Below are 72,089 nucleotides of genomic sequence, written 5' to 3' on the forward strand. Positions count from 1 at the left end.
AAAGGCTGATGTGAAGTGGCTGCTTATATAGGCAAGAGAATGCCAGGAGACGTAAAAATATTTAATGCTGACAGGTAGAATTAATTCCACCTCGTTTCCCCAGACTTGGAAAAAGAATAACATTCATTGGAAGGAGAAAACATGGTTGAATGCGCACAAGACACAAGTAAAAGTTGACTGTTCAAGTACGAGAACCATTAATCCTAACCATAGTGACTATTAATCTTCCACTTCACATGTTCTAGTTGGTACCGAGACTGTTAGCAAATTTCATCCACAGATAAGTCAAGTAAAGAATTTAAAATGTAATATCAGAACTTAGACCTATTTCAGAACTTAACAGTCATCAGAACATAATTTCTTAACTTGAAAGAAAAATGCTTATCTGAGTAAATCCTCATACAAGTTCTGAGTTATACTCTTCAGAACTTAATCTTCAGAATATGTAATCAGAACTTGTCCTCAGAATTAGTGCAAGGTGACACAATAACTGTTTATCTAAAATAACATAGACCACCACAGTAATTTTCATCATTCAGATGGAGTGATTAGTGTGTGCATTAAGCTAAATTTCAGACAAGGAGTAAAGTTTGATTCACTTCAGTATATCTTAGAAATAAGACATAACTAAAATTTTGCTAAAGAGCTGTCATTATCCTGAAACCTACTGATGAATGAGTTCATGCTTGAGTCCACCTCAACTGTTTTGTGCTAATTTTATGCATCTTTTTAAATTCTATTTTACAGTGGTTTCTCAGTGTAAGTGAGTCACGACTGCTTATCAGAATTTATGCTATTATCAGAGTATTTCTCCAGTAATCATAGAGTGTGAAAAGTCACCAAGAAAATATTTTGCTTTTCTAATGCATATTTACTTAATACCAGTAATGCACTTGGGTCTTCCCTTCCACATTTTTACTCTAGATCTCAAAGGAGTACCTGATTTTTATTCTTTGATCCTTTTTCTTTTTATAAGTGAGGTTTATCAGCACTTAGTACATTCAGCAGTTTTACTAGTATCAGAACTTAACAGATGAGTAGCATTATTCTAATTTGTGACTTAGTAATAAGATAAACAAAGTAAACTCAACTAAGCTCAATTATCAGAATTTGCTTGTGTCATAAAATTTCCACAGAAATAATTACTTCTTACATGGGATCATTTGTTTATTGAAGACTACTAGGTCAGTATCTAGCACAGTTATCCTCATAGGATTGAATTGTTACTTAGACAGACAAATCACTTATCAGAGTTTAGAAACATATATCAGACAACAGTCAGTACTTAAAAACATTTAGCAATTAATCACAGAAAGAGATTAAATTCAGTAAGTACTGATCATAAAGTCTGATAATACAGAACAAGACTAAGCAGATTTAGAGAAAGAACCTGAAATCATTCCAAGTTCATTTACCAATCTTGTAAAAGTGGCTTCACACAGTGGTTTTGTGAAGATATCTGCTAGTTGTTGATCTATTGGAACAAAGTGCAATTCCACTGTACCTTCATCCACATGTTCCCTTATGAAGTGGTACCTGATGCTGATGTGCTTTGTCATAGAGTGTTGAACTGGATTACCTGTCATAGCAATAGCACTTTGATTATCACAGTAAATAGGGATTTTGAAATATGTTAACCCATAATCCAGTAACTGATTCTTCATCCAAAGAATCTGTGCACAACAACTTCCTGCAGTAATATACTCTGCTTCTGCAGTTGATGTGGAAATTGACTTTTGTTTCTTGCTGAACCCAGAAACCAATCTGCCTCCAAGAAATTGGCAGCTTCCACTTGTGCTTTTCCTGTCAATTTTGCAACCTGCAAAATCTGCATCTGAGTAACCTATTAGTTTAAAATCTGATTCTCTAGGATACCACAATCCCAGATCAGCTGTTCCTTTAAGATACTTAAAGATTCTTTTCACAGCTGTTAAGTGAGGTTCTCTTGGATCTGCTTGAAATCTTGCACAAAGACAGGTAGCATATATGATATCAGGTCTACTAGCAGTTAGATAGAGTAGAGAGCCAATCATACCTCTGTAGTCAGTAATATCTACTGATTTACCAGTGTCCTTATCCAGTTTTGTTGCAGTGGCCATGGGAGTGGATGCAGTTGAACAATCTTGCATTCCAAATTTCTTCAGCAAGTTTCTGGTGTACTTGGTTTGACAAATAAAAGTGCCTTCTTCATTCTGCTTGACTTGAAGGCCCAGAAAATAGCTAAGTTCCCCCATCATACTCATTTGATATCTTGACTGCATTAGTTTGGCAAACTTCTTGCAAAGTCTGTCATTTGTAGACCCAAAAATGATATCATCAACACAAATCTGGACCAGAAGTAAGTCCTTTCCATGGTTGAGGTAGAACAGTGTTTTGTCTATTGTTCCTCTGTTGAATCCACTTTCCAGAAGAAACTGAGCTAAAGTCTCATACCATGCTCTAGAAGCTTTCTTAAGTCCATAAAGTGCTTTATCAAGCCTGTAGACATAATCTGGATGTTTGGAATCTACAAAACTTGGAGGTTGTTCAACATATACCTCCTCCTCCAATTCTCCATTGAGAAAAGCACTCTTCACATCCATTTGAAAGACAGTAAACTTTTTGTGAGCATCATAAGCCAAAAATATCCTTATGGCTTCTAACCTAGCAACTGGTGCAAATGTTTTATCATAATCAATTCCCTCCTGTTGAGAATATCCTTTTGCAACCAGCCTTGCCTTATTTCTTATAATTATGCCATCACTGTCAGTTTTTTTTCTGAATACCCACTTTGTACCAACAACAGATCTATTCTTTGGTCTTGGCACTAGGGTCCAGACTTTGTTTCTTTCAAATTCATTTAACTCTTCCTACATTGCTTGCACCCAATCAGCATCTTGAAGAGCTTCTTCCACTTTCTTTGGCTCAGTCTGAGAGAGAAAAGAATTGTAGAGACATTCATTTGAAGTACCTGTTCTAGTTCTGACACCTGCATCAGGATTTCCAATTATCAAATCAGGTGTATGTGATTTTGTCCACTTCCTTGTAGATGGAAGGTTTTCTCTAGAACTGGATGCTCCCCCATGATCCATGCTGTCTTCATTTTCATTTTCTGATGCTCCCCCTGAAACTATGCTCTCTGAGTTGGATTCTTCAGTATTTAGATTTTCAGCACTATCAGAACTTGGCTTATCAGAACTTGACGAATCAGAACTTGAAGAGACAGATGTATGTTCTGATGTTTCTTGAGATGTGGTAGGATCTTGAGTATGCTCCTCCTGCATAGGTGCATCTTCCTTTGACGTAGTCACCACAGTTTCAATAACATCAGAGTTTAATCCATCAGAATTTACAGTATCAGGACTTAGACTGTCAGGATTTTCAGTATCAGAATTTGAGTCTTCATTTTCAAATCTCAGCTGATCATGGTCAATGAAATCTTCAAGACCAGTAATCTTCTTGTCATCAAAAGAGACATTGATAGATTCCATGACCACTTTTGTTCTCAAATTATAGACTCTGAAGGCTTTTGTGGAAAGTGGATATCCAATAAAGATTCCTTCATCAGCTTTTAAATCAAACTTGGATAGATGTTCAGGATGAGTCTTGAGAACAAAACACTTGCATCCAAATACATGAAAGTATTTCAGATTTGGCTTCTTTTTCTTCACCATCTCATATGGTGTTTTTCCATGCTTGTTAATGAGTGTTGCATTTTGAGTAAAACAAGCAGTCTGCACAGCTTCAGCCCAGAAATAGGTTGGAAGCTTTGCTTCTTCAAGCATTGTACGTGCAGCTTCAATGAGAGTTCTATTCTTCCTTTCAACAACTCCATTTTGCTGTGGAGTTCCAGGAGCAGAAAATTCCTGCTTTATTCCATGGTTTTTGCAGAACTCTTCCATTATCAAATTCTTGAACTCGGTGCCATTATCATTCCTTAAAATTTTCACAGAATCTTTGACCAATTTATCCAAATGTTTGACATGATCAATCAAGATAGATGCAGTATCACTTTTTGTGTGCAAGAAATACACCCATGTGTATCTGGTGAACTCATCCACTATGACCAACACATATTTCTTCTTTGCAATAGACATGACATTCACTAGACCAAATAGATCAACATGTAGTAGATGATAAGGATCAATTGATGATTCAGTCTTGCTCTTAAAAGAAGATTTTCTTTGTTTGGCTTTCTGACAGGAATCACAAAGGCCATCAGGAGCAAATACTGACTTTGGCAGTCCTCTCACAAGATTTTTCTTGACCAGTTCATTTATATTGTTGAAATTTAAATGAGAGAGTTTCTTGTGCCAATTCCAGCTTTCTTCAATTGATGCTCTACTCATCAGACAAATTGCAGAACCATCAGTACTTGTTGAAAGCTTAGCTTCATTAATGTTACCACGCCTGTATCCTTTCAGAACAACTTTGCCTTTAGATTTACTCACAATTTCACAGTGTTCCTCAAAGAAATCAACATGATAACCTTTGTCACAGATTTGACTTATACTCAGTAGATTGTGTTTACGTCCTGAGACCAGAGCTACTTCTTTAATTATGACATTTCCAAGATTAATATTGCCATATCCCAATGTTTTTCCAATATTACCATCTCCATAAGAAACACTTGGGCCAGCTTTCTCCACAAAGTCTGATAGCAGGGCCTTATTTCCAGTCATATGTCCTGAACATCCACTGTCCAGAACTAGAATATTTTTCCTGTTGCCCTGCAATCACAAAGACCACTAATTATTAGTTTTAAGGACCCAGACTTGCTTGGATCCTTTGGCCTTATTAAGTTTGTTAACATTTGCAGTGGATTTAGCATCAGAGTTTATGTTAACATTTTTCTTATCAGAACTTACACTATCAGACTTTGAATCAGAATTTACACTAGAAGGAACAATGGAAACTTTCTTCAAAGAAGGTTTTATTTGATAATAATCATAGTACAAACTATGATATTCCTTACAAGTATAAATGGAATGCCATAAACTACCACAATGAAAATAAGGATTTTGTGGTTTGTATCTAACAGACTGACTCTTAACTCCTGATTTTGAAGGTAAGGAGTTAATATTCTTATTCTTCCTGCAAAAAGAAGCCAGATGGTTAGAACTTCCACAGTTATGATATGTTTTCCTAGGAGCATCAGGAACAGGTTTATAATCATTGCTTTTATTCACACCTTCCTTTCCATTCCTATTTTTCCTAGGTGATTTTACCTTGTTTGCATTCTTAACATCTTTCAGCTTATGCTTAAGCTGCTTCTTTGTCATTAAGCCTATGTTCACTTCAGCTGTCTTTTCCTGTTTTAGTTTGTCAGAAGTTGATTCCTCTTTAACTTCTGATTTCTCATTTTCAAACTTTACAGTTACAAACTTAACAGGTTTTAACTTTGGCTTTTGCTTAACAACAGGCTTAATTTCTTCAGTTCCTTTATCATTCTTATCTTCTCCATAATCTAAGCCTTTTTTCCAGTTTCCACTACTTAGCAAATTTTGAGTTGTTTTGCCAGAGTTAGTCCAAGTCCTGATAATCTCTCTTTCCTTTTCTAACTCAGTTTTTAGAGATTCATTCATTTTTAGCACTTCATCCCTAACATAAAAAGCATCATCTCTATCCTTCTGAGTTTGATGGAACATGACTAACTCTTTTTCTAAGAAATCATTTCTTTTCTTAAAAGCAAGATTTTCAGAAGTTAATCTTTCACATGTTAAAGTTTGATCTCTATAACTAACAAACATGGTTTTAAGATATCTTCTCAACTCATTAATATCATCAGTATGAAAAGCATAAGTAGTCTGAGGTACCTTTGTTTCAGCAGCTTCAGAACTGCTATCAGCACTTTCTTTATCAGCATTCGCCATCAATGCATAGTTCTCCTCACTTTCTGAGTCTGAGGTGTCTGTCCAGTTTTTCTGCTTTGTGACAAGAGCCTTGCCTTTGTCACCCTTTGCCTTCTTGCAATCAGGAGATATGTGGCCTTTCTCACCACAGTTATAGCATTTAACATTGGTATAATCTCCTCTGTCAGACTTTCCTCCTCTGCCTTCAGATCTTCTGAAATTCTTCTTATCAGAACTTATGCCTTTCCTGGAAAACTTCTTTCCCTTCCTGAACTTCCTATATGCAATCTTTGTGATTCCTTTCACCATAAGAGCACACAACTTCATCATCTCCTCATCAGCATCAGTCTCAGGCAAGCTTTCAGAATCTGAGTCATCATCACTTTCAGAACTTGATGACTCAGTTTCAGACTTTATGACAAGAGCTTTACCCTTGTCTTTCCTTGAGGAAGCTGCTTTGGGGGATTCTTCTTCAGCCTTAAGAGCAACTGTCCTTGACTTTCCTCCTTTCCTCTTGCTTCTTTGTTCCATCTCAAGGTCATGAGTCTTGAGCATTCCATAGATTTCATCAAGAGTTGTTTCATCAAGATTGTAGTTGTCTCTTATTGTCGTTGCCTTCAAATCCCAGCATTCAGGAAGAGCTAACAGGAATTTAAGGTTTGAATCTTCAAGATCATACTCTTTATCAACCAATGACAAATCATTCAAAAGTTTGACAAATCTATCATATAAATCATTCAATGACTCATTAGTCTTTGAGTCAAAATGTTCATACTCTTGAGTGAGTATTGTCTTTCTGTTCTTCTTAATTGTGTCAGTTCCCTGACACCTTGTTTCCAGAGCATCCCATATCTCCTTAGCAGTCTTGCAGTTGATTACCCTGTTTGACATTACATTATCAATGGCACTATGCAGTAAGTATCGTACCTTAGAATCCTTAGCAATTGATGTTATATCTTCAGCAGTATAATCACTCTTCTCCTTTGGTACGGTCTTTGCTGCTTCACCTGCAACTGCAACTGCGAGCTTGGTTGGTTTGTGAGGCCCTTCCTTGATTCTATCAAGGTATTCTGGATCTGTTGCTTCCAGGAACATGGTCATCCTTACCTTCCATATGGGATATTCAGATGGTCTCAGTATGCGAACTCTGATGGTCTCATACCGACTCTGAATTTGTGTCTTTGGTGGTTCCTCAGTTTTGGTAGGCTTAGTTGGAGTTTCTGTGTCCAACATGATTGTGTTTGGATCTTTAACTGTATGTGTGTTAACAGATAAGCTCTGATACCACTTGTTAGGTCACACACACTGTAGAGGGGGTGAATACAGTGTATAATACAATCAAATCAATATTTAATATATTAAGTAACAGAAAACAAACTTTATTGAAACAATAAACTCTGTTACAGTATGGAACTGTTACCTCTCAGTGATGAACAAATATCACGAGAGCTGCTAGGGTTACAATGAATAATCTTCTCGAATATGATAACACTTATAGTGTAAACCTTATGTCTGTGTTTATATACTACACAGTTACAAGATAATCGCTAATTGATATGGAATATAATTCTGCTTCCTAAAACATATCAATCAGATATCTTTTCATCCAAGTATTCCATTCTTCACGGAACTCCTTCTTCATGCATATCTCTTTTTATGTTTATCTTGATCTTCTTTCCTTTAATCAGCTACTGTCCTTATCTGATCGTCCTTCAGCACTTAAGTTCTGATATCTAACTTCTGATGATTATCTCCTGATAATATAAGTACTGATATCCTTAAGTCCTGACTTCCAGTATAAGTACTGATCAACAGTTTAGTACTGATTTGTCCTGTTAAGTAAGATCTGCAATCTAAACATAAATTATATTAGCCATGACATTATCAAATATATCTAACATAATAATTGACAAAGTTAATCCAGTAATTCCAGAGGACACCCAATTTCTCCATGAACTCAAGAAAGCTCAGATAACTGCTTTTCCCGAAGCCTACCTACATCCAAACAAGGGGGTGTCCTACATTTGTCCACAGACCAAAAAGTGCAAGTACTTCAAAGTTCCAAAGAATTGTGTGAGAGAAAATATGAGATTGATAATGACTCTGGAAACTGATCTCAAGTCCAAGAAGAACAAGAAAGTTGAAGATGAGGAGATGATCAGAATATTTGGTAGATACCTACAGAATGCTGAGACCATATTGCCAACTACACAGTTTAGCACAAAAGATTACAAGGATGATGATGAGCAGAAGAATGATGAGCAAAAACCTTCTAGCTCAAATCCAAGTCAATCTACCAAGGCAACTGGCAGCAAAGTAGAAGAGAAGAAAAGGGATGATAAGAAGAGGGGATATGAAAGGAGAAGAAAGAAGAGGAAAGATGGTGAAGGTACCAAGAAAAATGTCCTTCAAATCCAAATCTCACAAACTTAAACCTTTAAGCCTGTAAGCTCAAACACTCAACCACCTTTAACCTCTAAGCCTAAACTTTTGTACAAAGAGATTGCAAACACCTTACTTAAAATACCAATCATTATAACCAAACCACCTTAAATAAAATCTCAAACCTACCTTCATTTAAGCCACCTACCAAGACTCATTTCAAGATTGTTGGGAGAAAACCAAAGAAGCTGCAAGTTGGTAAGGAAGTTATCTAGAATTTCTTTAATCAAATTGATTTTCTACCTTTAAACTGGTGCATCACAGATGATGACTACTTTCAACAATTATTTGAAGAAATGGTCAAAGTTTGGGTTGTATCATTGAGAGAAGTCAGAATCTATTATCATGATGACTTATTTACTCTACTTAGCAGGGACTTAATGGACACACTTTCAACCACAGAATTTAAGAGTATGATTAGCTTAATGAAGGACAAGGAAACAAGTACAAGGGCATGGAAGGCAGTGATGTGTGTATGGATGAGAGAAAGGGATGAAAGAAATGGAAAAGCAAGGGCTGAAAAGGAAGAATAGTATGGGAAGTATGCAGAAGGAATTTCTAGGTTTGAACAAAGATCAAATGAGCTCATGGCAAAGGGGATGAGTAAAATTTCAAAAGATGGACATTTTCTCAATATAAGATTGGTAGTTACACAAGATTCAGAGTTAATTACCTCAATAATTACAAACTGGATGATTGGATCAAACTGGTAGAAGCCTTGTGAGGGACTGAAATTATTGAAGAACTCAATGTACTAATAAATCTCAAGGACCTCATTAGGAAAGAACAGGCTATGAATATTTCACCTAGTTTTTGTGTATTATTGAACTAATGTAATTTCTCAATGTATAAATATAGAAATTTATCAAATCTGTCAATTTTTATGTAATTATTTTTAACTTGGAGTTAGTCTTGTTATCATGCATGAATTTGTGATAAACAATCTTCTCACAAATTGGGGGAGATTATTGTGAAGACATGCCTGTAATATAAAAATACTAAATTACATATAAATTGCTAGAAAAATATCAAAATAATCTATACTTTATTTTAGACATACAAAAATTAAAATTCACAAATTCTATCACATATAACTACCAAACACAAATACCAATTAACACATAATTCACCATAAATTCATATAATAATCACATAATATTCATTTATTGACAAAAATAATTACACATTATATCCCGGATATTACAGTAGCTAAACACACTTAATATAATACCCCTATTTTTGTTGTATTTTTTAAAAAAAACATTTATTTGTTACATTATCATTATGAGTCTTATTGGTGAATAATATTTTGATAATACATTTTACTAGTTTGACCAAATAAATATGAATAGATTTTCTTTTTCTTTTCGAAATTTGAATTATTAGTTAAAAAGGGGAATGAGCTAATTATAATTAATAGCATTTATTAAAAGATTTTAATTATGAGATAATTAAGAGAAAATCAGGGTTTTACATGATTATATAAGAAACCTATGGCGTTAGTGAGCGACTTGTACATGCTCTTATCACCGACAGGTACAACCCTTTCTTTGATTTACTTTGTTTTGCTTTTGTTTATTTTTGTTTTTGTTGTGTTTTTTTTATGAAACAATAGAATTTTATTGAACATAAAACATAAGAACACAGTCAGGACAAACCCCCAAACTGACAACTACAACCTGATTGTGAAACAAAAACTGAGCTAAACAAATAGCCGTTTTGTTTTCAGATTGCTTAACAGATAAAATATAAATATTCTTGATAATAAAAATGATTACAATAGTTTCTTGAGCAATCCAGTCGACACCACTATCACTGAAAATAGTAGAATCACAATTGACGTGCGCACATAAAAAACCGGTGATAGACCAGTGTTCATATCCATCAGTTACACCAACTAAGGTTGGGGGTACATATGCCCCATATATTGAACAATCCTTTGTTGTGCGAGGTGAGGTCTCGCGATAAGTACCACAATTCCAGATTTGAAGCGGGTTGCCCAGATCTCCCAATACACCGTAGAAATCATTCTTAATGCAACATGACAACGAATCAAAAATACAACAAGACATACACCCAAAAATTGGGGACAATCAACAACCCAAAAAGATGGGTGTTAGGCACAAAACATGCGCTAATAATTCACGCAAGTATACGCGTTCGCAAGTAATATAGAATAATTTATAGTTCGTTCCCACAGAGACTCAGACTAATTATGTTCAATTAACACTTACTCACCAATGTATGATTACTTCTCAATGTCAAGAAAATAACACTTAAATTTGATTAACTAATTATTAACTATAATTAACTACAAGAATTAAACATTTAATTGATATTTGAATTAACAATATTAAACACACATGAGATCATAACTTCATTACTACTTCCTTCAATAGTTATTATTATTACCCTTAGCATGTAACGGTGATGATATTAATCGAACAACACGAAACTGATAAAAGCCAACTTTCATTGTAGTAATACCATTCTACCAAACATCCACAATTAAGATGGAAGTTGAATATGCATCAATTATGTTGAGACCCTATATGTCTACAAAATTTGACAACATAGCAATTTAAGCACAAGTTATTCCTTATGATTACACAGGGCAAGTAAAACGGTTAGAGTTACCCACTAATCATGCATACACATACATGATACTATACTAGCATGGCAAGTTCTAAACCTCAATATCCACCGTCGCTTCACAAGAGATTAACACCCTATCTTATATGTTCGCGATGCACATAAGACGAATAAGCACAACTTATGCTAGATATCATACAATTTTCACACACTAAGGTATTAAACAACTAACTAAAGAATTCCAAAGTAAATCCGTTACGACCCAATGATCACGATTAGCCCATGATAGAACTCATCATCATCATGGGTTCATATGAAAACATGATAAAAACACACAAGATAAACTAATAAAAATACTTATTAAAACAAGAGTACGACACAAGAGTAATAAGGTTCAAAGTAAAAAAAACTAGCATCCACTGATACAACGAATAAAAGAATTACAAGAAAACTATGCTTCCTCTTCTTCGTTACGATGTGCTAAAACGGTCTTCTTCCTTCTCTTCTTGCTCCTTGATTGATACCACGATTCGTTATTGAAACGTCTCTGAAGACTACTTATATAGAGCCCCACAAGTCCCAACAATCTCAGAAGTCAGAAGTCCAACAGATTCAGGAGTCTAAAAAATCAGTGTTTTATTTTACGCCCCTGAGCGGCCGCCCAGCAATCCTGAGCGGGCGCCCAGCTTCCTGAGCGGGCGCCCAGCCAGGCTGAGCGGGTGCCCAGCACCTTACTGGAAAAATGCTTTGTTCTGCTCCCGTTTTCTGCTGCGTTATGCTCCTAACTTCCCACTTGCAATGCCAAGCACTCCTCTAGGCTTATTCTTAATGAAATCTCCCCAGAAACGCAAGTTATACCCTGAAATGCACAAAAACTAGAAAAACGCATCAAATACACAAAATACTTGATTTTAAGACATCAATTCAAGCCATTATAGGACGTTCTAAGTGGTATAAAATGCCACTTATCACACCCCAAACTTAAATCGATGCTTGTCCTCAAGCGTCACAGACTCAAAAATAAAACAAAAACATGCATGAATGCAATATATATAAAATGCAGTGATCCCCCTCACAATGACTAAACCAACCAACTCATGACATCTCAACAAATACAATTAGGCGAATAAAGATTAACCAAATCATGCAAACTAACATACAACCAGAAACGTGGTGTGTGCGGATGCTTAACATATATGCTTCAAAACTAGATCAATTATCATAACTCGACTATCCTCGAGGCAATCACATGATTATACGAAGAATAAATTCTAGGCACAAAATGACTTAAACACTTCAAGATTACTGGAGCTTATTACGGAATCATGCTTTTATTTACACAACAACAAATGCTTATTTGACCGTGCAATGAGTGAGGTCCACAAAAGACTTATGGAATGGCATCCATTTAGTGAGCGTTAGGTTAGTGGATCCCAGACTATAAAAGCCTTAGGTCACTAGGCACAAAGTCCCCTAAGAACTTAATAACTCGAATACCAAAGAGCCCAGTCGTGATCAATTATGCATTAACTCTTTATTTTTTTTAATTTAATTTTATTTTATTTTATTTTTTTTTCTTTTTTTTTTAAATTTCTGAGCAAGTGTGTTTCGCTCCATCTTGCTCAACCCTAGACTACTCGCATAAAAATACGAGCCGGCTACTAGCCATTTGACGCCTGGCCACAATTAGCAATGAATTCTAATTTTTACTCCAATTATTCTTTTCATGCCTTTTATCATTAAGAGCCTATCATAAATTCTAAGCATAATCAATGGATTAACCTCAAAAACCATCAAACTATGACAACAATCTAGTCCTTAAGCATACTCTAAGACTTAGTAAAATTACAAGTGTTTCTAGCATGCATATCAACCTACAAGACTCAACATCACTCTAACGCTATCACTACACTCGCATCAATATCATAAATCAATCGGTAAAGCACGCAAAAGGGATCATGGTATATGCATGAGCTAAATGACATGATAAATAAAGCTAAAAAAACTATATGGCAAAAATATGCAATTATATGAACTAACTATCATGAATATGCAACTACATGACATATACACATAAATATTCCTTAATTACCACCCCCAAACTTAAAATATTCACTGTCCCCAGTGAAGGTAGTAGAAAAGAACACAGGGTATACCTACTCGGAGAAATCATCATCATCACCCTCAGAGGGTGGAGTATCAGGAGGCGGATAAGCAGAGTCCTCATCAAAAATGGGCCACTGGATGTCAGCTCCAAGGCCTTTGAAAGCAGTCCCAAGTGTAAGGGTGAGCTCCTGAGCAAACCTATTCTGCGTCTCATACATCACATTCATCCTCCTCGACAGCCTCCTATACTGGGCATCAGCCATCCCAGCACCCTCCTGAGCTCTAGAAGAACCTGCCTTATCATGAACCGGCCTAGCCATGGTAGCACCAGCTGCTAGACGTCCTCGTGGAAGACGATAACCCAACCCATGCTCCTCGGCTCTCCACCCGTCCCCTCCTGCATCACATTCAGAGTCGCTGAATCAATAGGAGCGGCCGACATCTGCAACTGCTAGTAAGAAGGCCAATAAACTCCCACTGCTCGGCATAGCTTCGTGACAGTAGATGCATAAGGGATGTTCATGTGCTTCGCTCCCCTCAAAAACTTCAAAATCCCTTGGTAGATGAACTCACCAAGGTCCACATAATACTCCTCATTCAAAATACCCCATAACAACCGTGCTCGCTCAACTGTAATCTCATGTGCATGTGAATTAGGCAGAATATTAGCATAAATAAAGGCATTCCATGCACGGGCATACCTATTCATCGCAATCACCGGAAAAGAATGATACTCGTTAGTTCCCGTCTTGAACTTCCACACCGTGCCCGGCCGACAGAGAGTAGCACAAATCAAATCCAAATCAAAATCCTCGGAGGTCTTCTCATTCTAATTCTCCTCCGTGGGCTTCCGCTGTCGCTGTCTAATCACACGGCGAATCACCTCCGGATGATAATCCACAGTAAGCCCACGAACAATAATAAACCCATTCTTTTCAGCCTTTACGTTCACATAAAACTCACGAACCACGCTAATCGGAACCGCCTCCGGCAACTCACAAAAAGAAATCCACCCCTTTTCAGCAATCATCGGCAACAACTCACCATCCCTCCCCGATGGTAAGAATCCCCTCTCCTTCAAAATTGGCTTAGCCAGAGGCCTAGTATACTCCTCTTCAGCAGCCCTATCAAACAAACAAGGCCTCACAGTAGTTCCCCTCGAAGAATCAGCAGTAGGAACGGTGCTGCTGCTATCAATAGTTCGTGATCTCTTGGGTGCCATTAAAACTGAGAAAAAGTGTTTAAGAGCTGTGTTTTAAGTGTGGGAGAGAGTTTTAAAGTTGAAAGTATGTGGGAGTGTATATGGAGGAGTTGTATGTATATATAGGGTAGGAATTAGGGTTAAAAATTTAATAGGAGTGGGGTTTGAGGGAGATATAGCGTGGGTAGTGGGATAAGAATTCGTGGGTTGTGGGTTGTAATTTTGTTTTGAATTTTCTGATTTTTTTAGACTTTTCAGAAGGCAAAAAAAAATTCAGAAAGTCGGGGGCTGAGCGGTCGCTCAGCAAAGCTGAGCAGGCGCCCAGCATCCTGAGCGGCCGCCCAACAAAGCTGAGCAGGCGCCCAGGGGCTCTCTGGAAAAAAAATTTCTTGCCCAAATTTTTATGATTTTTTTGGTTTTGGATAGGTTACTAACTTCTAAGGGTTCCTATAGTCACAAATCTTGGGTTGCCTCCCAAGAAGCGCTTCTTTTACGTCATTAGCTTGACGTAGGGTACCTCGATCAAGTTGACAATAAAACGGCACTAACCACTTCCCGGTTTGTCGTGTCCCCATAGTAATGCTTCAAACGCTGACCATTAACCTTGAATTCTTGGCCCGGATCATTCTCAAAAATCTCCACCGCTCCATGTGGAAACACAGTTTTGACAATGAAAGGTCCAGACCACCTTGATTTCAACTTCCCTGGAAAAATTCGGAGACGAGAGTTGAATAAAAGAACTTGTTGCCCCGGCATGAATGACTTAGAAGATAGCTTCCTGTCGTGCCACCTTTTCACTTTTTCCTTGTATATTTTATTGTTCTCGTACGCTTGGAGTCGAAATTTATCAAGTTCATTTAACTGAAGCATTCGCTTCTTCCCAGCTGCATCTAGATCAAGATTCAACTTCTTCAATGCCCAATAAGCCTTATGCTCAAGCTCCGCAGGCAAATGACATCCCTTACCACAAATAAGTTGAAACGGGGACATCCCAAGTGGAGTCTTGTATGCTGTTCTATAAGCCCAAACAGCTTCATCGAGCTTTAAAGACCAATCCTTCCTTGATGGACAAACAACTTTCTCTAGAATGCGCTTGATCTCTCTATTAGACACTTCATCTTGACCATTCGTTTGCGGATGATAGGCAGTAGCAACACGATGATTCACATTGTAGCGCTGCATCATAGAAGTGAACTTACGGTTGCAGAAATGCGACCCCTCATCACTTATGATTACTCGTGGCATTCCAAACCTTGTGAAAATCTGCTTATGAAGAAAATTCAACACTATCTTCGCATCATTTGTCGGTAGAGCCTTGACTTCTACCCATTTTGAGACATAATCGACTACCAGCAAGATGTACTGATTATTGCAGGATGAGACAAATGGTCCCATGAAATCGATTCCCCAAACATCAAAGACCTCGACTTCAAGCATCACATTTAACGGCATCTCATCCTTCCTCGTAAGATTCCCCACTCTTTGGCAACGATCACACCTTGAAACGAACTGATGTGCATCATTAAATAAAGTAGGCCAGAAAAAACCTGCTTGCAGAATACGAGCTGCTGTCTTTTCACCACCATAATGTCCACCATAAACTGTGGAATGGCAGTCTCGTAATATCCCCTCCGTCTCACAGAATGGGATACATCTCCTGATGATCTGGTTAGCTCCTTGTCTAAATAAATATGGTTCATCCCACATGTACCACTTCACCTCATGCAGAAACTTCTTCTTTTGAGCTGTATTCATATTAGGAGGCATTATATTGCTGACAAGATAGTTCACAATATCTGCGAACCATGGCTCTTCCTCCTGAACTGCGAACAACTGCTCATCCGGAAAAGATTCGTTGATCAATATCTTATCATGTGAAGTAGAATCGGGATTCTCAAATCTAGAGAGATGGTCAGCTACTTGATTCTCAGTACCTTTTCGATCCTTGATCTCTAACTCAAATTCCTGTAGCAAGAGCACCCAACGAATAAATCTAGGCTTTGAATCCTTCTTTGAGACTAGATAGCGAATGGCAGCAAGATCAGTGAATACTGTCACCTTTGTCCCAAGAGGATACGATCGAAATTTTTCGAAAGCAAAGACTATAGCCAAGAGCTCCTTCTCAGTTGTGGTGTAGTTCATTTGAGCTCCATTTAGTGTCTTACTAACATAGTAGACCACATGAAAAAGATTATTCTTGCGCTGCCCAAGAACTTCTCCCACCGCATAATCACTCGCATCACACATCATCTCAAAAGGTTCTGTCCAATCAGGTGCCGTAATAACTGGTGCAGTTATTAAACTCTTCTTGAGATTCTCGAATGCCGCCAAGCATTCATCATCAAATTTGAAAGGCACATCCTTCTCGAGCAAGTTGCACAATGGCTTAGATATCTTCGAGAAGTCCTTGATGAAACGCCGATAAAAACCCGCATGACCAAGAAAGCTGCGGATTCCTTTCACAGAAACAGGTGGTGGAAGGTTTTCAATGACTCCCACCTTGGCTTTGTCCACCTCAAGACCCTTGCTAGAGACCTTATGCCCAAGAATAATGCCTTCACGCACCATAAAGTGAAATTTTTCCCAATTGAGCACCAAATTAGTTTCCACACACCTTTTGAGCACCGAACGAAGATTATTCAAACATTCATCATACGAATGTCCAAAGACGGAGAAGTCGTCCATGAACACTTCGACATTGTTTCCAATCATATAAGAGAATATAGCCATCATACATCTCTGAAAAGTGGCAGGTGCACCACATAAGCCAAACAAAGCTCTGCGAAAAGCAAACATTCCAAATGGACAAGTGAATGTAGTCTTTTCTTGATCCTCTGGTGTAATGCAAATCTGATTATACCCTGAATAGCCATCCAGAAGACAATAATACTCATGACCAGTCAACCTGTCAAGCATCTGATCAATAAATTGAAGAGAAAAGTGATCATTTCTCGTGGCTTTGTTCAACTTTCTGTAATCCATGCATACCCTCCGTCCTGTGACTGTTCGAGTGGGGATGAGCTCGTTCTTCTCATTTGCTACCACAGTAATACCTCCTTTCTTAGGTACACATTGCACGGGGCTCACCCAAGAACTGTCAGAAATAGGATATATGATTCCTGCATCTAGCCACTTCAGAATTTCTTTCTTTACCACTTCTTTCATGATAGGATTAAGTCGTCGCTGTTGCTCAACAGTTGGCTTACTACCTTCCTCTAGCAGAATTTTATGCATGCAGTACGAAGGGTTGATCCCTTTGATATCTGCTATAGTCCATCCGATAGCCGATTTGAATTCTCTCAAGATCCTCAAGAGCTTGTCCTCCTCACTACCTGAAAGGTCAGATGTAATAATAACAGGTAAAGTAGATGCATCACCTAAAAAAACATACCCCAAGTGTTCAGGCAATGGCTTAAGCTCCAAAGTAGGTGCTTCCTCGATAGATGGTTTGAGCTTTCCTTCAGCATTCTTAAGATCAAAAGTACCAAGAGATTCAAATGGCATGTCTAGCTTTCGCCTCCAAGGAGAAGCATTTAGATATTGTAGTTGCTCATTGCCATCCTCATCATCACTATTAAACTCCCCCACTAAGGTTTTCTCTAATGCATCAGACATTAGCATGTGATCAAGTTCTGAAGTTACCGCAGAATCAATCAAATCCACCTTTAAGCACTCATCATCTTATGTAGGGAATTTCATCGCCTTGAATACATTGAATGTCACATCCTGATCCTGCACCCTCATAGTAAGTTCACCTTTCTGCACATCTATCAAGGTACGGCCTGTAGCCAAGAAAGGTCTTCCCAAGATTATGGGAATCTTCTTATCTTCCTCGAAATCCAAAATAACAAAGTCCGCAGGGAAGAAAAGCTTATCCACCTTTACTAACACGTCCTCCACTATGCCTCATGGATATATAATAGAACGATCAGCCAATTGTAGAGACATGTAGGTGGGCTTTGGATCAGGCAAATTTAACTTTTTGAAGATAGACAATGGCATCAGATTGATGCTTGCTCCCAGATCGCACAGGCATTTGTCAAAAGATAACTTGCCAGTGGTGCAAGGAATAATGAAGCTACCTGGATCTTTAAGCTTTGGAGGTAGTTTTTGTTGCAGCACAGCACTGCACTCTTCCGTTAGAGCAACGGTCTCAAGGTCATCCAGTTTCACTTTCCTTGAAAGAATATTCTTCATGAATTTCGCATAACTAGGCATTTGCTCCAGAGCCTCAGCGAAAGGTATGTTGATGTGAAGTTTCTTGAACACCTCTAAAAACTTACCGAACTACTTATCCAGCTTTTGTTGTCACAATCTCTTAGGGAAAGGTGGTGGAGGATAGAGTTGTTTCTCCCCTGTATTACCCTCAGGCAGAGTGTGTTCAACAGTAGTCTTCCTTGGTTCCGCCGCTTTCTCCTTTTGTTTCTCTTCTTTATTCACAACTTCAGCTTCTCCATCTTTTGCTTTTTCAGCATCAGCAACTTTTTCAGACCTTAAGGTAACAGCCTTTACTTGCTCCTTAGCTTCCATCCTGCCTGGCACTTCAGTATCGCTGGGAAGTGTGCCAGGTTGATGATTGAGCAGGGCATTGGCTATTTGACCGATTTGATTCTCCAAGGTCTTGATGGAAACAGCCTGACTTTTGCACAACAGCTTGAGTTCCTCGAAATCAGCACTAGAAGGTGGAGCAGCACCTTCTTGTTGAGGATATGATTGCCTTTGAGCATAATGTTATGGTTGCTGGAATCCAGGTGGATTAAACTGTTTACTTACTCCTTGCTGATATGGTTGCTGAATAGCATTCTGAGTATTGCTCCAGCTAAAATTGGGATGATTTCTGCTGTTAGGATGATAGGTAGCTGGAACAGGTTGCTGCGATCGCTGATAATTGTTCACATACTGAACAGATTCATTCACTAGAGAACACTGATCTGTAGCATGAGAACCTGCACAAAGCTCACAGACCATAGCTATCTGATTGACTTCATAGGTGGCTAAAGAATCGACCTTCAAAGACAACGCTTGGAGATGCGCTGCAATAGCTGTAGCTGGCTCGACTTCCAGAATACCTGCTACCTTCCCAGGCATCATCCTTTGATTTGGGTTTTGATGCTCATTTGCAGCCATAATTTCAATAAGATTATAAGCCTCAGTATAGCTTTTGGCCCACAAGGCGCCTCCAGCTGCTGCATCGAGCATGGGCCGAGATTGGGCCCCCAAACCATTATAGAAACCAGTGATCACCATCCAGTCAGGCATACCATGATGTGGACACTTTCTCAACATCTCCTTGTAGCGCTCCCAAGCTTCGCACATAGATTCTATTGGTTGCTGCGCAAACTGAGTAAGAGACTTCTCATAGCTGCAGTCTTCGCCATTGGATAGAACTTCACTAGAAACTTCTGCGCAAGATCTTGCCAAGTAGTGATGGACCCAGCTTGTTCAGAATGTAACCAGTCCTTATCTTTATCCCTCAGAGAGAATGGGAAAAGCCTCAGCTTGATAGCCTCATCTGTCACACCATTATATTTGAAAGTACTACAGATCTTGACAAAATTCCTGATGTGCATGTTGGGATCTTCAGTCGCAGCACCTCCAAAAGAAACGGAATTCTGCACCATCTGAATAGTGCCCAACTTGATTTCAAAATTATTGGCCTCAATAGCCGGATGCATGATGCTTGAATGAATGTCATCAATTTTAGGCCGAGAAAAGTCCATAAGAGCTGGATCTGCCGGAACTATACGATCACCCATGATTACTGGTTCTTTCTGCTCACTCTCGTTATCTGAATCTTCAAATTATATCTTCTCCGGAATATCAAGAACTGAGTCTGTCTCCTCAGCCGTATCTAAAGTCCTCTTGCGAGTACGAGAACGTGTTTGCATAAACGCTCGCTAAGGTACCTGAAACACAACCGGAAATAATAAGTAACACGTCTTAATCAATGAGTCTTAATGACCACTGATGGTAAGTACATAAACTAAACAAATACGCCGAGTCCCCGGCAGCGGCGCCAAAAACTTGTTAGGCACAAAACACGCGCTAATAATTCACGCAAATATACGTGTTCGCAAGTAATATAGAATAATTTCTAGTTCGTTCCCACAAAGACTCAGACTAATTATGTTCAATTAACACTTACTCACCAATGTATGATTACTTCTCAATGTCAAGACAATAACACTTAGATTTGATTAACTAATTATTAACTATAATTAACTACGAGAATTAAACACTTAATTGATATTTGAATTAACAATATTAAACACACATGAGATCATAACTTCATTACTACTTCCTTCAATAGTTATTGTTATTACCCTTAGCATGTAACGGTGATGATATTAATCGAACAACACGAAACTGATAAAGCCAACTTTCGTTGTACTAATACAATTCTACCAAACATCCACAATTAAGATAGAAGTTGAATATGCATCAATTATGTTGAGACCCTATATGTCTATAGAATTTGAAAATATAACGATTTAAGCACAAGTAATTCCTTATGATTATACAGGGCAATTTAAACGGTTAGAGTTACCCCTAATCATGCATACACATACATGAACCTATGCTATCATGAAAAGTTTTAAACCTCAAGATCCACCGTCGCTTCACAAGAGATTAACACCCTATCTTATATGTTCGCGACGCACATAAGACGAATAAGCACAACCTATGCTAGATCATACAATCATCACACACTAAGGTATTAAAAAACTAACTAAAGAATTCCATAGTAAATCCGTTACGACCCCATGATCACGATTAGCCCATGATAGAACTCATCATCATCATGGGTTCATATGAAAACAGGATAATAACACACAAGATAAACTAATAAAAAATACTTATTAAAACCAGAGTACGTCACAAGAGTAATAAGGTTCAAAGTAAAGAAAACTAGCATCCACTGATACAACGAATAAAAGAATCACAAGAAAACTATGCTTCCTCTTCTTCATTCCGATGTGCTAAAACGGTCTTCTTCCTTCTCTCCTTGCTCCTTGATTGATACCACGATTCGTTATTGAAACGTCTCTGAAAACTACTTATATAGAGCCCCACAAGTCCCAGCAATCTCAGAAGTCAGAAGTCCAACAGAATCAGGAGTCTAAAAATCAGTGTTTTATTTTACGCCCCTGAGTGGCCGCCCAGCAATCCTGAGCGGGCACCCAGCTTCCTGAGCGGCCGCCCAGCCAGGCTGAGCGGGCGCCCAGCACCTTACTGGAAAAATGCTTTGTTCTGCTCCCGTTTTCTGCTGCGTTCTGCTCTTAACTTCCCACTTGCAATGCCAAGCACTCCTCTAGGCTTATTCTTAATAAGATCTCCCCAGAAACACAAGTTATACCCTGAAATGCACAAACACTAGAAAAACGCATCAAATACACAAAATACTTGATTTCAAGACATCAATTCAAGCCATTATAGGACGTTCTAAGTGGTATAAATTGCCACTTATCAATAAGTACGGTAACAAGAGCACACCCAAAAGGATTTAGATCTCGATTTTATTGAAAACTATTATAATAGAAATTAAAGATTTAGAAATGGAGGAAACGGGATGAGAGGATGGATGGGACGGATGTGAATTTGATGGAAGGAGGGGATGGTGAAGGATGGATGATAGTTATGAATGACGGCCGACTCTCATTAGGGTTTTGAAAGAAAAGAAAGCTTGGGGGTTTTCGTTGTGTTTAAGCTCCCTATTTGTCCCATGTTCACCTATTATCATAGAAGCAAGTTACTAAATGTATATTTTATTGTTATGTGTCAGTTTCCTCTGCCATAATTTAAACTGTATGTACTGTATTCTTCTTTGTGGGCAACCGGTAATATGATAAGAAGTCTTATACGTGCAATTTAATTAGTTAACTTGTGCATGTATTGTATTATATATCAGTTTTTGAAACCATATCTGCCATATTTTGATATCTCTGTGTCTGGTTTTGAATTTACTACATCATGGTTTATGTTCATGTAGATGTACTAGTTTAATTAGAATTTTATACTACTGTGTTTACATAATATGCATACTAGAGTATTATTATAAGTAGATCAAAATATACATGGCCATGATTTGTGAGTTGATAATATAAATGGGAATGTCCTTGTTATTGATAGATCATTTTGGTACGAAAGTCATACATTTGACTACAATATAGCATAGATAAATTATTCAATAAAGTAAAATAATTCTTCGCATGTCTTTTAAAAAATAATATATTATATGGTAATCAAATTCAAGAATATTTTCACTTTTCCATCAGTAAATTATTAAAATACTATTTATTTATCTTAAGAGTTTCTATGTGTAATTATAAGTATACTATTATTTTAGTTTTTCTTTTAAATGGTCTAGTTGGTCAACTAAATTAAGCTATAACCTTGTTTTATAATTTATCTAATTATTTTTTTATGAATATGTAATTATGCTTCGTCTCTATTACCTGTCAGGTGTATAGACTAAAGTTGTATGTAATTCACATGTTAAGATTTTGAAACCATAATGACCTTGCTACTTTACAGATTAGAACTCGCGTGTCTTATTGGGCTTTAAGGGCCATTAGCCTTGTTTTTTTCATAATCTTCATGATATTATGTGAATGCTTAATTATATAATAAAATTATCTATACTTTGGTAATATATTTGGCGATTAATTATTGATTTAAATATTATCTAGGTGTTACGTGGTTTCCTAATTCAGTCACAATTCGAGGTAAGTGATTTTTCGTTACTCACTAGTATTTAAATTAATTGATTCATTTTATTCGACCCTTTTTCTATATCTGAAATATTTGATTAATTTTGATTATCAAAAATTGTGATATTGTAAATAGAAAAGAGTATTTAGATATTCCCAGTTTTAGTTACGTATCGATTTATAGAATCCGGCCACTGGATAGTGTGGCGTATAGAACTAGTTTACGCACGTTCCGGAACACATAGATACCTTGTTAGGCCTTATCTTAGCGAGGGACGTAAACTAGCCCTTATCGAATTATAGAAGCCGTGTCACTGGTATAGTGTGACCGTAATTTATAACAGTGGAATAGATATGACTCCGATAATTTGGAACTGTAATTGATTTAAAGTCTGAAAATTATTTTAGAAAATATTTTTGTGAGTCATTGAACAATAGTTACTTGTTGGGCTTCATAGCTTATTTTTGTGTATACATTTCAGGTTTGGACTTTCGAAAAGAATAAGGATGACTTGGACATGTTTTTTGGAATTTTATTTATTTCATATTGAACTTTATTATTGAATTATTATTCGAGCTACGCCTCAAATTTTATTACTTTGAATTATGTGTTGACTTTTGATGTTTCGGGTTTGAGAAACTTGATCATTTTGGTTTAGAAATCGAATTATCGTGTTTCCGCTTATTAGTTTTTGTTTAGAATTAATATCCCGAAAAGTCGAGATGTTACAGATGGTATTCAGAGCCTAGGTTTAAGATCCTGTAGACTACCTTGTAGGTTGACTTGTGGGTTAAGTACTCTATAATCGTTTCCTTCTAGTTGTAAGTATTAACACTTCATTTTGGACATTTATAGATGGCCGATAATGAGAATGTGTGGGGTCTTGTTAACGGATCTGATGAGTATATGGAGGAAGACCTGGAGGAAGACCCCGAGATGGAAATAGAAGAGCTATCGCCATAAATGTCCATTGATATTGATGATGATGCGCCTATGCTTGACTATGATAGCGAGGAACCTATTAAAAACTCGCCTTTTGTTGAGAGTGTTATCCATCCACGTGAAAGTGATGCATTGACGAAGGCAATGAGAGAAAATGTGGTGCTTGAGCTTAAACTTAAGTTTAGAAATGACGAACCTGTAGAAGTCGAGAGCAAGTTAAGAAAGGAACGTCATGATATTTTAAAAGATTATTTTTTGAATGTCCGGGACCTTGAAATTGCGAGTGATAGAGCCATAGAAGACCTCTAAATTGCAAGCGAGAAAGCTGAGAGAGCCCTGGAAATAATAAGGAGGGACACTCGAAGGCATGAACTTATAATAAAAGGTGGTTTTTGTCATTGGCCATTGTCAAGGCGCTGGCTTGTTACTTGGCTTGGGAGAGTTACGAAAGATTTTCTTCGAGCTTTTCGAGATGGACTTGGAGAGACTAGGAGAAATATAGAAGAAGCTTTAGAATGAAAGAGTTTATGATCTAGCTTTGTTTATCTTGTTTGATTTTGGGAATTGTTCCTTTAAATATTAAGTTTTATTTGGAATAAGTTGGATTTTGTGAAGTTTTATTTATTATAATTGCATTGTAAGATCTAAATGCTACTTTAAGGATTTTTCTACTTGATTATTTGAGTTGTTTGAGAAGTGGATATTTTATTTATTTAAAAACAATGACTCTTTGCTTAATTATTTATATGTCAAATAAGTTCTTATTTTGTTTTAATAGAAAAATGACTACACGGAGTGGACGAAGTGGAAACAACAACAACAACAATAACAATAATAATGGTGGTGCTTTTGATCAGCTAGCACAAACTTTAGCTGATCTAGTAGGAAACCAACAGCCAAGACAACCAAGTATAGTCTCAGAATTCAAAAGACTTAACCTACCAAGATTTGATGGAGCAACGGACCCGGCGTTAGTTGAGAAGTGGGTTCAAGAGATGGAGAAGGCCTTTGAGTTACTTGGAAGCAATGATGAGCAAAAAGTGACACTTGCTGTTTACCAACTTCAAGGGAGTGCCTTTGACTGGTGGCTTATGGAGAAAAGGAAAAATGAGACAAATGCAGAAGAAAATCAAGAACTATATTCATGGGAAATATTTAAGAAAGGTTTAAATGGTCTAGTTGGTCAACTAAATTAAGTTATAACCTTGTTTTATAATTTATCTAATTATTTTTTTATGAATATGTAATTATGCTTCGTCTCTGTTACGTGTCAGGTGTATGGACTAAAGTTGTATGTAATTCACATGTTAATATTTTGAAACCATAATGACCTTGCTACTTTACAGATCAGAACTCGCGTGTCTTATTGGGCTTTCAGGCCCATTAGCCTTGTTTTTTTATAATCTTCATGATATTATGTGAATGCTTAATTATATAATAAAATTATCTATACTTTGGTAATATAGTTGGTGATTAATTATTGATTTAAATATTATCTAGGTGTTACGTGGTTTCCTAATTCAGTCACAATTCGAAGTAAGTGATTTTTCGTTACTCACTAGTATTTAAATTAATTGATTCATTTTATTCGACCCTTTTTCTATATCAGAAATATTTGATTAATTTTGATTATCGAAATTGTGATATTGTAAATTATAAAAGACTTTTTAGAGATTCCCATTTTTAGTTACGTATCGATTTATATAATCCGGCCACTAGATAGTGTGGCGCATATAACTAGTTTACGCACGTTCCGAAATACATAGATACCTTGTTAGGCCTTGTCTTAGCGAGGGACGTACACTAGCCCTTATCGAATTATTGAAGCCGTGTCACTGGCATAGTGTGACAGTAATTAATAATTGTGGAATAGATATGACTCCGATAAATTGATATAAAGTCTAAAAATTATTTTAGAAAATATTTTGTGAGTCGTTGAACGATAGTTACTTGCTGGGCTTCGTAGCTCATTTTTGTGTATACATTTCAGGTTTGGACTTTCGAAAAGAATAAGGATGACTTGGACATACTGTTTGGACTTTTATTTGTTTCATATTGAACTTTATTATTGAATTATTATTCGAGCTGTGCCTTAAATTTTAGTACTTTGAATTATGTGTTGACTTTTGATATTTCGGGTTTGAGAAACTGGATCATTTTGGTTTAAAAATTGAATTATCGTGTTTCGGCTTATTAGTTTTTGTTTAAAATTAATATCTCGAAAAGTCGGGATGTTATACTTAATCCTCATTGTGTGCAGGGCAAAGAGAAGAAGGTCATATGGATCCAGGCGTATGACAGGTGATAAAGCCCTTCTATCACAATTTGAGGAGATGGCTGGCCCATTAGTGACTTTTGGAGATAACAACAAAGGTTTCACAATGGGATATGGCAATTTGGTTTCTGGAAATGTTGTCATTGAAGATGTAGCACTGGTAGCTGGTCTTGAGGTGAATCTCCTGGGTGTCAGTCAATTCACAGATAAAGGAGTCAATGTTTCATTTGACAAAGGATAATGCTCAATTTTCAGCAAAAAGACCGGTAAAGTTGGTTTGAAAGGAGCAAGAAAGGGAAGTTTGTTTGTTGCGAATTTATTCAGTAAATAAGGATGGAATATGTTGCTTCTACACCAAGGCATCTGTTGAGAAAAGGAAGTTGTGGCACAAAATGTTCTCTCATCTGAATTACAAAGCTATCAATACCCTGGTGAATAAGGAGTTAGTGAGAGACATGCCAAATTTGGAGTTTGCTCAAAATGAAGTTTGTGAGGCTTGTCAAAAAGGCAAAATGAAGAGATTTAGTCATAAGAGCAAAATTGTGAATTCTATAAGTGCACCTTTGCAACTTATTCACATGGACCTGTTTGGACCAATTAATGTCTTATCTATCTCTAGAAAGATATATGCACTTGTGATGGTGGATGACTCCTCAAGGTACAATGGGTAGATTTTATGCATTACAAGGATGAAACTCCGCACGTCATAATTGAACACATCAAGAAAATTGAGAAGCAGGCTGAAGATCAAAACTGTGTAAAAAGATTGAGGAGTGACAATGGCACAGAATTCAAAAATGTAACCTTAAATGAATTCTGCAAGGACAAGGGCATTGTTCAAGAATTCTCAATAGCTAGAATACCTTAGCAAAATGGGGTAGTTGAAAAAAAGAACATAAGCTTGGTTGAAGCTGCTAGAACAATGCAGCAAGATGCCAATTTGCCAACAAGTTTTTGGGAAGAAGCTGTCAATATTGCATGCTACACTCAAAATAGATATTTCATCAATAAGAATCTTGGCAAATCACCCTACTTAATCTTATCAAAAAGAAGCCTACAGTGAAGCATCTACATGTGCTTGGAAGTAAGTGTTATGTTCTAAAAGACAACTCTGAATATGTGGGAAAATTTGACTCTAAAGTTTTTGAAGCAATTATTCTGGGATATTCCTTGGAGAGAACTGCCTACAAAGTCTATGTGATTGAACACAAGAAAATTATGGAAAGCACATATGTGACTTTTAATGATGACAAGTGTCCAGACTTGGAATACCTTGATAAAAATGAAGCTGAAGCCCTAAAATTTGAAAATCTCAACATTGATAGTGATTCTGAAGATAAAGTTGAAGTCAACACAAGCAACAAAATGAATGAAGAGTCAAATGAATAAGTGAATCATGTGAATGGAAGCTCATCTCAAACACCTGAATTTGATAGCACAAACTAAGGTGGGGGGGAAGAGGAGAAATTCTGCAAGTCATGCCAATGGTGAAGAAAATACAGAAACTTCAAGTCAACAAAGTCATACCAGAAAATGGGATAGGAGTCACACTAGGGAAGCAATTATTGGTGATCCAAATGCTGGTGTAAGGACTAGAAGTACAACTGCTAATGAATGTCTATATGCATGCTTTCTTTCACAAATTGAGCCTAAGAAAACTGAGGAAGCTCTACTTGATCCTGATTGGATATCTGTTATACAAGAAGAGCTAAATCAGTTTGAATGAAAAAAAGTTTGGAAGTCGGTTCCTGTACCAAAGAATAGAAGTACAATTGGAACAAAGTGGGTGTACAGGAACAAGATGGATGAAAATAGAATTGTAACAAGAAACAAAGCAAGGTTGGTTGCAAAAGGCTACTCGCGGGAGGAAGGAATTGATTATTATGAATTTTTTTCTCCTGTTGCAAGACTTAAAGCAATTAGGATCTTTCTTGCATTTGCCGCACAATCAAACTTTAAAGTGTATCAAATGGATGTAAAAAGTGCATTCCTTAATGGTGAGCTGGAAGAAGAAGTTTATGTGCAACAATCACCTGACTTTGAAGATCCAGAATTCTAGACTTTGTATAAAAATTACTCAAGGCTCTCTATGGATTAAAGCAAGCACCTAGAGCTTGGTATGGCACACTGTCAGAATTTTTACTTAAATATGGATTCACTAGAGGCACAATTGACAAGACTCCCTTCTACAAGCAGCATGATGGTGATATGATCCTAGTTCAGATCTATGTTGATTAGACCATTTTATGTTCTACTAATGAAAAGTTATGTCAAAGATTTTCAAAATTCATGCAGAGTGAATATGAAATGAGCATGATGGGAGAATTAAGTTACTTTCTTGGACTTCAAGTTAGTCAAAGAAATGATGGAATCGTCATCAGCCAAACCAATTATGTTAAAGATTTATTGAAGAAATTTAGAATGGTTGATTGTTCACCTGCATCAACACCTATGTCTACAGCTACAAAGTTGGATGAAGATAAGAAAGGAAAAAGTGTAGACATCTCAGGCTATAGATGAATGATTGGATCTTTGCTGTATTTGACTGCAAGTAGACCAGACATTATGTTTGCAACATGCCTGTGTGCAAGATTTCAAGCCAATCCAAAGCAATCACATTTGATGGCTGTAAAGAGAATTTTTAGATACTTAAAGGGAACATTAAACTTGGTATTATGGTATCCTAAGGGAACTGGATTTGAAGCCGCGGGATACACAGATACAGATTTTGCTGGATGCAGGGTTGACAGGATGAGTACTAGTGGAAGCTGTCAATTTCTTGGACAAAGACTTGTATCCTGCTATAGCGAGAAATAACAACCTGTATCAACTTCCACAGCTGAGGCTGAATACATAGCTGCTGAAAGTTGTTGTGCTCAAGTGCTCTGGATTAGAAATCAGCTAATGGACTATGGCCTAGTGTTACACAAAATTTCAATTATGTATGACAATACTAGTGCTATTTCTATTGTGTCTAATCTAGTTAATCATTCTAGAACAAAGCACGTTGATATAAGGTACCATTTTATTAGAGAACATGCTGTAAATGGTACTATTGAGCTTTTTTTTGTTCCAACAGAAAAACAATTAGCTGACATTTTTACTAAACCTTTGGATGAAGCAACTTTCACTAGACTTGTTGGTGAAATTGAAATGTTATATTCTTCATCCTAAAGCAAAAACTCGGATAATATGTTGCAGCAGATTAATTTCTAGTGAATCCGAATTTAATTTTATTTAATCGGAAATTAACTGGAATATGAGTTACAAATATTTCAGAATTCTCTGTATATTTATTTTTTGAAATTCATATTTAGCTTGGAATTTTTCAAATTCTAAGAAAACTGTTTAATTATTATTTTGCATATTCAATATGTGAAATTCGCATAAGGCAGAATCAAAAGAAACAAAAGTATATAGAGAAATGAGTTCTCGATAAGTTTAATTGACTTCTCGACAAGTCATTTTGAGACTTCTCGATAGAGTTCTCGATATGTCATTTTCTTGACTTCTCGAAGGACTTCTCGACAAGTCTCATTATGACTTCTCGATAGGTCATTGTAGAGATCTCGATAAGTCACTTTGAGGCTTCTCGATAGAGTTCTCTACTAGTATCATTCTTAGACTTCTCGATAACTCAAAACTAAAATTATTTAGCTCAATAAATTATTTTAGTAAAATACTTTTGATATAAAATCATTCTAATTTTATTATGATTAATTCAAATAAAAATTGAAAAAAAATCAGTCCATTCAGGACAAACTGGGTATTTATTTGACATCTCGATAAGTCTTTTTTTTGTTTTTTATTCTCGACAAGTTACTCACCTTTTTCTATAAATACCCAGACATCTCGACATAGCCCCTCTTTACGCTTTCGAGATCTCAAGTGACCTAATTTTTCCAAATTCTAACTGTTCTCTCTCATTTCGAACTCTTTCTTGTTCAAATTTATTACCCACTAAATTTCAAACACTTCAAATGGCATCAAACAATGTTAGAGCTTTTATCCTAAAGGAGGCAACAAACTACCTTGCATTCACAGATGCTAACCAAGCTCTTGATAGCTTCAAGAGTTTTGTTAAGTTCTTTTCTGAGACATTCTTTGCAGGTGCTCTAACTACAAATCCAATTTTGTATCTGGATGTTCTCAATGATTTCTGGAACACAGCTGTGGTTAGGAAAGTTATGCATGAGAACCAAACTGCATCTTTGGTGGTAAACTGCTCAATTCAAGGGAAACAAGTGGAATTCAATGAAATTGATGTCAACAAAGTTTTGGGGATTCCTACTGACAACTTGGTGAAGGTTCCTACTCAAGAAGAATTGGATGAATTCATGGACTTCATCAATTATAGTGAAAGGATCAACCTAACCAGCCTGAACAAGAAGCATTTAAGGAAGGAATAATCATTCATGTTTGACTCCATTGTAAGAGCTTTGACTTGTAGGAAGACAGGCTATGACAACATCTCAAGTGTTGTCCAAAAACTGGTATTCTCCATGGCTCACAACAGACACATCAATGTGGGGATGCTGATCCTGCAGGAACTTAGCACAAGGCTCACAATGCCTTTTTCTACAAGAAGTAAGGAAATCTTCTTTCCTAAGTTTATAATGTATGCTTTAAACCATAAAGTTCCAGACATTTATTTACTTTATGGTATAGATAGAACATAGATAGGCAACTGTATGCAGGTGTCCAAAATTCTATTTGGCTCACTTACTACAAAGAATAAGGTAACTGTAGGTCTCAGAATCACTCCATTTATGTTGGAGAGATTCAGGACTTACCCCTACCATATTCCTGATATGAGGTCCAATGTTCAATCTAGTTCAGTAATGGCTCATGTGCCTGTGGAATAACAAACACAGGAACACCAACAGGGGTCTTCCCAAACTGAGATCCTTCCTTCTTTACCATTAGAAGCTAGGAAACCAACAATTTCATCCTCTCAAGAGGCTGAAGTGAGTAAAAAGAAGAGAAAGCAGGCACCCTTGACAGTTATAAATTAGGTGAAGGGTTTCAAGCACATAAACGCAACGGAAACAGTAATTAAATAAACGTGAAAAACCAGAATTTTCGAAACCCACCGCAGGATTCATGCGAAAAACATATATTTAATTTGTAGATCAGATTGTTTACCTTAAGAAGCTTTACAAATTGGTTAAATAATGAAGATCCAAAGATTGTTCAATCACCACGCATCACGCTCTCGCGATCTACGCTCTACCGGTATCCACACGAATGCTTGAACTCAAGGATTGGATGTGTACAAGCACAAACTCGTTTCTTCTTACTCTCTCCATCTTCTCTCTTGGTGAGTAGGGTTTTAGTAAAAGTCTTGCCCACAAAAATCAGCCACAAGAGATATTATATAGAGAGTAGAAAAATAAATTATAACTCTTAACTAATTAGGAGTTATTATAAATTCAAAATTCCTATTTGTATAATAATTAAGTCACACTTAATTATTTAACAACTGAATTTCATAATTAATATTAGTAAATTCGAAGATCAATATTTATCTTATTAATTAAGTCATACTTAGTTAATATTATAAATAATTCGAATTACTTTAATATAATTTAAATCCAATTTAAACTAAATAATCCTTCAAGCATTCTTTGTGTGTGACCCTATAGGTTATTATTACGTTGGCAATGAATTTTAAATCTAATTTAAAATTTTAAACAATGAGCGGCATCTAGTAATACATCATTGCTACCCAAGTAATAATAATTGAATCGGTGATCGATTAAACCTTTCGTGAATAATGTACAATGTAATATAATCCCTTTAACCAAATATTATAGATTAAACTAGAGGCATGTAATGTGTCATCCTCATCATAGTTTAATCCAAGTTTCCTTGATCAATGAGTAGACTATCATATCAAATCAACATTTCAGCGTGACCACGCATTTCATAGTCTAGCTCACACAGGAGGCCAATAATATCACTCATAAAATAGGAGGGTTAAATCCCATCTAGATTATTCATATTTCTCATACAATTCATAATATACCCAATGTCCACTTTTATCATTACCCGATCAAGGATAACTTTTAATGGAATCAATGTATATTAATTCTTATATAGAAATATAATGACTTCAGGTTTAAGGACCATTACATCATTATCACTATGAGAATTACTTATGACACAACAGACATGTAGAATCTCACATCGGGTCTGTCCAGCACCATGTACATTTACATATGTCTGTGTTTTTTACTTTAGTATCACTATACCTATGATCAATGAGATGTGATCATCAATCAACAAACACACCAGTCTTAATGCATTATTATTATCCCTTAATAATAATACTCAACTAGAGACCTTTAGAAATATTGATACTATTCTCATAATCTCATTTCTACGTCACGTACTTAGAGATATAGAATTGCATATCATATTCCAAGGACATTTATTAATCTAACATTTATATCGCAGTAAATTAAGAATTAATAAATTATAAAAAGAATGATCGATAGAACATAAATATTAAGAATCCAAATGTCTTAAACTAAAATATCATAGTGTTGTCTCTAGGGAACAAACACTAACAATCTTCGACATACAATAGAGCCAATCACCCATGTATTTATTACTCATGGAACTAGTATGACCATCGTGCTTCTGCTGCGACAAAGCCTTAGTCTGTGGGTCTGCAACTTTATCATTACTATGCACTTTACATTTACATCTCCTTGATCATTAATCTCATTAATAAGGTGATATCACCTAAGGACATGCCTAAACAGTCTCCTTGGTTGTTTCATAAATATCAATATATTCGGCTTCCATTATAGAATCATCAATGTATTTGCTGTGAACTATTCCAGCTAATATCACTTATATTTAGACAAAACACAAAACAGACATAAACACATAATCATCCTTGTATGTCCAAAGATTAGGTTCAGAAACTAGCATCAGTGTAACCCTTTATAACTAGTTCCCTATCTTCTCCTTACACCAAAAAGTAAATTTTTACTCCTCTTTAAGTACTTAAGAATATTCTTGAAAATTATTCAGTGACCCTCACCTGGATTAGACTAGTATCTGCTCGTCATGCTCAAAGCATACGAAACATCAGGATAAATATATATCATTGTACACATTATAGATCCAATTGCTAAAGCATATGGAACTTTCTCAAACGGACCTTATCATCTAATGATTTAGGGGGCAATTATCTTTTGAGATCACTATCCCATGAGACATCGAAACATATCCTTTCTTTGTCTCCTGCATCCTAAAATGATGCAATATTTTATCAATGTATGTACTCCGACTAGGTCGATTAATCTCTTCAATCTATCTCTATAGATCTTGATCCCTAATATATAGGTGGCCTCGCCTAAGTCTTTCATCGATAAACTATTTCTCAACCAAGTCTTAACAGCATGTAGAGAAGGTATGTCATTCCATATCTGTATATGATATTCCATATCTGTTATATGTCATCTACATATAATACTAGGAATGTCATATGGCTCCCACTAACCTTCTTTCAAACACATGGTTCATCTTCGTTTTGAATAAAACCAAACTCTTTGACTGTTTTATCAAAATGAATATTTATTCTCTTTGAGGCTTGCTTCAATCTATAAATAGATAGAAGCAACTTATAAACTATCTTAGCAAACTTTGGATCGACAAAACCCACAAGTTGTATCATATATACATCATCTTTAAGGCTCCTATATAAGAAAGCAGTTTTGACATCCATTTTCCAAATCTCATAGTCAAAGTAAGCAACTATTGCTAACAAAATCCTGATGGACTTGACCATAGCAACTGGTGAAAAAGTCTCATCATAATCTGTACCATGAATTTTTTTGAAACCTTTTGCTACTAGTCGCACCTTATAGGTCTGTACTTTACCATCCATGTCAGTTTTCTTCTTGAAAACCCACTTGCACCCTATAGGTTTTACCCCTTAGAGTGGATCAACTAAAGTCAATACTTTATTTTGATACCTGGATTCCATCTCGGGTTTCATGGCCTTTAGCTATCTCTCGGAGTCTGGACGGTTCATAGCATCTTGGTAGGTGAGAGGCTTTATCATTATCCGTAAGCATCACATCACCATTTTGAGTCAAAAGAAATCCATAATTTCTCCCAGACTCATGGTGAATCCTACTAGATCTACGAATAACCTGTGTTTCTTGGAAATGATTAATTTCAACATTTTGATGTACATCCTGATCTTATTCCAACTCTGGTTTAATGTTATCATGTGGTTCTCGATCTTCATCGAGATGTATTATCCTCCCACTGATTTTCTTAGAAAGTAGTTCTCCCTCAATAAATACACCGGCCTGAGCAACAAATACTTTGTTCTCGGAAGGATTATAAAAACTATACCCTAGTCTCACTTGGGTATCCCACAAAATAGAAACTATCTAATTTTGGTCCAAGCTTGTCAGAGGGTAAATGTTTTACAAACGCTTCACGTCCCCAAATTTTCATAAATGACATGCTATTAAATTTATCACTCTATATCTCATACAGAGTAATTTGAACCACTTTAGTCGGAACTTGGTTAAGTGTACATGCAGCCGTTTCTAGAGTATAACCCTAGAAACTGAATGGAAGATCCGCTTGACTCATCATCAATCGCATTATGTCCAACAAGGTACGATTTCTCCTCTCAAATCTCTATTCCATTGAGGTATTCCAGAAGGAGTAAGTTATGATACACTATCACACTCCTTTAAGAAACTCTTGAAATTGAGGCTTAAGTATTCTCCTCTACGATCTGATCATACAACTTTTATACTTTCCTCTGTTTGCTTTTGTACTTCAGCCTTATATTCTTTGAACATTTCAAAAGAATCAGATTTGTTCTTCATAAGATATACATTTCCATACCTACTGAAGTCAACAGTAAATTTGAACATTTCAAAAGAATCAGATTTGTTCTTCATAAGATATACATTTCCATACCTACTGAAGTCAACAGTAAGTTTTATGAAGCAGTAAAAGCCACCTCTTGCCATCATACACATTCGACCATATACATCATTATGTATAAGTCCTAATCGTGCGGTGGCCCTTTCACCTGATTAGGTAAAAGAAGCTTTAGTCATTTTTTCAATGAGATAAAGTTCGCATCTTCCGTATGATTCAAAATCAAACTTATCCAAGTATCCATCTATATATAACTCAGAAATGCATTTTTCATTAATATGGCTTAACGATAATGCTAGAGGTAATGTTTTATTTGAGTCATCTTACAACATATAAATTGTTAACTAATTGTGCAACATTATAAGCCTTATCATTAAAATAGAATAAACAACTTTTGTTTATTTAATTAAAATGAAAACCTTTCTTGTCCTGACAAGAAATTGATTTAATGTATCCGCTAAAGGCAGGCACGTAATAACAATTTATCAAGTTCTCAATCTCGCCTTATGGGCAAAATTAGGTATCGAGTTCCTTCAACTAGAGCAACAACTTTTGCTCCAATTCTAACCCGATACCTGAAGCTTGACCATTGCTAGTCTTTTTCTTTAGATCTTCCAAACAAGCTCGACAATTTAACTTCCAATCATCCAGTTATTTCCACAGAAATGACAATTATCTCCTTTAGCAACACCACTATCAGGCTTCAAAAGCCCTTTGGAATTGGACTTTGGTTTGGCACCAAATAAGATCAAATCTTCACCTTTCCTGTCCACTTTCCTTTCCCATTTACATTCCATGTGTACATCATCAATATGGACGTAATTCATGCCTTTACCGTGTTATTTTCAACAGTTCTAAATACGCCTAACAACTCAGTGAGTGTTCTGTCTATCTCATTCCTTTTATTCTTAACAAACTAAGAATAGAAGTTGTTCAAAGATTGTTTGATCAAATCAAGCCGAGTCTCTAGACTATTCTTGAAACCCAAAATATCAAGGTACATATACCTATCATCTTTAGAACATGTGGTCCAACCGGATGTCATTCTCCCATTAATGCAAAAGTATGGTGTCTTGTTATTGTCAAATCATTCTGACGAGCTTATTTTTCAAACATCCTTTGAAGGTGCTCAATCATATCATAAACATCATTATGCTCTTGTTGCTTCTAAAGCTCAGCACTCATAATTACAAGCATGAGACATGAAATATCAGTTGCATAATCAATTTGCTTCTAGTAAGCATTTTGTTCAACACATGTTTCATTCTCAGCTAGAAGAAATAATGGAGGGGTTTGAGTGATATCCTTGAACCTGAGGACAATCCTCAAGTTCCCATGTCAATTGAGGAAATTATTTCATGTCAGCTTATCCTTCTCAAGGACTATTATATAGAGAAGTTATTTGTGTTATTTGTCATTTGATATCTACAATATTAAAGTGCCAAAATGACTTAGTCTACACATGATCATTAAATTATGTTCAAGTGATTATTCATGTAATAACCCCAAATTTTGGAATTTTTGAAACCCTTATGGATAGTGCTTTTTGCCGATTATGCTGAATAAGAAAACTTTTCATGCCACACTATGTAGGGGTTCTTTTATTGTTATTCTGAGATCGTATTAGTACTCTATATGATAAATAAGTGTATGTAAATATCGTCAGAATCCAAATCCGAACACTTTGATTTTTCCCGAAAATCCACCAGATACCGAAAGAATTGAGTATAAGGTAACATGATTAAAAGGATTTAAATTCAAGGATTATAAGAGAGGATCATAAAAGGAATATAATGTATTGAGAAAGGTTAAGGGAACCCAAGTAATAAGATCCCGAGTATGATACCTCAAACGATAAACGAGAACGAAAGTTAAGCGAACCGTATAACATATCAGCGGTCATTAGCCAAGTAATTAGGGGTTAATCAAAGAGGTTAGTGGGTGATGATGTCATCATACCAATAAGAAGGAAACAAGTGTAAAAGGATGACATAATCAAGATGACCTAAGCATGACCTAGTAGATATTTTGAATTGGTGGAATATTAGCCAAGTGTTTTTAACCATGGTAAATTCTAAATATGGTTAATTAAAATAAAAGAGAAGCAACCAAGTAATTCACCACACAATTAGTCAAAGGGCAAAACAAGAAGCATTTCACTTTCTCCCCCTTGAAAGCTTGCTCTCGGCCAAAACCAGAGCAGCAACTTCAAACTGCCATATCTCCTTCAATACTCACTCAAATGATGTGTTCTATAGCTCGTTGGAAAGGTATTGAGATGGCCTACAACTCTTGTTCACAAGTCTCTTCCAAATAAGTGTGGTAAGACCCTCATATTTACAGTTATTTCAATCTGACTTTTAGAAACTTCAAAACCTAACTTTGTGTTCTTGATTTCTTTGGAAAGATCAAGCTTATAGGAGGCTCCCTAAGGTTTCCTAGCAACTTAACACCTCCCAAGGAAGGTATTAACTTCAAACCCTAGCTTTGGTTTTATGATTCCATTAAGTTTTATTGAAGCATTGTTAGTATTAAGGCTTGATCTTTGATTATAAGTAGTTTTGGTGGATTTGTATTGGATTTGAATATTGGGTCTTTGATTGGTTGGATAAATTGGTAAAATTTGGAGTTGGGGACTGAGTTGTAGTATGATGGTTGAATATTGTTGTGTTGGTGGTTGTGAGTGAATTGATGAGAATTTAGAGTGATAACTAAATTGGAAATCGTGTAAACATAACCGTCATAATGTCCGATTTTCCTTAACTATTCTGTTCTGAACTTTAGGACCCGTGAACTCACTGTAAGATTCTAACCTTTTCCATGTTTAGGTATTTCATGTTACGATCTTCGTTTTGATATGTCGTTTGCCTAAATCCGAGTTGCGAGCGATGAGAAACGACCGTTTTAAGTAACGGCGTTTCGCGAACGAACCATTACCCCTCACCTTACTTTGAAACCTTGATTAAGGACTTTAAATGACTAATTGGGATATGAAACAATTATGTAAAATGTATTAGGCAGTTGGTAAGGCACTCGCGAAAGAATCGCCTTAAAACTCTTAATGGTTAATTTATTAAAAATGGTGGAGCCGAGGGTACTCGAACGACTTAGGTGATTCGTTAAGCGTAGGAGTGACCATAAGCGAACGTTAGGGTTCAATTGGTTAAAGTCTAGTTTCTTAAGCGACCGGGGTTTAATTCCGACTTATGTTGTTGTTCATAGGTTATCGGACCCACTCTATGCTTAAGTCTATCCGGGAGCACTCAGGCAAGTTTTCTACCCGTTATACTGTTGTTGTGATGTATACATATGTATATGCATTATCTTGTGATAGATGCATGATGGTTAATTAGAAAATTATTGCGATATATTGTAGCATGTGATATGGTATATATGCATGCCTGTTTCGTACTCTTGATACATATATCTGTTGATTCAGTTGATAATACCTATGCTACAGATAAGCGGTAATTTGCATATACCCTTAGTATAAGGGACCCAAAGGTGAACATTTTTCTAAAACCGGGAGTCGATATTCCCGAGTATAATATATATATATATATATTTATATATATATATGAATAGTTTTCAAAACTATTATTCGGATAAGGTTTATTCGATAACTTTATTTTATTAATGAATATTATTTTCAATATTCATTCGAGGGCTTATGACCCCGTTTATTTTATTAATGAATAATATTTTAAATATTCATTCGAGGGCTTATGACCCCGTTTATTTTATTAATGAATATTATTTTGAATATTCATTCGAGGGCTTATGACCCCATTTATTTTATTAATGAATATTATTTTGAATATTCATTCGAGGGCTTATGACCCTGTTTATTTTATTAATGAATATTATTTTGAATATTCATTCGAGGACTTATGACTCCGATTAATTACTAATTATTATTCTTTATTTTATTAAGGAATAATGTGTCGATGATCAAACTCACTTTTGATTATTCAAATAAAGATAGTACTTTCGTATAAGTATATCTTTGGTTATTTAATATCCATTGCAAGTATAAGTTTTAAAACTTCTACTTCAATTATTTTTATAAAGATTATTCTTTATGAGAATATTATTTAAATAATAATATTCAGATATTTCTTAATATATTGGGACTGATTTATTTTATTACATCAGCATCATTCCAAACATTCTTAAAAATATTTTGCGAGTCTTAAAAATGATTTTAAAAGTTAGAGCGGATCCCAAAACTCATTTTTATATTTAAGATCCTCCTTTCGAAGGGGATTTAAATACTCGCTCAAAACCTGAGGGATCCGGCTCTGTGGTGTATTGTATATTCGCAACAAGGTTGCTATTTTGATAAAAGAATTTTTGATTACTTACCCAACACTCGGGAAGTAAAATTCTTGGAACAAGTTAATCCATTAACAGGCATCGCCTGGGAAATATCGGTGAGTTCTCCTTTCCAATTAGATATGACTTCTTGGTGGAGCCCTATCAACAAGTTTCTACTTGGGGAAAGGGGGAATGAGCTTTACGTTTCAGAGTCATGGATTTTATCTGAACTAGGAGTGGCGTAAGTGGTCGAGTGGCGCCGGCCCAGCCTTATTATATTGGCCCAAATGGCCCGGAAGTTCCGCTAAGACGGTCCATTCCTTAGGAGTCCAGTGTTCGGTTGACAAGTAAATCCGACAGGTTCTCCTCTGCATGTAGAAAATGGTGGGGTTGCACTACTACGACTGATCATCGTAAGTGGTTTTCCTGGCGCGGCAAACTCCCATAATGAGTTCATCATCCAATTGGATATTTTTGCAACACTACCCAGAGCACTTCGATAGAAAGGCTACGGTTGGGCGATTGTTGAGTGTTGGCAGGGTCAAGTTTTCAAAATGATGTTTGCATCAAATGAAGTATCTCGTAACTTCATTTTATTTTGATGATATTTTAAAGATTGGTTCTATACAAGTTTTGTCTTGTAGCTTAATCTATGGGATGAACTATTTATACATTGAACGGTGGTAGTTCAAGTAGTATTCGGAAAAGATATAAGTATATTGGAGTATCTTGTAACTTCATCTTTTAAACTTATATCTAGTTAATGATTGTCTTATGAATGACAAAGGTTTCAGAAAAACGTTGAGACAAGGGTAGATATATGAGATCACCTTGCAACGATATTTTAATACTGTTATAAACTGGAACTCTATGGATGTTATACATGTCAGGGGATTTCAAATATTGTGAAAAGTATATATATGTATATATATATACCGAATATTTTGCGACTTGGTCGCGTTAAGATATCAGCTTGGTTCATTTCTTTTGACCAAGACTTTCATGAGTACTATGAGAATGCTCATATATTGTTAATCATTATACATATTATTTTGCTGGGCTTGTTGCTCACCCTTGCTTTCTTCTTTCATCACACAACAACAGATAGAAAAGATGAAAAAGACCAAGCTTCCAATTCGCAAGCGGTTAGAAAATGTTCCGCAGTTTTCTGGAAGCGTTGATGCCGCCGTAGCTGAGGTAGGAGCTACCAATAGGCTAGGTTTTCAACTATTGATGAACCAGACTTATGTATAATATGAATTGTAATAATGGCAAAGAAATGTAAATTTATTCAGAACCTTCTTGAGGTGTAATGGCTTATTATGTGGAATAAAATGACTTGTGTTATTTTTTTGGTATTCATCTCTGAGACTATAACTTGTGGCGTGTGTGTATATTGTGGGGTCACAGTACGGAGTAGTTGATTGTTTATTTAGATTGGGTGTTATTAAGGGAAATGGAACTCGTGACAACCCAAATCCCCGACCCCGGATTTGGGGGTGTTACAATTCATATATATTCAAAATATAGATCTCCTACTATTTTTATCAAATCAATAGCCCTAACTATTAATTCGGAAAGAATATCTTTTATATTCTTTCTAGTGAGCCAAGATCCATATTTCACCATGCGTTAGGTCAGCTTTGGCTTTTCTCCTAAAACATGATTATTTAGGTAGACAGCATTTGTCAATTATATCAACTTTATAACTCTTGGATAGCTTGGTGGAACAACATTTGTTCATATTTATCTAATAAATCTCGCCAAATTCTATACCTCTAAGTTCACAATCCTATTGTGGTAAATTAGTTAAGTCAAACTCAATAGTCAAAAAGTATCAATATACTTCAACACATCTCCCACGATAGATGGGAGTACTTCGCTTTGGCGAACTCACTCCTTGTCGATCTAGGGTTAACGCATTGGACTCATTGGAAGACATCTGATCAACTTAATATTAACTTTTAGGGTTTTTTTAATTTTAAAACGATCATGATCCCATCATAAAGAGATTCCCAATTTTTCCTTGAATAAAATGCTTAAAATCAATATTTGTCAATGGTTTGATTTCCAAGTAGTGAGGGAGTCACAACGGTCTCGCTTAAAACCCACAACCTTACAAGTTCAATGAACTCGCTTTTGACAAAATCACCCCATGTCAGAAATAAAGAAAATTTTGTATTTTATTTCATGTTTTATAAACACGAGAACCTCATAATCGTTTGTTCATACAGATTTTATCTTGTTTAGCAAGCATGACATGGGTGTCGTATTTAATATATACATCCTTAATCTAATTAAGCATGCATCTTCATAAACTACTCTACACATACATTCATCATATGCGCATATATATGTAAAGTACAATAAATAAACGTGGTTGATTATGGCTTCATCCTATGTGATCTTCATCAAGCTAATGACAAAGATCTAGGTCAATCTAAGGTGAGAAATAAATACAAGCTAACTATTACATGTCTTCTTTCTTGTATTGCTTCCTTGGATGGCCTCCATGTGAGATTACCCTTCCTTGATCTTCAAATCTTCATGTCTTCATGTACATTACACGAATGAACCATCTAGATCATTCATATTTCTCATACGATTCATAATATACCCAATGTCCACTTTTATCATTACCCGGTCAAGTATAACTTTTAATGGAATAAATGTATATTAATTCTCATATAGAAATATAATGACTTCAGGTCTAAGGACCATTACATCATTATCACTATGAGAATTACTTATGACACAACAGACATGTAGAATCTCACATCGGGTTTGTCCAACACCATGTACATTTATATATGCCTGTGTTTTTTACTTAAGTATCACTATACATATGATCAATGAGATGTGATCATCAGTCAACAAACACACCAGTCTTAATGCATTATTATTGTCCCTTAATAATAATACTCGATTAAGGACCTTTAGGAATATTGATACTATTCTCATAATCTCATTTCTAAGTCACGTACTTAGAGATATAGAATTGCATATCATATTCCAAGGACATTTATTAATCTAACATTTATATCGCAGTAAATTAAGAATTAATAAATTATAAAAAGAATAATCGATAGAACATAAATATTAATAATCCAAATGTCTTAAACTAAAACATCATAGTGTTGTCTCTAGAGTAAAAACACTAACATGAGGGCGGTGAAGACCAAATACAAATAGAATCTACCTTTGTCAAAAAGCCAAAGAAGGTAAAGAAATTTGAGCTGACCACTCAAGCTACCTCTGCATCCTCCCAAAAGGATGTAGTTGAAAAAGAGGGTTTAAAACAGACTTTAAACAGACTCTATAGGCATCCTCTCAACAGGGTGTCTCTATTGAAAAGAGCACCCACCGTAGTGCATCCTGTAAAGAGTCTGCACCATCACTTGAACACATTCAAGTGTATGAAAGAAGAAATAATGATGGCGCACACTCTGAGAGCACATCTTTTGAAGCTCCCTCATCTATTCAGGGGGAGATGCCAACACCCAATTCTGAAATTACAAATCTTTTCTCTAAAATTTCTTCTTCATACAATAAGACACTTGAACACACTTCTCAAGTGTTACCAAAATCAAGTGACACAGTTCAAGAAACTGTGCTCACCACCTAGGAACCACATTCAGTTGGTGAGAGGCTACAAGCTGGGGTGGACCTTGATGATACCAACAAAAACACAAGGATTTCATCAGTTTTTATTGAAGACCCTGTGACTGTCACAAATGCACCTTCATGTGCAAATCAATCTTCACAGATTGAAAGGTTTGAGGGTAGTACTCCTGAGGGGGAGCTATCTAAATCCTCTCCAATTCAATTGGAGGTTCCTCGTGGAGGGACAACTCCCCTCAAAACCCTGGTTGAGATTGCTTTGTCAATTGAAGCTAGGAGTCCAATTGCCAATGAACCTACTATTAAGAAGGCAAGTAAAGCACATTCAAGTGCCAGTTCTTTGCAAGAAGAACAAAGGTTTGAGGCCATGGTACATTACAGTAACCTGGTCAAATCCCCTCCAATTCAAATGGAAGTTCCCACAAGTGGTGAACAAGACACTATCACAACTACCGTACCTACTGTGAGTTCAACTATGATTCCAATCACAGGGTTACCTACCTTCTCTCTACCATCTACATCAAACAAATAAGACATCCCTTCAACATCAAACCCCTCTCAACAACCTTCACACCTTATCTCCCAGTGGATGTAAGATGCTCAGGCTTAACCAATAACTATGAATGACCTTCTGGTGGATCAACTTTCTGGCCTTGCCAACATTACCTAACAGCTTCTCTTAACTGACATGTCCAATCAAGACTATCAAGCAATCTTGTTGTCATACAAGAAGATGTTGAAAAATAGCAGCAGAATTCTGTGAATAAAGCTGAGCAGGATGAGAATGTAGATGATTGGTTAGACAGGGACTTCACCTTGATCATGGATGAGATCTTGGCAAGATTTAGAGAAGAATATGTCACTATCTTAGGAAGCAATGCCAAGGCTCTCAGTCCACGGGAAGTCAATGATGCTGTGACAGAAGTCTACAAAGCTCAACTCAAAGTTTTTCATCTTATAAGTAAAGTACTACAACAAACTCTAGACATCCATCAAGACAGGATAAGGAGATTGATAAAAGACAAACTAGATGACTTTGAGCCAACTCAGGTGGAAATAAAGAATAAATTTCAAAAATTTGCTAATCAAATGGCAAGGTTTGAAGTCACCAGTATGGAGCAGAGCATCAAAAATCTAAGGCAATCCTTTGTAGCTCTGCATGAAGTTATCCAGAATCACATCACTAGTAACAATGACATAAGGGTCAAACTGGATCAACTTCATCAAGCTAGATATGAACCTTTAGCTTTATTAATGGAGGGAATTAAGGAGACCATTCAAGCTACATTTGGTGTTCCTGTCTCAACAAGTTCACAACAACCACTCTCCACATCTACAAACCTTCAAATTCAGTCTCTTCAACAGCAAGTTTCCACTCTATAGTCATCAAATGATTCCCTTACAGCACAAGTCTCTCAACTCACAGCTCTGGTACAAAGTCAACAGGTTGACATCAAGACTTTGGTTGACTCACAAAAGCATCTTCAAATGCAAAACTCAGTTTCATTGGGAGCTATCATGGGTGCTCTAAATATTCCTTTGCCTGCACTTCCTGAAGCTGTAAGGCCTGAAATTCCAACTCCACTACTCCTTCCTGCTATCAAGACTAAGGGGGAGATAGAAGCTAGGATTCAACAATCTAAGAAAGTTGGGAAATCTACTACTCACTCTTTTCAAAGTTCTACACAATTAAAAATCTCTCAAGATGTTAGTGAAGACAGACTCCAGAAAGCTGCAGTAGGACCCTATCAAGATAAGGAGTTCAATGAGCTATTGGTTGTGCTAAGAGTCTCTCTGGCCAACAATTACATCACTTGCAAGAGAGCTTTGGCCAACAACATCAATTTTCTAAGAGTAGTGATAGTAAAAGTTGACAACTTTCTGGAAAAGAGAATAGTAGTCAATGTCAATGACTGTGATTTGGACAGATGTCTACAGATGCCTCTCTCAAATCTTCAAACCATGAGAGCATCTGAGCTGGATGTAATAATTGATAGAGTTAATCGAGTAATTCCATAAGACACCCAATTTCTCCATGAACTCAAGAAAGCTCAGATAACTGCTTTTCCTGAAGCCTATCTACATCCAAGAAAGGCGGTGACCTACATTTGTCCACAGACCAAAAAGTGCAAGTACTTCACAGTTTCCAAAGAATTGTGTGAAAGGAAATATGAGATTAATAATGACTCTGGAAACTGATCTCAAGTCCAAGAAGAACAAGAAAGTTGAAGATGAGGAGATGATCGGAATATTTGGGAGATACCTACAGAATGCTGAGACCATGTTGCCAATTACACAGTTCAACACAAAAGATTACAAGGATGATGATGAGCAGAAGAATGATGAGCAAAAACCATCTAGCTCAAATCCAAGTCACCAAGGCAACTAGCAGCAAAGTAGAAGAGAAGAAAATGGATGATAAGAAGAGGGGAGATGAAAGGAGAAGGAAGAAGAGGGAAGATGGTGAAGGTACCAAGAAAAATGTCCTACAAATCCAAATCTCACAAACTTAAACCTTTAAGCCTGCAATCTCAAACACTCAACCACCTTTAAAAACTAAGCCTAAAATTTTGTACAAACGGACTACAAACACCTTACTCAAAATACCAATCACTTCTAACCAAACCACCTTAAACAAAATCTCAAACCTACCTTCATTTAAGCCACCTTTCAAGACTCATTTCAAGACTGTTGGGAGAAAACCAAAGAAGCTGCAAGTTGGTAAGGGAGTTATCTAGAATTGCTTTAATCAGATTCATTTTTACCTTTAAACTAGTGCATCACATATGATGACTAATTTTAATAATTATCTGAAGAAATGGTCAAAGTTTGAGTTGTATCATTGAGAGAAGTCAGAATCTATTATCAGGATGGCTTATATACTCTACTTAGCAGGGACTTAATGGATACACTTTCAACCACAGAATTTAAGAGTATGATTAGCTTAATAAAGGACAAGGACACAAGTACAAGGGCATGGAAGGCAGTGATGTATGTATGGATGAGAGAAAGGGATGAAAAGGAAGAAAAGTATGGGAAGTATGCAAAAGAAATTGCTAGGTTTGAACAAAGATCAAATGAGCTCAAGGCAAAGGGGATGAGTAGAATTTCAAAAGATGGACACTTTCTTGATAAGATTGGCAGTTACACAAGATTCAGAGTTAATTACCTCAATGGTTACAAACGGGATGATTGGCTCAAACTGGTAGAAGCCTTGAGAGGGACTGAAATTATTGAAGAACTCAATGTACTAATAAATCTCAAGGACCTCATTAGGAAAGAACCAGTCTATAAAGATTTCACCTAGTTTTTTTGTACTATTGAACTAATATAATTGCTCAATGTATAAATATTGAAATTTATCAAATCTGTCAATTTTTATGTAATTATTTTTAACTTGGAGTTAGTCTTGTTATCAGGAATGAATTTGTGATAAGCAATCTTCTCACAAATTAAGGGAGATTGTTGTGCAAGACATGCCAGTAATATAAAAAGACTAAGTTACATTGACAACCTTGAGATTTAGTTGTATGATAATCTAAATCTGTATTATGTATTGTATTTCTTGAGTCTGTAAAAAGGTTAGAAGATTAGACTGGTGTATTTTTCTGTAAACAGTTTCAAGCCTAAGAATAAACTCTGGAAGAAGATCAAGCAAAGATCATGCCTCAAAGAAAAGATGTAGAAGCTTGGAGTTGAATAAATTTGTTTTATGAAAAATGTTTTAAGTCAAGATATCGACAAGTCACGGATCAAGTTATATAGTGAAGTCATTCGAGAACTCCAGAATGACTTATCGAGAAGTCCAAAATGGCTTATAGAGAAGTCTCAGAGATATCGACAAGTCAAATGAAGATGTGAAGATTGGAGATATCGACAAGTCATTTCTACATGTTGAGAACTCAGAGATATCGACAATTCAAATGAAAATGTGAAGATTGGAGATATCGAAAAGTCAATTTCTTATTAGAGATCTTAGAGATATCGACAAGTCATAATGTATATAGAGATGTCAGAGATATCAAAAAGTCATTTCTACGTGTAGAGATCTAGAGACCTCGATAAGTCAAGTACATGTATAGAGAACTCAGATACCTCGACAAGTCAGTTACACTTATAGAGAACTCGTAGATCTCGATAAGTCATTACACTTATCGAGATGTCACTTCTCTATTGAACAAACTGGAGATCTCGATATGAACCTCAAATACAGTAATGCAGACAAGTTAAATGTTCAAGATTATTAATCAACAAACGATCTATTCACCTAGATTGAAAATTCTACAAAAGCAGCTTGAAGAGTGTAAGATCAAGGGCCAAGATTAACTGACAAAGGAAAGTCACTGACTTACAAGATTATGCAAAGATTTAATAAGAATAAAATAGAAAGATTCATGGATTGCTTAGAAAAGGATTTAGTACATCTTATTACATGTTGTGTAAACCAGTGTTTACTAATTTATAAAGTAAACACTGGTCCTTTATTTTTAATAGAAACAAACAGATCTAGATTTTCTTGTTCTCTCTCAAGAAAGAAGCCGAGTTCTTTTATTTTAAAGAACTTATTATTTATAGCAAGGCAAACTTAATCAATACAAATTAAGTGAGTTTTGAAATATTGTGTTTGTTGTGCTTGTCATTTTAATTCTGCTAACACATTATCTCTACAATCATAATTTTAAAAAGGCTAAAAATCAAGAAAACACAATCACCCACCCATGTTGTACTCGATAGCTAACACCATCATTATCCTATTTAATTTTAATATAATCTGAATTATTGGTCTTTTTTCACAGGAAATTATTTGATTACTCATGGATGGGAAACAGGAGTCTCATGTAGATTTTATAATTAATTTATTTTATAAAATATTTAAATATTTGTATTGTTTATTTAAAATAGAAACATGAATCTTATTAATAATTAAATAATATCTCAATGTAAAATATTTTTATACATTTTTTGAATAAGCATAATTTAGAAATAGTGTCTACAAAAAAATAATATAATAGATATGCTCTTAAACATAAAAATAATTGATATCAAGTATAAATAATTAAAGATGTAATAGATATATTAAAATTGATATTATGTTGATACTTTTAATAAAATAGACACGGTGAGTTATTTTATAAAAAAAATAACTTTTAGTAGTTATAATGTCACGTGTTTATGTTACTTTATAAAATAGATATTATGCATGGAAATTAGCAAAAGTATATAGTTATTAGTATTTTATAGTCACCTGTATATATTATTAGGGTTCAGACATAGTCACATAAGTATATTTATAGGGTTCAAACATCTATTAGATATAAGGGTTTTGAGGTAAAATGAGCAAACTGCATTCTTAAAAAATGACATGCATTCGCCATCACCCATTCTTTACATAACAAAAATTATCAAAGATAGTAAAATTATATAGTAAACTTTTATAATAAGAAAATAACTACATTTACTTTCCTACATTATACTCATTTATACATTAATTATTATCTAGTTCCACCACTTTACTAACTTTTCTTCTTTTCCACTACTAATTTATATTTTTTTTCTTAATTTTCGTGCCCAAACATGATGCTAAACAAATGGATTATTATATTAAACGGTTTACTAGATTGTGTAAATTCCTGTAAACAGATGAACATTTACCACAAGGCCCACAACAGTATACCACTACTAGAGTACTAGTAGCATAATCTTATTATGTAGGAGTATTTGTGTCAGTAAATGAATTTCGATAAGTGTGTTTTGTTAATGTCTGCAATGAGGTTGCAACTCAAATAATTGATCTCACAGGTATTCAACGTGGCACTTTGCATATTTGTTATGTGGGTCTTACGCTGATTACCGACAAGCTCAATTCTCGCGACTACTCTCCTCTTATTAGTAAAATTTTGTAGCCGGATTGAGAATTGGACTGTTAGGTTCTTAAATTTTGTAGTTGGATTGCAATGGTAGACTGCAGTTGATTCGGGTTATCCTCACTAGTATGGCAGTATATTGGAGTATGTATTTGTTCCTTCTTAAGGGCATTCTCGAGAAGCTTAATATGTTGCTGTTTAAATTCTTATGGGGAGGTTTCTATTAGCCATCAGGAAAGTGTATATACAAGATAAATTGGGATGATTGTTATAAACCAAAAGTTGAAGGCGGTCTGGAAATTCGTAATATTTTTGAATGAAATTTGGCTGTTACGCTTTTTCAAATTTGGCGTTTGATTCAAGCGGATGATTTTTCTCTTTGGGTAAGGTGGGTGAGGCCATGTTTGTTGAAGACCAAAAACTTTCGGACTTCTGAACTGCCTTACAAGTGTTCCTGAGAAATTAGGAATCTTTTTAATGCTAGAGAGTAGACTATTTCTTGTGTGCAATATCACATTGGTCCAAATTCAGAGTTCTCCTTTTGGCACGATCCATGGGCGCATTGTAGATCTTTAATCCAAATCTTGGATTCAGTTCTGAGTTCTCTATAGCTCTTTCTACTTATCTGGTTCCTATCAATGTTTATTTGCGTAATGGAGTCTGGGACCTCCCTGCTTCAAATCTTGTCTTATGTCATGAAAGTTAGACGTATTGCAACTTCAGTTCAGATTTGCAAAGATAATTCAATCACGTGGGATGGCCTTCTTCCAAAAAATGTTAAAATAAATACTTTTTGGAATTCTATTCGAGCAACCAATGCGGCTGTTCCTTGGGCTAATTTTGTGTAGAATAGATTTACTGTTCCAAAATGTCCGTTCACCACCTAGTTGTCTATACGTAATAGATTATTAACCAAGGATCATATGGCTAGCTTTGGAATACAGGTGGACCAGGTGTGTGCAGGTGCTTTGTAGAATTAGAGATGAATCAGTTTGCCCTTACTTTGATGTGGTAAAAAGGTTGTTAACATATATAATAATATTATATTATTGGATAGTTTCATTATTACAGTATAATAGTTTTCTTGTTAGGATATTTTCCTTTATTATGTATGATTGTTGGCTATACAAGCCCCTCTTCTATTGTAATCAAGAACAAGTCATATTATAATAAAACCCTACTTTTCTCTCTTCTCTCCATACTTTATCATGGTATCAAAGCTATGGTTCGGTCCGGGATAGGTTGATGCTGAGTTATATCGTGTTGGGTTTCACATGTTGGGTTTAAAACATGTGATATGATCATTGTTTCTTCTCGTATTCTTCTTATTCAAATCGAATATTTTTTTTCTTTTTCTCAGATAATTTTGAATTTTAATCATGACTATTGTTTTTTTTCTTCGATTTAGTTGGATTTCTCATGGGTAAATAAAATTGATTTTGGTTAAAGTTTGTTTATTCTGCTAGTTTTGGTTGGGACTCTCATACAACTTTTCTGCTGGTTTTGGTTGGAACTCTCATATAATTTTTCTGCTGGTTTTGGTTGGGAATCTAATACACACTCTCGGTCTCGCATTAACGATATTGGCTCCTTGATAATATTGTTTTTTTTCTTCTTTCGCTCTCATCTTCCTTTCTTTCTCTCGTGTTGATGATGGGGGTAGCCCTAGGCACATCTGCATACTTCTCCGCTTTTTTGTTTTATTTTATCTGGTGTTATAGGCACATTGGCCCTTCGCGGGATTGGTGTAGGTTATTTGGTGCTCTAGGCACATTGGTTTAGTATATTTGGTGCTCTAGGCACATTAGCCCTACGAGGGATTGTTTAGTTTATTTGGTGTTATAGGCACATTGGTCCTTTAAGGGATTAGTTTAGTTTATCTGATGCTCTAGGCACACTGGTCATTCACAGAATTTGATTAGATTGAGATACAATTTGAATTGGGATACAATTTGGTTGAGGATTGGATACAGTTTGTTGACTTAAATTCAGTTATTTGGAGTTTGTATTGGGTTGATTATGGAGTTTGGTTTTGGATTAGGATTCAGTTTCTCATATCATTTTGGTATTATTTTCGATGGATGCATATTTGTTACTTTGGTGATTTGATTGCTTTGTTTTCTCTTGGGTTGTTGCGTCTTTGGACGATTTCTCTTTTGTTGCTGCGTTCTCTTTTGTTGTTGCGTATTTGGATTCGTTTGGATGTTTTTGCATTTGTTTGGATGCTCTTGAATCTGGTGTTGCAGTTTTGGATTTGTTTGGTTACGTGGCTCCGTTTCTTGGTTGGCAAACTCTCGATTTAACATCGTGAGTTTGAGAGGGGATGTTAATATATATAATAATATTATATTATTGGATAGTTTCATTATTATAACAGTTTCCTTATTAGGATATTTTCCTTTATTATGTATGGTTGTTGGCTATATAAGCCCCCTTCTATTGTAATCAAGAACAAGTCATATTATAATAAAACCCCATTTTTCTCTCTTCTCTCCATACTTTATCAAAGGTCTCTTCATTTTCATTTCTCAACGGATTGGAATGATTGTATAAATGGTAATTTTTTCGATGTCCGAATGAAAAAAAAACACATGAGCATTGTTTATCTGTACTTTATTACGGCGATTTATCACACTTGAAAAGAGAAAATTTTTAGAATACATAATTTAGGTCCTGGTTATTCTACTTTGGTTGTGATTAAGAATCTTAGCCGTATTGTTGGAGAAAAGGTTTTCTCTAGTGATGTTTTTCACAAGTGGGTGCAAAAGGACTCAACTTTGGTTCTAATGCTTAACTAATTCTAGTAGTTGTTGTAGCTAGTGTAGTGTTCAAACTTTCTTTTGTTCCCGTTATGGTTTTTTTTAGTTCTTGATTAGGGTACGTCATTTCTATTCTTGTAGCTGCTCTTTTGAAATCTATTTTTCATTTACAAAAAAAGAGTAATTCGTAAAGTTAGAAATTCGATAAGTGTACTTTAATCAATGTTTAACTACGATTGAATGCATAAAACTTGACTAAGTTATCAGCAATGCTGCAAGTATACATAATTTATTTTTTTTATCTAAAATTTATTATTTCAAGATGATCAATCAAATCAAATCAAATTTATAATAGGTTCTTGACAAAAATAAATAAATATAGGAGGTATTTTCAAAATACGTTTCTTTTGAAACTAATTCACCACCTACTTCAACCTCCACGGTTATGTAATACAAGTAAAAAGTGAAGTCAAAACCATTTGCCCTTTTAAAAATTTTAATAAATTACTTAAAATGAATAAGTGATTTAGTATTCATAAATATATGAATACTTATAAGTGATATAAGTGTTTGGATAATTTAATTTTATAAGTCAGAATTTTTTACTTAAATAAATTGAAATAGTTAATTTAAAATAAAATTATCTTAATTTGTGAATTTTAAATCAGAAAATTATTTCAAAATGTATATCTTAAAATTAAAGTTAATAAAAAGCGAAAAATCGGAATACTTTGAGAAAAAGTACGTCTTATAAGTTATAAATTCGACTTATAAATTGGATCGACAAACTCTCGTCGATAAGTTCATACGGGTTTATAAGTGATAAGTTGACTTAAGGGGGACGGCGGTTAACGGAGGAATCTGGTGACAACAAAATTTGAGGTTCTACGCCGGAAACAAAATTTACGATGATGGTTCTTTGCCGGAAAAGTACGCGTTGTGTGGTGTTTGTATGTTAATCGGTGGGTGAAATTGATTAGGGTTAGTGGTGTCCCTTTTTAGCTCTCAATTAACCCTTTTCAATGTGCCTACGTGCCCCTTATATAGGGGATCAAGCCAGACATAGTTCTTGGGGAACATGAAATTTAATGGACTAAAACTTCTCATCCCGAGGCCCAGTGGAAAACCTACTGGAAACCGTCTTTCGCTAGCTTTAGGTTTGTACAATTATACGAGCCCAACATCGAAGGCCTAAGGCTCGTCCGTAATCATAGGATTTCAGCGATAGTGCATATCCATGCGTAAGGATAACACTCTTGTACCAGTTATCTCCCTTGATTACGAACGCAGGTATAGTCACAGTTCACCCCAAATATCAAACGTATCCATGTCCCCCGAATGAGGATAACCCACCAAATAGTAGGACAGGTTATCCCAAATTTTTGGGTGCAAAGTGCCGGATAACTCCAAAATTCTCCAACGACGACACCCGTTGATAACAAGAATAGAGCTCTAAAAGCATACAACAAGGTTAACCCCGCATCCCAGCGATGACACCCATTTAATATAGGAGGAGGCCTTCATCGGGTATACCCTAGAGGCCTTCAAAATTTTCACGGATATCTCCCTCCTTAACCGGCTCAAGGAGGGAATTCTTCAAGTCGGTCAAGTAGAAAATTTTTCAAGAAGTACCTACAACAAATACATTAATAAAAAACTTCTATTATTTTTTTCATGTTTTCCTTGTCTAAACTCTTCCATGCTTGTATTGCCCTGCGTGAAAATAAGTCCAGCCACATATACAAGCCAAGCCTTGCATTTTCTTCGGCTAGGGCGCGCCCTCCGGTAGAGTGTGCTCATAGTGTGATCTTTCATCCAAATAGTTCATATCACTTATTTCATCCATTACCAAATTTTGACTACCATCGCCCAAACATGTAATATACTTCTTTTAATAGTCATTTTAATTTCTTTTGAAAGACTTTTGTGGTCATATATTAATAACATTTATTAATAAAAGAAACATGCTTTCAGTAGTATTTTGGTTTCACAACTTTTTTGTTTAACCTATTTTTTCTTTCATCACTTTTTAATTACATTATAGCTTTAAATATATGTATTTTATTCTTATATCATATATAATTCTATACTCTCTTTTGATTCTTATTTAACTTTTAATTTTATATAAATTTCTTTTACCTGTATTTTAATTCGTACATGCCTAATATTTATATTTTTTTATAGATCGGAATCCTACCTTAATTGCTTTGATTGACTTTATTTCATGGTAGCAACAAATTATTATCTGAAATGAGATCTGCACCAAAATAGCTTTAATAGGATGATCATGACAAGTTTAATAAATAGTTGCACTAATTTTCCAAATACAAAAATATTTAAAACCAAAAAATTTGAATAATAATTTTTTTTAATAAGCGATACCTTCTTTCGCTGTTATTTTGTTTTCACTGCTTTTTTATTTCACCCCTTTTTGAATCCCATTATAATTTGTGTAGATGTTGTATAGCTTTTTGTTATTTAGTTAAATCTATTATTTAAAAAAAAACTCAAAATGTATTATTTTTATTATTTTTGATTCCGATATGATATATAATTCTATATTCTTTTTTTATTCATATATGACTTATAATACTACATGTATTATTTTTATATGTTTTCTAATTTTATGAATTATTTATATAATTTTTGTAGATTGGAATCTTGTATTAATTACTTTAATTGACCTTGTTTAATATTAGCGGAAATTAATAACTCAACTATACCAAATTAAATTGTTAGGTCACACACACACTGTAGAGGGGGTGAATACAGTGTATAGTACAATTAAATCGAACTTTAAGAACTTAAGTAACAGAAAACAAACTTTATTGAAACAATAAACTCTGTTACAGTATGGAACTGTTACCTCTCAGTGATGAACAAATATCACGAGAGCTGCTAGGGTTACAATGAATAATCTTTTCTAATAATGATAACACTTATAGTGTAAACCCTATGTCTGTATTTATATACTACACAGTTACAAGATAATCGCTAATTGATATGGAATATAATTCTGCTTCCTAAAATATATCAATCAGATATCTTTTCTTCCAAGTATTCCATTCTTCACGGAATTCCTTCTTCATGCATATCTCTTCTTATGTTTATCTCGATCTTCTTTCCTTTAATCAGCTATTGTCCTTATCTGATTGTCCTTCAGCACTTAAGTTCTGATATCTATCTTCTGATGATTATCTCCTGATAATATAAGTACTGATATCCTTAAGTCCTGACTTCCAGTATAAGTACTGATCAATCAGTTAAGTACTGATTTATCCTGTTCACGTAAGATCTGAAAGCTAAATATAAAACATATTAGCCATGACATTATCAAATATATCTAACAATCTCCCCCAACTTGTAAATTAACAAAATATACAAGTTTAACAGATATTTGATGATGTCAAAAACATTAAGTACAAATGCATGAGAAATAGACTAGATAACTACAACTTACAGTCCTTAAAGTTTTTACCAATTTCAACTTCTGATAACAACTTCAATCTGTATAAATATCAGAATTTAAGCAGTTGTAGATCTTCGACTTGGCTTCTTCATTTTCTGATCTCTCTGATGTCAGGAGTTGTTCTGAGATAGTTCTTCAACAAACATTTCTCAGCATATCTTAGTTCATCAATCATTCTCCTTTTAACACCTTTAAGCTCTGCAGTATCTTCACCAGTTTGAAAGATTGCAGCTCTGAGATCATTAATCTTTGCTTTTCTCAACTCCTGATCTAGTCTTATGACATAAGCTTTGTCAGACTCAAGATTGAATTCTAGTCCCTTAATACCAAGATACGTTCTGATCTGTGCAGTATTAGGCTTCATATCAACAATATCACCATTGTGATCTCTGTACTTTGGAACATATCTGCTGTTAGACTTAACAGAATAAAGTCTTTTCTGTCTCTGAATCTGTTCTTTTAAGTAGTTTGCAGCAGTCTCTGTTATTCTGTCATCCACTTGAAGTAAGAAAAGTACATGCTCCAATTCTTCAAAATACTTCAAAGGAATGGCATTTTGTCTTATATGATAAACCCTACCATCTGTCATGAAATACAACATGATGTATTCTTTCAAGTAGGTATGGTAAACCATCTGTACAGATTCCAGTTGATTCAATCTCTCAGGAGTTGCTCCAATACCTGGTTCACTCAAGGAAGTTGGATCATTGGTAGTGTTGTGTACTCTTCTTTCATCAGCACTTCCCAATCCAGATTTATCTCTAGCTTCCTTTCCAGTAACTACTCTTGCTTCAAAACCACTTGCAGTAGTCTTCAAAGATTGAGTCTGTTTTGCTTTAGTGAATTCTGGTAGGAGTGTCTTTGATCTATTTTCTGATATCAAGTTAACTTGAGCACTGTCAGAGGTTACTTGCTTCTTCTGAATATCAGAACTTACAATTTCTTGACTCTGAACAACTTGAGCCATGTCAGAGGTTGTTTTAAGAACTTTACTTGAAATCAGAGCAAGATCATCTTTTCCATCAGTAATTTCTTCTTCCTCAGGAGGTACATAAGGCTTGACAGGTTCACCAACCTTTTCTTTACCCTTGGATCTTGGATCTATCTGTGGTTGTGATCTAGCCAATGTTGCTTCAGTATGTGTCCTTTCTTTGATCACAATGCCTTTAGGTTTTGGAAGTAACTTTTTACCAGAAGCTTCAGATTTAGATGTGACTTTCTCTGATTTAAGTCTGGCTTCTTCTTCCTTTAAAATTTCCAAGTCCATCCCTGGATTTTCTTGAAGAAATAACTGTCTTGACATTTTCTCATCAAGATCTAGAAGTTCATCAGAACTTATCCTTTTACTAGCAGCAGAACTTATTCTTTTCCCAGTATCAGAACTTGTCCTGTGACTAGCTTGTCTTGATGTAAATCTTCTACCTTGACTATGACCACTACCCATTCCAGAGGTTCCTTGGTCATCTTTTCCATCATCCTTTCCTTGCAGTGTCTTGTTGGTTTTGCATTTGGACTTAATTACCTTCTCCCCATTTTTGGCATCAGCAGGTAATAAAAGAGAGATAAGTAGTTCCACTGAGGTCTGGATTTCAGTAAGTTGCGATTGCTGAGAAGCTTGATTTGTCAGAATTTGATCAATCTGAGCTTGTTGTTTCTCTTGAGTTTTCTCAATATAAGCAATCCTGTCAATGGTAGGTTGAAAGAACTTTTTCTTATCAATTTTCCAAACTTGTTCCTGTTTGATAAAGTTCTCCTGAATCTTGTGTAGCTCAGCATGAGTATTGGAATGAAGACCTTGTAGATGTTTAGTACTCAATGCAGTGACTCTAAGCTGGGTTTTAAAATCATCAGAATTTAACATTTCATCAGCTTTAGTCAAGTGCTCAGCAAGATGTAAAGCATTTGGAACACATGAAACTGAGTTCCATTCCTTAGTCCACTCCTGACCTGTAGGAGTTTCACTCCAAGGCACTGGTGCATCCCTGATAACAAACTCCTTTACCAGTTCAGACTTAGGAAGAGTCGGTGGAGGAGTATATCCTGAAGGACCTGCTTCATCAGCATCTACAGTTGTAGCAGCTTCACCAGTATCTCCAACATTTGCAGCATCAGAACTTAAAGAATCAGTATCTTCTGATAAGACAACAGTGTGAGTAGCAATGGAGGCTTCAGCATCCTCTAATTGCTGATCTGATACTAAGTTCTGATCAACAGCCATATCCTGATGCTCACCTAAAATCTGATCATCAGCATCTTGATGCAGAGAAGGTGTTGTTGATAACTCTGGAGTTTGAACAACATCAGTAACAGGTGTTGTGGAAGGATTATTTGCTGTTGGAGCTTCTAAGAAAAGTATTGCAGGCACAACCAAGTTCTGAATATCAATTTCAGCACTTGGGCCTGGATCAACAAGAGACACAGATGGTGAGTTAGCCTTGTCAGATACAGCTTCCTGAGATGGAGTTGATGGAGAAGAAGTGACTGGAGCAAATTCCTTGTCTTGTGAGATCAGAGATTCATGATCCCCTTCCTTAGCTGCTTCCTCCTCATCATCTGAAACTGGCCTTTGTGCCCTCTGTTTCTTGTACTTCCTTGTTGATTTGGATTCCTTGGGAGTCTCAGGAACTATCATACGTCTAAGCCTCTTGAGAAGCCTAGAACCCCCAATGACAGAATCCTTCTGAGAAGTTGCTTTCTCAGCTTCAATCACCACAGGTTCTGAAGAAGGAATATGTTCCTCAGAATCTGATTCATCTCTCAAAGTAATCCTCCTCCTCTTTTGAGGTGTTTGAGGAACAGTCTTTGTTCTCTTAGGCTTAGAGGATGTAGGCTTCACAGTAGATGCAGAAGAAGAAGATTGAGCAGTCTGTGAAGTGGAGAGATAGGATTTGAGATAAGTTCTGAGGGTAGGTGGAGTAGAATGAGAGGTAGGTACTGAGGTTGATGGCTTTTGGGTGGTTGGAGGTGGTTGGACATCAGAGTAAACAGATCTATAAGTATCAGGATCAGCATTTACCAGGATCTGTTTTACAGACTTAGGAATCTGTAATGGTCTAACCACTTTCTTCTTAGTATCAGCATTTACCAGGTCATTAAAGTACCTTTTTGCAACCTTAAAAGGTGGGGTTTGAGTGCTGACTAACTGGGGTTCATCAGTACAGTAAGTGTAAATAAGTTGACAGAATCTAGCAAAATAAACAACATCACGATCCTCTGTCATCCTATCCCCAATAAAACTAATTATTCCAGTTGCAAAATCAAAATGAGTTTGATGGATAATAGCATACCCTATGTGTTGACTCAGAATTGGGATAACATCAAAATTTGAACATTTGTTCCCAAAAGCTTTGGTGATGCAATCAAAGAAGAAACTCCATTCTCTTCTGATATTAGCCCGTTTCAACTGTCCAAGTTTCGTCAGACTCTTTTCATATCCCAATTCAGCCATTAACTCCCGAAGGGCTGAGTCCTCTGGAACTGAGAAAGTACAATCCTCTGGAAGATGTAAAGCCCTGCGTACTGTACCAGGAGTGACTACAAAAGATGAATCACCCACTTGAAAGATAATACTGGGAGTTCCACGGTTACCACCATCATCAAAAATGCCAGTCCTCCAGAACCTCAGAACTTGTTGACTTGAAAATAATTCAGGCTGAGTTAAGGCGTACCCAACCTCACTATGTGCAAGAAGATCTTGCACAAAGTGCAATTTAGATGGAGCTTCAGCATGATCAAGAATTGCAGCATAGTTGTTTGGAACAAACTTTGCTCCATCAATGATTAAATCCTTTGGTGCCATGTGAAAAAATTGAGAATTAAGTATGCCTGATAGGTGTTTGATATAATGTCTGTATGAAAACAACGAAAAAAGTAAAGTGAAGGAGAGTAAAAGTAAGAGAGAGATAAAAGATGAAGAAATTAAAAAGATTACAGAAATCTTCTCTCTGCTGTACTTATACAAAAAAATATTACCGTTGGACATCTGTCAGACATGCAGTAATAACGGATAGTTACTGGGCTCGAGAAAACAGGAATGATTACTTACCTAGTTGCCTTGTTTCAAGGAAAAACCGTTCCATTAATCAAGAGAAACAGTTTTAATTCAAAATTTAAACTGTTAGCACTGATTGAATTATTTTTCACTACAACATTAATATTCTGAAAATAAATCATGTTAAAAATGACCGAGATAATTTCGATGAATAAGTGCTGACAGAGAATCAGAACTTAAATAAAAACAAAATTTAAATGGTCATCAGAATATCAATCAGGATTTATTAACACAAGATAAAATAACTCAGAGACAAAATCTTGAAGTAAAAACAATTTTCGTTAATATATCAAGTCAATACATTTATGAAATGGAAATTACATCAATACAAGATTTTCCCTAAGCTTCTAATCCTAACGTCAACAGCTTTAGTCCTAGCTAAGAAGCCTGACAAAGCTGATGATGAAGAAGAACAGGAAGAAGACGAGATTAAGTCATCTTCCTCTTCCTATCTTCGACGAACAAGATGGCGAGTCGTATGATTCGCTCTTGCTGACGGATAGCTTCCCGCCTTTCCTCCTCCAATCGCTCCAGATGACGATGGTAATCCATATAGAAGAATAGAAGGTGAGTTAGCACCTCCTGTGGGACAGAATCCCAGATCTCCTCAGGAATGGCTGTTACATGCCACTCCTGCTGCCACTCGGCACAACTTAGATCCATAGTGAAGGTTTGGTTGTTCAAAAACATGTTGTATCGAACCATTGTGTTTTTGATAGAAGAAGGAGGATAAGTGTGTGAGAAGAATGTGATGGAAAGACTGATGTGAAGTGGTTGCTTATATAGGCAAGAGAATGCCAAGAGACGCAAAGATATTTAATGCTGACAGGTAGAATTAATTCTACCTCGTCTCCCTAGACTTTGAAAAAAAATAACAGTCATTGGAAAGAGGAGTCATGGTCCAGACCGCACAAGACACAAGAAACAGTGGACTGTTCAAGGACAAATACCATTAATCCTAATCATAGTGACTATTACTCTTCCACTTCAACATATTCGAGTTCGAACTGAGACTGTTATCAAATTTATTCACAGATAAGCCAAGTAAAGGATTAGACTGAGAAATCAGAACTTAGACCTATACCAGAACTTAACAGTCATCAGAAAATAATTTCTTAACTCGAAAAAGGAATGCCTATCTTAGTAAATACTCATACAAGTTCTGAGTTATGGACGTTAGAACTTAATCATCAGAATGTGTAACTTATAACTTGTCCTCAGAATTTGTGCAATAATGACACAATGACTGTTTATCTAAAATAACATAGACCACCACAGAAATTTTCATCATTTAGATGGAGTGATTAGTGTGTGCATTAAGCTAAAAACAGACAAAGAGTAAAGTCTGATTCACTTCAGTATATCTTAGAAATAAGGCATAACTAAAATTTTGCTAAAGATCTGTCATTGTCCTGAAACCTACTGATGAATGAGTTCATGCTAGAGTCCATCTCAACTGTTTTGTGCTAATTTTATGCATCTTTTGCAATTCTGTTTTACAGTGGCTTCTCAGTGTAAGTGAGTCACGACTGTTTATCAGAATTTATGCTATTTTCAGAGTATTTCTCCAGTAATCATAGAGTGTGAAAAGTCACTAAGAAAATATTTTGCTTTTCTAATGCATATTTACTTAATACCAGCAATGCACTTGGGTCGTCCCTTCCATATTTTTACTCTAGATCTCAAAGGAGTACCTGATTTTAATCTTTGATCTTTTTGCTTTTTCTTTTGATAAGAGAGGTTTATCAGCACTTAGTACATTCAGCAGTTTTACTAGTATCAGAACTTAACAGATGAGTAGCATTATTCTAATTTGTGACTTAGTAATAAGATATACAAAGTAAACTTAACTAAGCTCAGTTATCAGAATTTGCTAGTGTCATAAGATTTCCACTGAAATAATTACTTCTTCCATGGAATCATTTTGTTTATTGAAGACTACTAGGTCAGTATCTAGCACAGTTATCCTCATAGGATTGAATAGGTACTAGAACAGACATATCACTTATCAGAGTTTAGAAACATATATCAGACAACAGTCAGTACTTAAAGACATTTATCAATCAAGCACAGAATACACAATGAGATTAATTCTGTAAATACTGAGAATAAAGTCTGATAACACAGAACAAGTCTAAGCAGATTTAGAGAAAGAACCTGAAACCATTCCAAGTTCATTTACCAATCTTGTAAAAGTAGCTTCACATAATGGTTTTGTGAAGATATCTGCCAACTGTTGATCTGTGGGAACAAAATGCAATTCCACTGTACCTTCATCCACATGTTCCCTGATGAAGTGGTACCTGATGCTGATGTGCTTTGTCATTGAGTGTTGAACTGGATTACCTATCATAGAAATAGCACTTTGATTATCACAGTAAATAGGGATTTTGAAATATGTTAACCCATAATCCAGTAACTGATTCTTCATCCAAAGAATCTGTGCACAACAGCTTCCTGCAGCAATATACTCTGCTTCTGCAGTTGATGTGGAAATTGACTTTTGTTTCTTGTTGTACCAAGAAACCAATCTGCCTCCAAGAAATTGGCAGCTTCCACTTGTGCTTTTCCTGTCAATTTTGCAACCTGCAAAATCTGCATCTGAGTAACCTATTAGTTTAAAATCTGATTCTCTAGGATACCATAATCCCAGAGCAGCTGTCCCTTTAAGATACTTAAAGATTCTTTTTACAGCTGTTAAGTGAGGTTCTCTTGGATCTGCTTGAAATCTTGCACAAAGACAGGTAGCATACATGATATCAGGTCTACTAGCAGTTAGATAGAGTAGAGAGCCAATCATACCTCTGTAGTCAGTAATATCTACTGATTTACCGGTATCCTTATCCAGTTTTGTTGCAGTGGCCATTGGAGTGGATGCACTTGAACAATCTTGCATTCCAAATTTCTTTAGCAAGTTTCTGGTGTACTTGGTTTGACAAATAAAAGTGTCTTCCTCATTCTGCTTGACTTGAAGGCCAAGAAAATAGCTAAGTTCCCCCATCATACTCATCTGATATCTTGACTGCATTAGTTTGGCAAACTTCTTGCAAAGTTTGTCATTTATAGATCCAAATATAATATCATCAACATAAATCTGGACCAGAAGTAAGTCCTTTCCATGGTTGAGGTAGAACAGTGTTTTGTCTATTGTCCCTCTGTTGAATCCACTTTCCAGAAGAAACTGAGCTAAAGTCTCATACCATGCTCTAGGAGCTTGCTTAAGTCCATAAAGTGCTTTGTCAAGTTTGTAGACATAATCTGGATGTTTGGTATCTACAAAACCTGGAGGTTGTTCAACATATACCTCTTTCTCCAATTCTCCATTGAGAAAAGCACTTTTCACATCCATTTGAAAGACAGTAAACTTTTTGTGAGCAGCATAAGCCAAAAATATCCTTATGGCTTCTAACCTAGCAACTGGTGCAAATGTTTCATCATAATCAATTCCCTCCTATTGAGAATATCCTTTTGCAACCAGCCTTGCCTTATTTCTTATAATTATGCCATCACTGTCAGTTTTGTTTCTGAATACCCACTTTGTATCAACAACAGATCTATTCTTTGGTCTTGGTACTAGGGTCCAGACTTTGTTTCTTTCAAATTCATTCAACTCTTCCTGCATTGCTTGCACCCAATCAGCATCTTGAAGAGCTTCTTCCACTTTCTTTGGCTCAGTCTGAGAGAGAAAAGAATTGTAAAGACACTCATTTGAAGTACATGTTCTAGTTCTGACACCTGCATCAGGATTTCCAATTATCAAATCAGGTGTATGTGATTTTGTCCACTTCCTTGCAGATGGAAGGTTTTCTCTAGAACTGGATGCTCCCCCATGATCCACGCTATCTTCATTTTCATTTTCTGATGCTCCCCCTGAAACTATGCTCTCTGAGTTGGATTCTTCAGAATTTAGATGTTCAGCACTATCAGAACATGGCTTATCAGAACTTGACGAATCAGAACTTGAAGAGCCAGATGCATGTTCGGATGTTTCTTGAGATGTGGTAGGATCTTGAGTATGCTCCCCCTGCATAGGTGCATCTTCCTTTAACGTAGTCACCATAGTTTCAATAACATCAGAGTTTAATCCATCAGAGTTTGCAGTATCAGGACTTAGACTGTCAGGATTTTCAGTATCAGAATATGAGTCTTCATTTTCAAATCTCAGCTGATCATGGTCAATGAAATCTTTAAGACCAGTGATCTTCTTGTCATCAAAAGAGACATTGATAGATTCCATGACCACTTTTGTTCTCAAATTATAGACTCTGAAGGCTTTTGTGGAAAGTGGATATCCAACAAAGATTCCTTCATCAGCTTTTAGATCAAACTTTGATAGCTGTTCAGGATGAGTCTTGAGAACAAAACACTTGCATCCAAATACATGAAAATATTTCAGATTTGGCTTCTTTTTCTTCACCATCTCATATGGTGTTTTTCCATGCTTGTTAATGAGTGTTGCATTTTGAGTAAAACAAGCAGTCTGCACAGCTTCAGCCCAGAAATAGGTTGGAAGCTTTGCTTCTTCAAGCATTGTACGTGCAGCTTCAATGAGAGTTCTATTCTTCCTTTCAACAAATCCATTTTGCTGTGGAGTTCCAGGAGCAGAAAATTCCTGCTTTATTCCATGGCTTTTGCAGAACTCTTCCATTATCAAATTCTTGAACTCAGTGTCATTATCACTCCTTAAAATTTTCACAGAATCTTTGACCATTTTATCCAGCTGTTTGACATGATCAATCAAGATAGATGCAGTTTCACTTTTTGTGTGCAAGAAATACACCCATGTGTATCTGGTGAACTCATCCACTATGACCAACGCATACTTCTTTTTTACAATAGACATGACATTTACTGGACCAAATAGATCAACATGTATAAGATGATAAGGCTCAAGAATTAATGAATCAGTCTTGCTCTTGAATGAAGATTTTCTTTGTTTGGCTTTCTGACATGAATCACAAAGACCATCAGGAGCAAATACTGTGTTTGGCAATCCTCTCACAAGATCTTTCTTGACAAGTTCATTTATATTGTTGAAATTTAAATGAGAGGGTTTCTTATGCCAATTCCAGCTTTCTTCAATTGATGCTCTACTTAACAGACAGATTGCAGAGCCATCAGTACTTGTTGAAAGCTTAGCTTCATAAATGTTACCACGTCTGTATCCTTTCAGAACAACTTTGCCTTTAGATTTACTCACAACTTCACAGTGTTCTTCAAAGAAATCAACATGATAACCTCTGTCACAGATTTGACTTATACTCAGTAGGTTGTGTTTAAGTCCTGAGACCAGAGCTACTTGTTTAATTATGACATTTCCAAGATTGATATTGCCATATCCCAATGTTTTTCCAATGTTGCCATCTCCATAAGAAACACTTGGGCCAGCTTTCTCCACAAAGTCTGATAGCAGGGCTTTATTTCCAGTCATATGTCCTGAACATCCACTGTCCAGAACTAGGATGTTTTTCCTGTTGCCCTGCAATCACAAAGACCACTAATGATTAGTTTTAAGGACCCAGACTTGCTTGGATCCTTTGGCCTTATTAAGTTTGTTAACATTTGCAGCAGATTTAGCATCAGAGTTTATGTTAACATTTTTCTTATCAGAATTTACACTATCAGACTTTGAATCAGAATTTACACTAGAAGGAACAATGGAAACTTTCTTCAAAGAAGGTTTTATTTGATAATAATCATAGTACAAACTATGATATTCCTTACAAGTATAAATGGAATGCCATAAACTACCACAATGAAAACAAGGATTTTGTGGTTTGTATCTAACAGACTGACTCTTAACTCCTGATTTTGAAGGTAAGGAGTTAATATTCTTATTCTTCCTGCAAAAAGAAGCCAGATGGTTAGAACTTCCACAGTTATGACATGTTTTCCTAGGAGCATCAGGAACAGGTTTATAATCATTGCTTTTATTCATACCTTCCTTTCCATTCCTATTTTTCCTAGGTGATTTTACCTTGTTTGCATTCTTGACATCTTTCAGCTTATGCTTAAGCTGCTTCTTTGTCATTAAGCCTATGTTTACTTCAGCTGTCTTTTCCTGTTTTAGTTTGTCAGAAGTTAATTCCTCTTTAACTTCTGATTTCTCATTATCAGACTTTACAGTTACAAACTTAACAGGTTTTAACTTTGGCTTTTGCTTAACAACAGGCTTAATTTCTTCAGTTCCTTTATCATTCTTATTCTCTCCATAACCTAAGCCCTCTTTCCAATTTTCACTACTTAGCAAATTTTGAGTTGTTCTGCCAGAGTTAGTCCAAGTCCTGATTATCTCTCTTTCCTTTTCTAACTCAGTTTTTAGAGATTCATTCATTTTTAGCACTTCATCCCTAACATAAAAAGCATCATCTCTATCCTTCTAAGTTTGATGGAATATAACTAACTCTTTTTCTAAGAAATCATTTCTTTTCTTAAAAGCAAGATTTTCAGAAGTTAATCTTTCACATGTTAAGGTTTGATCTCTATAGCAAACAAACATGGTTTTAAGATATCTTCTCAACTCATTAATATCATCAGTATGAAAAGCATAAGTAGTCTGAGGTACCTTTGTTTCAGCAGCTTCAGAACTGCTCTCAGCACTTTCTTTATCAGCATTTGCCATCAATGCATAGTTCTCCTCACTTTCAGAGTCTGAAGTGTCTGTCCAGCTTTTCTGCTTTGTGACAAGAACCTTACCTCTGTCACCCTTTACCTTCTTGCAGTCAGGAGATATGTGGCCTTTCTCACCACAGTTATAGCATTTAACATTTGTGTAATCTCCTCTGTCAGACTTTCCTCCTCTGCCTTCAGATCTTCTGAAATTCTTCTTATCAGAACTTATGCTTTTCCTGGAAAACTTCTTTCCCTTCCTGAACTTCCTGTATGCAATCTTTGTGATTCCTTTCACCATAAGAGCACACAGCTTCATCATCTCCTCATCAGCATCAGTCTCAGGAAAGCTTTCAGAATCTGAGTCATCATCACTCTCAGAACTTGATGACTCAGTATCAGACTTTATGAAAAGAGCTTTACCCTTGTCTTTCTTTGAGGAAGCTGCTTTGGGGAATTCTTCTTCAGCCTTAAGAGCAACTGTCCTTGACTTTCCTCCTTTCCTCTTGCTTCTTTGTTCCATCTCCAGCTCATGAGTCTTGAGTATTCCATAGATTTCGTCAAGAGTTGTTTCATCAAGATTGTATTTGTCTCTTATTGTCGTTGCCTTCAAATCCCAGCATTCAGGAAGAGCTAACAGGAACTTAAGGTTTGAATCTTCAAGATCATACTCTTTATCAACCAATGACAAATCATTCAAAAGTTTGACAAATCTATCATATAAATCATTCAATGACTCATTAGTCTTTGAGTCAAAGTGTTCATACTCTTGAGTGAGTATTGTCTTCCTGTTCTTCTTAATTGTGTCAGTTCCCTGACACCTTGTTTCCAGAGCATCCCATATCTCCTTAGCAGTCTTGCAGTTGATTACCCTGTTTGACATTACATTATCAATGGCACTATGCAGTAAGTGTCGTACCTTAGCATCCTTAGCAATTGATGCTATGTCCTCAGTAGTATAATCACTCTTCTCCTTTGGTACGGTCGTTGCTGCTTCACCTGCAACTGCAACAGTGAGTTTGGTTGGTTTGTGAGGACCTTCCTTGATTCTATCCAGGTATTCTGGATCTGTTGCTTCCAGGAACATGGTCATCCTTACCTTCCATATGGGATATTCAGATGGTCTCAGTATGGGGACTCTGATGGTCTCATACCGACTCTGAATTTGTGTCTTTGGTGGTTCCTCAGTTGTGGTAGGCTTAGTTGGAGTTTCTGTGTCCGACATGATTGTGTTTGGATCTTTAACTGTATGTAAGTTAACAGATAGGCTCTGATACCAATTGTTAGGTCACACACACACTGTAGAGGGGGTGAATACAGTGTATAGTACAATTAAATCGAACTTTAAGAACTTAAGTAACAGAAAACAAACTTTATTGAAACAATAAACTCTGTTACAGTATGGAACTGTTACCTCTCAGTGATGAACAAATATCACGAGAGCTGTTAGGGTTACAATGAATAATCTTTTCTAATAATGATAATACTTATAGTGTAAACCCTATGTCTGTGTTTATATACTACACAGTTACAAGATAATCGCTAATTGATATGGAATATAATTCTGCTTCCTAAAATATATCAATCAGATATCTTTTCTTCCAAGTATTCCATTCTTCACGGAATTCCTTCTTCATGCATATCTCTTCTTATGTTTATCTCGATCTTCTTTCCTTTAATCAGCTACTGTCCTTATCTGATTGTCCTTCAGCACTTAAGTTCTGATATCTATCTTCTGATGATTATCTCCTGATAATATAAGTACTGATATCCTTAAGTCCTGACTTCCAGTATAAGTACTGATCAATCAGTTAAGTACTGATTTATCCTGTTCACGTAAGATCTGAAAGCTAAACATAAAACATATTAGCCATGACATTATCAAATATATCTAACATAAATCTATACCAAAATAACTTTAATAGGATTATAAACAATTTTAATGGAATAGTTACGCCAATTTTCCAAATATAAAAATATTAAAAATTAAAAATTAATTTATTTATTCTTTTAATTTGAAAATTTATATAATTATTTTATCAAAATAAGTGAAATCTTATTTAAATTGTAATTCTTTAATTCATACCTATATAATTTTTGCCAACACCAAAAATACAAATTTGTACATATATAAAAAATACTTCATTAAAAAATATGCAATTCTGAACTATATAAAAAACTCAAATTAATCTAATCTATACTAAAGAATCTATGAATTTATTCCATATAATATAATATAATAATATAAAATTTATTTATTTTATTTCATATTATTGGTTTCATTCAGTTTCTCCCTATAATTATAATACTATAATGTATTATATATTCCCTCCTATTTTCAAATATAATACTCTACAATAACATTATTTTCGATTTTGTGTAAGTAAATAATTAATATTTTAGAAGTTTTGTGAAGATCAACTCTTGCTTATTCCAATCCGGGTAATACTTTTGGTTCTTAATAATTTTGATTTATGTATGATTAAACTATTAGTCAATTGTGTTCCTCACTTTTTTGACTAAGTTTTAATTTAAAATATTAATTTTGTGTTCCTCACTTTTTTGACTAAGTTTTAATTTAAAATTTTAATTATGTCTATTAGACACATACAATGTTGAGTTTGATGTTGTATAAGATTTGAATAAAAACTACTTATGATTTAAAAACAAAATTGGTAATAATAATAATAATAATGTATTATATATTAGAATCATAATTTAGAATTATTTTTAAAAAATAATAATATTGATATTTAAATCTCGGCTTGGCTCTAAGCGCAATAGTTATCAACTAGTATTAGTAATAGTTTTTTGAGTTATCAAAATCTCACTCATATTTAAAATCTATTTGAATCACTTGTTCTTCCTATTTATTATATGCAAACATATTTTTTTATTAGTTATGAAAATGTTAGTATAATTTTTTTTTGCTAGAATATAAATTTTTTAGTAATCTAAAATTGAGAAATTACAAAAAACCTAATGTACACCCTATATTAAACTGAAATCACTAATTTTTTTACTAAAATCGCATCAATATCACCGGCCACACCACCAAAATAACCAAAATTAAAGTAAAATCACGAAAAACTGAATTCAAATAACTAAAATTTTGAAACACAAAATACCACAATTTTACACCTTTTAAATTTTGACAGTTTTTGAAGATGTTCATATCTATTATTATAGGATGAAAAATGATATCAATGGGCTTGCAGATGTGTAGTTGAAATGTAGCTGAAATTCAGTGACAAACATTTTGTAAGTAGCTTCTCGAATGATGGTCGATTTGGTGATACAAAAGAATGAATGTGAATAGTTTATACATAATGAGGATCTACAAATGTAGGATATTTAATGATAATACCACTGTATTGTCGAAAATGTTCTAAAAATGGCGGATGCATAGATGAATGTGGAAATGCATGTAACGAAAATTTTGAAACATAAATTACCGCAATTTTACAAATCTGAAATTTTAACAGATTTCGAAAGTGTTGATTATGGTTTTGACGATGGTGGAGTAGGTGAAACAAGATCATCAGGGGTTTTATAAACTCATGTCTATTGTGAGAGGATGAAAAATGAGATGAATGGGCTTACGGGTGTGTAGTAAAAATGTAGTTGGCATTCATTGACAAACTTATTTGTAAGCAGTTGCTAGAATGATGGTTGATTTGGTGATACGAAGGAATGGTTGAGCGAGGATGATGTATACAAGATGAGGATGTATTATCGTAGGGTATTTAATGATAATGGCATTTTATTGTCGAAAATGGTATAAAAAATGGAGGATACATGAGGATGTATGTGAAAATGTATATTAGATTTAAATATGTTGTTATGAGTAAATATATTTATATAGAATAATATTATGAGATTAGTTTTTAAATATAATTTGAGCACTTATACAAACCCACACGTTAGTCTACTTGGATTGATTTTTAGAAAGATAATATCGTTTTGTCTTTTTAAGTTAAACTTTTTTTAATTTTATAAAAAAATTAGAAATTATGAGTTTATAATATATTGTCATGATCACATATGAAATATGAAATCCGGAAGTTCAAGTTTGTATTAATTTTTACAAAAAATATATGTTTTTAAAAATATAATACACTAATAATGTATAATATTTTAAAAAAACGGAGCCCTTATTTTAAAAATCAAAATAAATGAATTATACGATTTAAACGAGTCTGTGTTTTGCACGAGTTATCATGTTAGTTTTAAGTGGATCACATACATCAGACTGTGGAATGCCAGCTGATACGACAATCCAAAAAGGGGTCCATAACTTCTATTCAAGCAAAGGTATTAACAGTGATGCTGCTGGGGCTGTAAATTGATCCGGATTATCGGTATCTCGGTTTAAATTCGACTCCAAAATATAATACATGTCTTATATCTGTTTTATAAATTATCCAAATTTGGCGGAAAAGTTAAGCTCGAATAAAATATAATCCCGGATATGAGCACTCATATACCCGCTCAAAGTAGATCTCATATTATTTTCTATAAAATGATCCTACCCGAATATCCAAATATGATCCATGACTCATATTTGATTCGACCACATATGTAGAATATATTTTCAACCCATTATATTTGTAAGTAAATAATTATTTTATAATTTTTTATATCTTATATAAGTTTTAATTTCCAATAAAGTATGACTTTTATTGTTATTATTTCTATAGTATTATATTTATTTTATACCAATAATCATCTGAATAGTTGTAATAAAAATGATACTAAATGTTAGTGGATCATATTTGACTCGTATCCGGTGGATTATAAACTACCGGTTAGAAAATAAAAATATGGTACCGGCTCATATTTGGTTTGGATCCGGTCCTCATATACCGGGATCAGTTTGTATTCGAATAATATGATCTCGAACCCAAATCTGGACACACTAAAAATAAAATGATACGATGCTTGAGCAAGGGGTGTCCTGTTCTCCGGGATCATTTTACAGCCCTAGTTGCTGCTACTTCTCATTTCTCATAGTCTTAACTCTTAAGCAACCAACAGACAGTGATAACTCCGGTGAGCGGGCGGCTCCATCCGACGGCATTCCTGGACCTTCTATGCGTGGATGAGGTGTAGCTGCTGGTTGGGCGCCTGCAAAATAACACCGGGAGGGGGGTTTGGCTCCCACGGCGCCTCCGGTGTAAGAATAAGAACAGGGCCTTGGAGAAGATGAAGATGTATATATGTAATATAGAGGCTGCTGTATGTGTGTGTATGGATATGTATATGTGATGGTTGCTGTGTGTTTATGAATATATGAGAGTGTGTGAGTGTGCAAGAGTGAATATTTTCCAACCCCTAAACCCTTCAGCCTTGGGGGTATATATAGCCCCAAGGTAGGGTTTAGGGGTGGTTACCTCCAAATCTGGACCGTTGGATCTTGGGACCAGAGGACGCCTGACTTGGGTGGATCGCTTACACGTGTCCAGGGGAGGACCACCTCCAGAGTGTCCTAACGGCCTTTTGACACGCGCCGTGCTTGTCTGGTGTGTTGGTTGTTGATAGCTGTCATAGCCACGTGCCCACATACCCTTCCTTGGCGGGTTGTGGGATGTGAATATGTTTATTGGGACCCCCCTCATGGTGGCTTGAGCCCAGATCCGGATCCGGGTAGGCATCAGGCCAGGGTCTCGGATTGGATCAGGATCCGGGTCATAGGAAGGGCCCGGGCCTGGTCTCTCCATTCGGCTGTCCTGGGAGAGGGGGGTCTCGGTCCATCGATCGAGCCTGGTATCCTTTAGATCCAGGTTAAATCCTAGCCGGGTCTCTTATACCCTATCATTTGCCCCCCCCCACTCCCTTATGCAGATTTTCTGGATGAGGGAGTAGAGTAGAATTACATAGTTGCCTTGGTAGAAAAATTTGCGCTCCTGGTTGCCCCCTAATCCGGATCTGGTGTAATGGATACCAATCCGGATTAAGGTAGAAAAGTTGAGGAAAATTTCTGCTCCTGGTTGCCCCCCAATCCGGATCTGGTGTAATGGATACCAATCCGGATTGAGGTATAATAGTCGCTTCAGAGAAAATTCTGCTTCTGGTTGCCTCCAAATCCGGATCTGGTGTAATGGATACCAATCTGGATTAAGGTAGAAAAGTTGAGGAAAATTTATGCTCCTGGTTGCCCCCCAATCCGGATCTGGTGTAATGGATACCAATCCGGATTGAGGTATAATAGTCGCTTCAGAGAAAATACTGCTCCTGGTTGCCTCCCAATCCGGATCTGGTGTAATGGATACCAATCCGGATTAAGGTAGAAAAGTTGAGGAAAATTTATGCTCCTGGTTGCCCCCCAATCCGGATCTGGTGTAATGGATACCAATCCGGATTGAGGTGTAAT

At 35.6% G+C, this 72,089-nt stretch overlaps 1 pseudogene; it reads left to right on the forward strand.

Moving 5' to 3' along the window:
- Positions 1–19,429: 19,429 nt before the first annotated feature.
- LOC141669258 (small nucleolar RNA R71) lies at positions 19,430–19,543 on the forward strand (annotated as a pseudogene).
- Positions 19,544–72,089: the final 52,546 nt, after the last annotated feature.

The sequence above is a fragment of the Apium graveolens genome, chromosome 6 (genome assembly GCF_009905375.1).
Source record: "Apium graveolens cultivar Ventura chromosome 6, ASM990537v1, whole genome shotgun sequence".
Classification (NCBI taxonomy): domain Eukaryota; kingdom Viridiplantae; phylum Streptophyta; class Magnoliopsida; order Apiales; family Apiaceae; genus Apium; species Apium graveolens.